This window comes from Dermacentor silvarum, chromosome 10 (genome assembly GCF_013339745.2).
Source record: "Dermacentor silvarum isolate Dsil-2018 chromosome 10, BIME_Dsil_1.4, whole genome shotgun sequence".
NCBI classification, from domain to species: Eukaryota; Metazoa; Arthropoda; class Arachnida; order Ixodida; family Ixodidae; genus Dermacentor; species Dermacentor silvarum.
In genome coordinates this window covers 58,859,711-58,931,799 of record NC_051163.1, presented here as the reverse complement: position 1 = coordinate 58,931,799, position 72,089 = coordinate 58,859,711, and the positions used below count along the sequence as shown (strand labels likewise).

Genomic DNA, 72,089 nt, shown 5'->3' with positions numbered 1-72,089 from the left:
GCTGGATTTCATGCCAACGCCCTTGCATCTGGAGTCACGTAACGCAAGGAGCCCCATCCGAGCACAAACTTTCAACGGCTTTTCGATAGCGAGCGGGCGCGTTGCAGCATCTCGCAGCGGCCGCGGAATATACGGAGCGCATGGATTTCAATTACGAAACTTTATGGGTATATTCTCATAAATTATTGACGCGAAAGGTGCGCTGACATTTCCAAAGGCATGCTTTAAAAGATTTTCAAATACGCTCTTGCCAGCCCCCTCCAAACTTACCTGGGAGACCTTAGTTAGAACTGCCGCCGATCTCAGGGAACAACTGAAAATCGTCACTTGGGCCGAGGGAGTCGCCCCCAACAGGGGCCACCCTGAGACCCCACCATGATTTTCAACAAAGATGTTGTAACCACCTCAATTCTAGAACATTATGGGGTTAATGTTCTTATAAACTTGGGCCAACATGCGTGCACTGGAACGCTCGTGTCCGAGCCGTTCCGTAAATGGAAGCGCGCGCTCGCAATCTCCCACACACACGAAAATACTAAATATCACCGTGACTGTCAGCTAGCAGCTGATAATTTTCTCTAAACATTTTCAGGAAGCGTGCCCAATGTGAATGATCAGCTGGACCAGGGCAGGCAAACTAAAATATGAGAAAACAGAAGAAAGTGAACGGCCTATTAATGAGGATTTTTTTCTTCTTGCGTGCGACAAGGTCTGGCTTTCCGTGGCTACAGGGACAGGGGCCCTATGGATTTAAGCAATGCCCTGCTGAAAATACAGGCATTTTCAGAGTGCTTCTTCGCATGCGAGCTGATTGTGGAGATACATATCTGAAGAACCATTTGGAAAGTTGCCCCAGTAATGCCTCGTATTTAAGCCCAGACGCACAAAACCAAATTATAGAAATTTGTGATGACATTATCAAAGAAAGCTTAGATTCAAAAGCAGGCTGCTTCTCCATACTTCCTGACGAAACGACGGACATCGCTGAAATCGAACAGCCTACTGTTTCTGCAAGGTACCTAAACAAGTATGCGAACGACATCGAGGGATTGTTTTAGGTTTTAGCACCGGAATAGATGCCCATCTCTCACTGCGAGAGCAGGTTCTATGTAAATTTGTAAATACTGCTGCAGCTTCTAGTCACCCTTCCAGTGACCACTGCCAGCGCAGAGAGAATATTTTTTTAACAAGAGTTTACTAAAAAACTACTTGCGCTCTACAATGTCTGTGGAACGCATGGTTAGGCTGGCGCTTCTATACACCCACAGAGACGTCGGCATCAACGTGTCCGAAGTCATTGACCACTGCGCTCAACTTTCCCGCCGAGAGAAGTTTGTCGTTTAGATAGCGAAGCAGCAAAATACAAATTTTACTTGCAGCAATGCAAGTAAAAAGCACTGTTCCTTCAGGTCCATAAGTTCTTAATTATGAAAACGTATGACCGCTCATTAGCTTTTAAAACCGCAGACATTTTCGCCGTTTATTTTAGCAGTTGCATCATGATCACAATTATCACGCGAATACAAAAATTACGAGAATACCAATAAACAATTTTGACCGACCTTGCTCATTGAAAGCCCGGCCCACGCGGCGTTCGCCAAAAAAACACTCGGATATTGGGTAATTCAACTTACCCCATCATCTGTGGCCTTCGTTTGTCCTTTTCTTTCCTTTTCAGCTACCTGCTTTTATTTCTTTTTTGAAACGAAGGAATACCCTCCTTTAATTTTGGGTGCAGAATAATTGTTGGCGTTGTGCAGGCAGTTAAATTACACCTTTTCGTACTGATTTATTCATTATTCCTCTATTATTCTACCCACATGGCACTGTCGCGACCGCTTCATGGCCCAAGTTCATATCACGATTTCTGCGATCATAGTTATGTTCGTGCCAGGATCATCTGTCTTTCTGTGCGCAAAGTTTACTATCTGTGACTGAGCAACATGTTTATTTGTCGTATTTGACGCACTATATACACTGACGTTTGCTTAAATACGTAGATTTATTGGAGACTCATACGTATTTTTAAATATCTTATTGCGAGGTTTTGTGTATACAAGCAGTGAACTTTGTTTCTAGCGACTCTTTTTTTGCCCTTTAGCGAGTTGTATCTTCGCTATTGTATATTCCATTCTATCTTCGCATTTCTAATATATACTTTGCAGAACTCCCACTTTTTATTTGTACTCACTGCTGCGAGTATTATCTCGGTGTAATTACAATACACGACGAATTACGGCTGCTCCTGCGCAATCGATTGCAACGAGGGATAGCGTCATTGAGGTTTCTTCCTGGCCGTTGCATATGTAGAAAAATGTAAACAAGGTTCTCGAATGACAAAGATTCATCAAAATATTTGTCCTCAACTTATTCATTTCATGGCCTTTACGTTTTTCATATAAGCTGCATGCACTGATTTGCGGGTTTCGAACTGATATTGACCCTTTTCGCGGAAATCCCGTGGGCGCTGCCATATTTGATCACGTGGTGACGCGTCCATTGCTTGCCTCAACTGCCTCCGTTGCCTCCTTGTTTACAATGGAAGTGTATGACGCCGGTGCGGCTTAGAAAACCTCTGTTTTCGGAGATATCGTAGACGGTGACTAGGTGGACGACACGAAGCTTGGATCACAGCTTCAGAGAACATGCAAAAGCGCTTTCGGAGCTGATTGAGCTATGTCCAAACGGCGCAGGCAGTTTATATGGTGCTTCTTCTAAAAGCGGGGCTAAATATGCATTCCAAGTTTTGCGATTATGAATTCAGTCAGGATTAGTGTGTTTTGCTCTTTGTTCTTTATTCGGCAAATATTTTGAATCAGTGGCTTGTCAGTTTCTGACTCAGTGAAGTTCCTCGGTGCGGCCACTATCAGATTATTTTCTGCCTAATCGCTCGCGGGTGTGCTCAGTTCCGAATCCGATAGATTTGTTCTTGCTGCGCACAAGGCTTGAAACGTAGCTGTTTTGTACATTGTAATACCTTGTAGCAAATATATAATACAGCTAGTAACTTGCTTACTCTTGTGGACCGTCACGAAACATTCACCTTCGACCATTGGTGCGCCATAGGTGTAGTCCGTCATTTATTGTGTGTATACAGTGCGCATATATTCAAGTGTGCGTCGATTCACTTATTCTTGATACGTCGGCGATAGAGTGGGCGTAAGTTTTCCTGCCATTTGGACAGATGTGTATAGATAACGTGCGCGAAACTTACTATGACAGGAAGCGGCGCTACTCCCTTTGTCATTGCTTAACGAGTGGTACTCACTGTTGCCGACGTTCTGGGGATGAAGCCTTTTCTTTGAAGGTTAGCAATACAAGGCTGGCGGATGAGCAAATTTCTGCATCCTCGAAGAAAGCCGCATATCACGAAGTGCCGGTAACACGTTCGGACAGTTTCAGCAGCGGTCCGCGAACTTGGCCATACAGATTCATTCTATTCCTTAACATGTCAGTCACTATTTTTGCAGCCACCTACTACACACGTCTTCAATCCACATGATTCAATCTAGCATGATTGGAGCACAGTGTGTTGGCGAAAACTCAGTTGTATTTCCGACAGCTGATCGCACAGAAGCAAGGTAGAATCGGTAATGGTTTCGTATTCGTGCGCGGTCGCTGAGGAGAGGTATGGCGCGCCGCCGGGAGCGCCATCTCGTTTCTCTAAAACAAACCGCTCCGCGAAAAGGGTCAATAGTTCTAACGTTCTTGTGATGCTTTCTTTACTTATTAATTAGACAAAAAAACACGGAAGCATTGATATCAGTTATTTCTGCCACAATTTTGGGGACATACGGATATATTCTGTTATGAAAACATACATATTTTAATGGACATTGCATAGCGTTCAATAATTCGTTTGCAGCATCTAATATACAATGAAATTGGCAATGCAGTTATTATTCATGCATTTGATCCCTCGACAAATTCTATAAGGAGGAGGCCGCGCTGCAACCTGAGCCCCCCCCCCCCCCCCGAACAAAATTTCTGGCTACGCCACTGATATATATATATATATATATATATATATATATACATATATATGTATATATATATATATATACATATATATCATGGTTGCCGAGCAGAACGATTACTCCGTTCCTAAAGACTCAGATAGAACCTCTTGAGCTACACCTTCATTTTAGGCAGTTTCAGCGTGATGGGGAAAGTTAGAGCAATAGCGAGCGCAACGTTGCGAGCAGTAAAACTAGCAGTGTTTCACGCTCTATTAACTGTAGTAAGACTTGACTTGGAAGCGAGAACTTTGCGCATATTATGCTGGGCATCTCCTTCCTGGTGGGATATTTGGGGTGTCTGTATAATCCGACGCGTTTATTATCTGCTACAGGGAGGGTATACTTTTATTCATTTGTCTACGTGATACAAACCCAGCTGGTGCTCTAACACATGTCACAAATTAAATCTAGAATTCATAGGACATGAAATTTAAGAACTATATGTATTGATCTCAAATACTAGAAGATATCGCCGGCGACGGGCGTTGGGGCCAAGCTCATGCATGCTGGATCCCGACGCAGCGGCTTTTCCTGCTCCGTCAACGCCCCTTTGCTAAAGCAGCTTGGACACGCCGCGCAAAAGGTCGCCCTGCTCGCTGCCGCGTTGCCGTTGTCGTCATTGTGTTCCGTCCCTCTCAGAGACGTTCTACGGGTTGACATCAAGTCCGCCAGAGGGCCTAGCATGCTTGAGAACTGATTTGGTAGCACGCATGGCAGATGTTCTTTTTTTTTCTGATATCGCTGTCAAACTCGATGTGCAGTGCCCAGGTCTCTTGAAATTTCAAAAGAGTGACGTTGACCCAAGCTGACTTGACGCAATAAAATTTCAACCATGATGGCATGTGTAAGGCGTGCTGCATGCCCGCTCTGCTCGGGCTCTCTTGAAAAGGACGGAGGCTGGAAATGTCAGCGTGACCCCTTCGAGGAATGTGTGCCCGGCCTGGGCGAGCACAAAGCGTTTTTCCTTTGGGAGCAGTCTCCGAACTTGGTTGTCGAGTGGAGGACTGCCTTGACGAAGGCCGATAAGTGATGCCAGCGTGCGCTAGTGACTCACGGAGGACAGCGAGACATAGTCTTGTGAAGGCGTGTGTCGCCAAACGAGCTAGCGGGGCCCCTTGCGAGCTCAGTTTAGCTCACCGAAGTGAGCTAAACGGCACCCCCGCATATCTAGTGCATATATGGAGAGCATTACTCATGCTTAACTGTCTATAGACTTGTAAATATATGTTGTTTACAAAGAGAAGCGTCCTTATCTTTGGCGGCAGCCCAAATCCGCCACCTACGTGCACCAACCGGCGGCCAGGGGGAGCTCACCATCTCCAGAAGAGTAGGAGGCGTGAATGGAAGAACCAACTTATGTGAATGTGAATTGTGCGTTCTCAATGTACAGTGAAACAGAAAAATATGTACTGGCACTGTTGGCTGGATTTAGAGATGCAATAAGCAGGCCAAACGTCCGCGTTTCAATTTTTTTTTTATGCAGAGTTTGTTGATATTTTACACCGCTTCTCGCTGTCATTGCAAATGGTGATGATGATGATAGGTATACCGGAGAAATATAGCTGCTTTGGGCGACAAAACGCACAACTTGCAGCCGGAAAATCTAATAAAAAAATGTCGCAGTTTCCCCCAGGAAAGGCGAAGCATCAGTGGCGATAGCAAATTAGTAGAGAGCTATACGGAGTAAGGATAGTAGTTTTATCGGCTACATAAATTTGAACACATTCGCTAGTAAGCGAATGTGTCCAAGTTTATAATGCCGATAAAACTACCTGGGGTTCATTAAAGTGTTTCCGATGCATGGTATGGTATGATGAACTTTATTCAGGTCCTGAAGATCAACCCTTAGGTCTACGCAGGCGGCTCCCACGTCTGGACAATAAGATTTTACCGCCGACATCCAGATATCATAGGAAAATTCCTCGAGAAAGAGCAGCCGATGCTCACCTGACATTACCATAGTAAACGAAAAGATCAATCTCTGAAGGATGAACTTTCTTTTTTTCAATGACGAGCATGAGTGTTTTCATGATGAGCTGGACAAAATGACGTCGGTTTTCTGCGTCACTGAAAGTGTTTTGTGGAATTTGAGAATTATGAAACAATTGTGACGTTCATTCAAAGCGTCACTGATGTTTTTGAGATTTCTGGCCGCGAAATTATTGTGAAGACCTTTCGACTGCGAAGGCCCCTAAAACTACTGAGAAGTATCCTATAGCCCAATGAATACACGGATGGCACAGCTGTTCTTAGAATTCACTGCCTAATGAAACTTCGAAACCATTCCCAGAATTACTGTGGTATTTCGTTCGTTCCTCGTGTTCTGTGTTTCGGTTGACTCGTGTAAAATGAACTTTGCCAAGCTAAAGCTATGCCAAGCATCTCTGCGGCTCACTTCGAGTGACGTTGCGCTCTCAAACATGTCGGTATTGTCCATAGAAAAGAGTGCGCCATAAATAAATCAGTTTTCACTAGAACATTTACCGCTATAAAAACATATTGGGCAAAAGTCAGGTCACAGGCCGGTGATCGTTCACTTCCAAGATTTCCTAAATAAAGGGGGTGTCATGCGCAATGCCAGAAAGCTCAAAGGCACAAAGAAACATTTGCAAAATGATTATAGCCAGTGTACCCTGATGAAAGGTGTCTTCTATAGAAATCTGCTCATGCCGATAAATCTCAAGCAAAACGTGCTTTTCTTGTTAACGAAAAACTCAACATTGATGGTAGCCTCTATGTTTGGGATGACACTAGTAATCAGCGCTTTCTTTTCCGAGAAGCTCGTAAACCACGCGATATTCACTGACTGGACAGGCGTAGTAGTTCAAATGAACTGAGATTGCTAAGTTTTAACGCCCGCAGCGTAGTAAATAAGACTGAACAGCTTGAACAACTTCTTTTTAAATACGATCCACACATAACCATAGTGTCTGAAGTTTGGCTATATGGTGATACCAGTGATGCGAATGTAATCCCGCTTTCATATCAAAACTATCGACGCGATCGCACCAGTCTAGGTGGAGGCGTGGCGATAATACTCAAAGATAGTTTTGTCGCCAGCGTAATCGCGCGGATAGACGTCCACGGAAGCCTTTTTTAAAACTAAACTATTGGGACCATATGTTTGTCTTATGCGCTGTCTAGGGGCCACCATATTTCCCTCCCGAGTTCCTATCGCTACTCTATGATTACATGTCATCGTTAAGGTGTCATCGCATCATAATGGCTGGTGATTTTAACCTACCTTTCATCAAGCGGTCGAAAAAGTCTGCTTCACATCTTATTGATAGCCCTCTGACATTATGCTTTCCTGCAACTTGGAGCAAGTTGTACTTGAGAACACGTGGGTAATTGCAAATCATGACTCGATATTGGATCTTGTATTTCTCTGCAGAGATATTTCTGCGTGCGATGTGGCTATTGAGGAGGGTGTATCAGACCACAAGTTGATACTGGTCACTTGTAAACTTGTTGATTGCACGCAACATCCACAAAGAATTCCGAAAATGGTGAATGACATGGCAGAAACTGATGATCAATTCATTCTTGATGTATTATGGCAGCTAGTCAACCAGCGACCCCAAACTAATGTCGTTTCTTTGTGGCTTTCTTTTAAGAGCACTGTACATCACTGTTTTGACACCTTCGTTCCTGATCGTCGTACTAAAACGAGGTGAAGAAACTCTTGGATTACCCGTGACATTCTACACTTCAAGCGAACGCTAAAGCGAGCCAAAAAGAAATTAAGCAGAAACCCCGACCTGACTCAACAACTTGAACTTCAACTTTCTGGCGCGCTATCTGCATGTCGAAATAAATATTTTTTCTTCAACCTTGTCAAGTTACTTAAAGTGTAATCGGGAAAACTTTTGGCGCTATCTGGGAAATAAAGCTTCTCATTAAAAAATTTAAATACAACAGCGTAACAGTTACAGACCTAACAGAAGTTTATAACATAACGAACGACTGCTTTCGTTCTGTGTTTTCTACAAAAGATGAGACAAATCGTGATCTTGATCCACCCTCGCTAGATTCAGATTTGATGGCCTTTGAAGGTGTGTTTTGACTGTTACTGGATGTAAAAATCTTCTGGGGGCCCTGACGTAATTCCGAACTCTTTCTTGCGTCGATATGCAGAACCAGTATCGCATATCTTAACTACCATATTCTGTGAATCGATCAAAACAGCAACCTTACCAGATGATTGGCGCCTTGCCGGAGTCGTATCTGTGCAGAAGAAAGGTGACCACCTGCTGAAAGAAAACTACCACCCAATTTCTCTTACGTAAGCGTACTGCAATGTACTCGAACACCGCATTGCTCATTTTATTACCGATTTCCTTGAAAGTAATAACCTGTTGTCTTCAGCTCAACATAGCTTTCCAAAACAATTATCAACGTCCACGCAGCTCGTAAGAATAGTCCACGACATCGCATTGATCCTTGATTATTCTGATCAGGTAGATTAATTTTTTTACTTTAGCAAGGCATTTATCGTATCCGTCATGTAAAACTTCTCCTGAAGCTCAAAAACCTTAATCTGCAATATTTCATCATTAATTGGATAGATGCTTATCTTTCAATTCGTGCTCAGTACGTTGATGTGAGGGACACGGTTGTATCTTCGGGGGTTCCACAAGGAAGTGTACTAAGGCCGATTCTTTCCCTTATATATATCAAGGACTTAGTTGATATGGCTGATTTTAATATTATTATCCGACTGCTCGCTGACGCCTGCGTTCTATATAAGAAAGTAACATGTCAACAAGATCAGGCATACTTGGATTCCGCCTTAAAAAAAGTTAGTGAATGGTGTACCTGGTCGACAGTGGCATTAAACCCCGATAAAACTGTCTTTCTATGTGTGACGAAGACAAAAAATAACCATTCACGTTTACATGCCCCATTCAATGAACACCAGTACATGAAGTAAATAGATATAACTATCTGGGAATAACCATTTCTAACACGCTCTCATGGTCCACGCATATAACAAATGTCCGCATGCGCATCAGCTTCACGAAAACTTGGTTTTCTAAGACACAAGTTGAGAAAAGCACCTCCCAATTAAAAAACTCTTGCATATAAAACATGCAATCTACCAAAGCTAGAATATGCATCAGTGGTTTGGGACTCTTTCTACAAAAAAGACATTAAAAATTAGATGGTTTAAAGACGCGCCGTACATTTTATTTTTGTAAAGTTTGAATCAACAGATTGTCCTACCAAGTTAATGAAGGAAAATAACATTCCTGTGCTTGAAAATCGCCGCAAAATCGCGCGTCTCAAATGTTTGTGTTCCGTTTATAATAGGAAGGTCAATGTACCTGCGCAGACCTACATGCAGCCGTTCTTACAACGCGCATCCAGGCATCGTCATATGCATATAACCTACTCCATACACTGCTCGGACAAACATATTCGATTATTCTTTTTTTCCCCGAACAATTCTTCAGTGGAACAATTTGCCTCCCGATGTCCTTTGTGCTGCTGACTTCGAGAAAGCTTTGCTTGGTATGAACTTTGATAGAGCCGGAGCTTTTGTGTACTGCTACTATTCACTGTGCTGCTTTCAAATTAGTTGCCTTTTTTGTCATAGTTTTTTAATCTGCGTGGACAATTTAGCAGATTGTAATTATTGAATGTGGCTGTATTATCCAAGTGCGTATATATATAGGCGTATATATATGTACATATACGTCCGTGTTTATATATATATATATATATATATATATGCTAGACATTGGCTTTCATTATATTACTGTCCATTCCATTTCATCATTTATGTTGTATCGATTGCCCGCTGTTTATTCTTGCATAATTTAATTATTGCTTTTGATGTGGGTATAATTGATTGTTTGTTCCCCTCCGCACATTCCTGGTCTTCAATAGCCGCTGTATTTCCTAAATAAATAAATAAATAAATAAATAAATAAATAAATAAATAAATAAATAAATAAATAAATAAGATATTGCAGAAACCAGGTGTCACAAAAGTAGCTTCGCAAGAAAATAAGTGCTCAGCATTTGTAAAATTATTTGTGAGATGCTAAATTTGAAGCGAAGCTTTAAGCGTCACCATGTATACATAGGAAAAAAAAACAGAACACCACCTGGTGGTAAATCCCACCGAAATGTTTCTTTTTTTATGCTGCGTGACTTGAAAACCGCTGTGAGGGCTACGGCGTTGCGGTGCTGAGCACGAAATCGCGGGTTAGATTCCCGTCTGCAGCAGCTGTATTTTCATGGGGGCGAAATGCAAAAACGCTTATTAACATTCATTTATGTGGCCGTAAAGAAGGTGGTCTCAATTATTTCGGAGTTCCCCACTACGAGCGTGCCTCACGATCAAATTGTGGGTGCGGAACATAAAACCAGTGACTCTTTAAAATCGCAATTAGCATTGCTTGCGAACTCTAGTGCTGGGAGGAATCCAAGCCGTGCCAAGACGTTCCACCACTGGAATGACTAGCACTGCAGTCGGCGGGATGTGGCATGAGACATCACGTGGGCGCAGATGGCGCGTCTTCTGGTTCGAAACTAGGGGAGCGGACTGAGAACGAACATTGTAGCAACGCCAAAGAAGCCTCAGCGGCGCTGCATGTGGTTCGCAGCTGACCTATGATAAATAACAAGACACCAAAAATAATTCCGTAAAAGAAGTACAGTACGTGACGACCAAGTGTCAACGCTACAGAAGACAAAGCCGACGTACACGGTTGCTCAATTGATTCGATATATAAATGTCGATTATCAGCCTCCATTCAGTCTCTTTTTCGTGTTTATTATTCATCTAATGCGTATTTTAATCACATAATATTTCACACGCAACTGTGATGATGCCCGTCGAGTGTCCTTGGCAGTCCTGCAAAGTCGAGCGCGCTCGCTGTATTCTTCAGAAGTATCGGCAGCCACACATCTGTGTAGGGGCGACTCTCTTCCGCTAGGGCCTCCAAACGCGGCTCGACGTCCCGCAGCATCTGGCGGGTGCGATACGAATCACGCATTTGGGCAGGACTGGCCTCGCAAGCTTCGGCCGCCTACATGGCACGGCTGACGTCATGCTTAACGCGCGTCGATACTCTCATTGGCCCGTCGAACACGCGGAGCCTCGGCGCGCTTGCATTTCCTTTCTTCAGCGCCGGCAGCTGTCTTTTGACGCGGCGCCATTTTGTCGTTACGAATCTCCAAGGGGCAATTTATAGTCTGGCATTTTCAGCGTGTCAGGCAGCGGCCGGCGAAGTCGGATACGTCACGCCTGCGACGCCAGAATAGCCGAAGATTTGTCTCTTGTACAGACCTTTTCATCGGGCGAGGAGGAAACAGCGCGTGGCGAGCCTTTCCTCCTCTCTTGCTTGTGCTTCTGGCGACGCGGCCTTTCTTGAATGTGTTGCCGTCGCGTTCTGCTGAACGAGTTAGAGATGCTTTAGCGCATTCCCCTTTAAATTTACGCGATGTCAATTCAAATGAGGTCGTCGAAGAACGACTGCGTAGCGTTTGGTTGCAGTGGTAACCCTAACGTTCTGAAAGTTCCCTTGGCTGTGCAGACATGAGACGTGCACCATCGGCCACGATGTGTGTGCGTGTTGTGAACTATTTTGGCTATATCGGAGTTTCACCCCACGCAAAGAAGCGGCGTCTGTCAATTGCCAGCGTGAATTCGCAAATATTGTCACTATCTGATCTCTTGGTGTGGGAACTAAAATATAGAGTGCTCGTCTATGGCCAACCTGACGCAAACCCATAATCCCAATGCAACCCAAAGGAACCCCAAGCCGCACAGCAAGCATAACGGGAGGCGTATTTGTGTCATACCGCGATTTATGTACCTGCTTATTCCTTTATTTCTTTATTTATTTCTAGCGAATATTACTTATAATATCACCGGTTTAGATGGGTGATCTGAAGAGGTGGGCAATAATTCCACGTAAAATCGCAATGTCCAGGTAGCTGTAATAAAGAGATTCATGAATTATCTTTCAATAATTCCCTTTGTTAGATGCTGAAATTGAGCAGTCTTGAAGCCACGCCTGCTTAGCTGAAGTTTTCAGACTAGCACTAATACAGACATCTGAGAGTCGCCAATATAGTAGAAATATATTAGCGTTCCTGTAAAAAAAATTCACAAGAGTTCTAGGAGTTGGGAAAGATATTAACTGCAACGCCAATGCAGAATTTAGCCCATTTTGGGGACTGATATCTCGAATCTGAGGTTACTCTCAGGATTTATGCTGGGCAAGTAGGGGGACTTCACACTGTCTCGGTTTCAATTTCCCAATTTCATAATGTGCATAATTGAGAAAGTTTATTAGTGCATTATTTTATTTATATAAATGGTCATTTCAGTTTGTCATGCAATTACTGTCCACCTCTCTGTAATCTAGTTGAACGGACCAAACTGCGCCATCCTTTACAGGCGATCTTGAAAAACTTCGTCCCCCAAAATAATTAAATGAGACACCTGAAGATCTTGTTCACAGTAAAGTGGAAATATTGCATGACGACATATAACGCGCGCGTGCAACGAGTCATCGAGAATCGGTGCGAGAATGGCTGTTGTTTCACAGTGCACAACTCGAATATATCTTATTGCTTAGTACTCGCGAAAAAATAAAATAAAGAAAAGCGGTTCGGCCAGCTCTATTGCGACAACCGCATCCAATGGCAAGGCATTATATTTGTATTTTGTGAAGATACAGTGTGTGTATAGCGTTCTGTGTTTGCAGTATGTACACGACCAGTCATATTGCAGTTACCAACTTCTCTTGTTTTTCAGGCACTTACAGGTGTCAGGTCGACGGATACTGTGCCGCTCAAATTCGGTATACATTCAACTTTCGACTTCCTGGCGTCGGTGGTTGAAGCGAGATATTTGGCTACAGATGCAGCAGTAGAGACGAACAGGTCGAGGCGCACGATACGGTATTCAAGATTGCGCTGCATGTTCCCTGGCTTCTATCAAATCCAAGTAGCCACAATGAGAATATATAGGTGCGTTAAGAGTGGTGCGTCTTAGCGATGCAACATCCGCGCACGTGCATGTATAGGTCACCCTACCGGAGAAGTAGGTGTCGTGCTTGTGGTCATCGTTGACACTCTTGCCTCACGACCTCGCGTGAAGGATAAGTTGGTAGCCAGACACGAGAAGTGGAAGAATGCCTTAACTCTTGTTTTACCAGGTCTCACTTAAGATCGCGTTATTCAGAAATGGTGGGCAGGGGCGAATCGTTAGAGTCTTGGTGAAGGCGAATACATCAGCTCGTTTAGAAGAGATAGAGAGGAAAGGTAAGGCACGGACGTTAGCCTGGTTGCACCTAGTTTGCTGCGTTACACTAGGGGTAGGGAAAGCGCGAGGTAAAGGGAAAAGGAAAAGGTAAATTAATAACACGTGATGCGCGCGCATTCGTAACTGCGTTCCCGGCACTTTCAAAGGCTTGTATAAAAGCTCATGAATGGCGAGGACATTGTGAACACTGGTATGGTTATGGACGAATTTAGGCGTTTAAGGCGGCGGAGCCGATGTGATTTACGATATGAAAAAACCTGTTCGGCCTCCGCATTGACGTCGTTCGCATGGCGGTACAGAATGAGAACGTCTTCGTTGTGGAAGTTTTTTCGATGGAAGTTTTGTGGCCAGTGTCTATCCTCTGTTTGGCGGCATGAGAACAGACAGAGGTATAAAAAAAGATGTGATACGCTTGGCCAGCAAACCCGGACTAAGAGACTGGTGATTGGTCTTAACCTCCGACCGGAACAGAGCTCCCGGTATCCGCGCCCGGGAGTTCTACCTGATCGGTCGTTCAGTAACTAAGGCGTTCTGCTGCTATGCATGAAGTCGTGGGTTTGATTCCCAACCGAGGCGGCCGCACTTCACTGCACATGAAATCTGTGAATGCACGTGTACATAGTCATAGGTTTAGGCGCACAGTAAAGTCCAAGGGGGGGGGGGGGGGGGAATATAGTCCTGAGCCCTCCTAACGGCGTCCCTCTTAACCCACTCAGCAGTTTCAGAATGCTAAGCCACACTTTTTGCCAACCCCTGGTCACAGATAAGGGCTCATCTTGCACACGCATCAGTCGTTATTGCCTTCTCCATCTCGCTGTGCTCATCCGCGGGCGTGGCTGAGTGAATTGGTGTTCTCTGACGGAGACCGACGGAGCGCGACAGAATATCTGTAGTTACAGCCACGTTTTGATAAGCGCGCGTTTATACTTACGTTTCAGGCCATTTTAATTAAAGAAGTAACTTGAAATTAAAACATAGCCCTCCACTAAAGCCTGCACGTGGAGTCTATAGGCAAAATTTGACATTAAAGCAGCAACAGGAATCAAGAACATCCGCTCACATTCTATTTTATGAAAGATGGCCATAACCTGAATGCTAAATCTTCGATACTCTTAGCTGCCTAATGGAAGTCAAGGCAGCGGTGGTATCAATTTAAACCTTTTGGCGAAACAGTTGGGGGACGGCGCCCGTTGTAGATTGCCCTTTAATTTACTTGCAATAGTTCGTACATCCCTGCTTTATTAGCAAAACTTTGGAGGTCGTTTAAGCTTCGCCTTCAAGAGTTGGAACACGATAGCGTTCAAAGATCCTTGACTGTTTCTTACACTTTCCGGCAACTGCAGCTTATGTAACCGTAATGTTTACCGGGAAACGCTGGCGGTGAACGCTATGCACGAAGGTGCGCTTTCTGGTAGAAATGCGGCCTCTTGCGTGGGCCGGACTTCTTTTGTTGTTTGCACCTTAAATATTTCAGCCTGAGAAGATTTAGCGTAAAAGGCATGCGCTGTCGGTGTTTTGTTTCATGACAATGGTTTGTGGGCTGTCACTCTCAAAATTCCGAGGAATAACTTTGTAAAGAATGCAAGACAAAGTGTGAGCAACTTTAGTGGTAAAATATATTTGGAGGGCCTGCGTGGTTGCGGATGACTTCCTCGGCTGCGGGCGGCAATGCCGACGCCGGATTTTCTGCGACACGGGGCCCTAAACGCTATCGCGTTAAAAAGAAAGCACCAATTGGTGTCGCAACACAGAAATACGCAGATGTCATCACCGAAAAAAAAAATACATGCAGCCCGCGGAAGTTTCTTTAGAAGGTGGGTGACGTCAATGCGAACAAACATGAAAAAAAAAATGCGCAAATGTGCCCTTCAACTTTGCACATGTTTTTACACAGCAAGCACGAAAGATTCCGCGAATGATGTGCAGGCTATTTCAGGGAATTGACAATTCAATTTGGCGCCAGTTCCAGCACACATACAAAAAAAAGCAAAAACAAAAAGTACGCGTTTGTTTTCGAGTGATGCATTGAACTATTTCTACTATGAGTTAGCTTGGCTTATACATTTCTTATATTACGCGCAGTTTCCAAATTCTGTTTTAGCTTCATTCTTCTCTGTGTGAAGATAATCATTTACTCGTGGAACTCTCTCTATTTCTTGAGTGTTGCAAGATTAGTGCGGCTACAGAGTTCAGTAAGAGCTTACTCACAGTGATGGAATCTCACAGTTTGTGGACGCGTCGCAGCAGAATCTCAGTGGCCTCTTTCGAAAGCCTTTGATGTCGGCTTTCCCAGACAAGATGCGTTTATTCAAAGAATGGACCCGCGAGTGATGTGTATGCTACAAGTTTGGCTTGCTTATTCAGTATTTAAGATGATCTTGATACAAACTTTTACGGAAGCGTCACAAGTTAGGTTACACGTTATATAAATATAGGATATTTAGTCTCATCTAGAGATCTATATATAAGCACTATTTTACTAATGTCTCAGTCACTGTTAATCATGTTGTTATCATCGATTTAGCACGCTTTGGGTAGTAACTCGTATGCATGTTTTGCAAAATGTTTACTTATTCATCACAGCGAACATTATATGGCTTAAGTTCATTAGTCACACATGACCCAAACTCTCAGTCGATACGCACCAATGCTATTACTACTCCAATGACCTTTGCAAAGGCATATGAGTTTCTCAATCAATGTTTTTTCATACTAATGGGGTATCGAACGCTCTGAGGATCATGGACGTATGGATATGTACTCAGCAACCAATAACACCACAGTTTCCCGAAGCATGTCACACCTTAAATGAGCCAAATAAACGGACTAGATAATTTTGAGCATCTGGCAAATGTCCTTCAAATACCGTACAATCTAGCCGGCGATGGCCATCGTATATAGCGATGCTGATCCCCGAAGCAGTTCACTGGGCGTCAGCCATTCACGTCGCAAAACATCTTGCACTCGCCGCCTAAAGGTCGCCTTTCTCGCGGCCGTGTTGTCGTCATCGTCATTTTTTCTCGCTGAACAGCGCAAAGTGCTCTTCACAGATAACTTGTGTGTTCACATAAAGGTCTCAGAGGGCGCAGCATGCTTGCAATAGTGTTTTCTCAATATGGTTTCTTCCTCTATACCGCTGTCCATTTCGTGTGCTCTGGAAACGACTTCACAAGTCTTCAACGTAGTGACGTCAGCCCGAGCACACTTTACAGAATTATTATTGAAATCATGTAGTTATATGCTCTTGATATATGTTCTGTCTCTCATTACTCTGAGAATTAGAATAAAGAAGACAGGCATGGCGTAGTACTCTATATACCCAGTTGCTAAAGCGAGACAGCAGGCAATATACTTTGATTATTTGCGCTCATAGCATTTATGTCGTAGGGATACTATTGCTGGCAAGTCAAAGAATTGCCATGATTATATCTAGGACTTGAAACGACCCCACGCACACGAACATCCGCATTGCAGCGGCCAAGTCCATTTAGGCCATTGCTGTCAAATAGTGCGTCCCACACACAAGTATTTCCAAAAGGCAGCGCCTTCTAAACAACACCGCCATGGAAGTTTACGCGGGGCTTTCCTTAGCACCAGGTACACACGTTTTTGAAGGATACAACAAGGGCTCTGCATAGAGACATCATCATGGGACAATAAAAAAAAACCAGCACAAAGCCAAACATTATTTGCTTGGAAACTGCAAACTCACCTGCGGCAAATTGCGCTGATGTAGCTGTGGTGGAAGCCGTAGAAAGATGCCGTATTTACTCGAAGAAGGGTCACACACAATTATAGGTCGGTCCCTTATATATCGAACTCACCGAAAAAGAAAAAAATATATATAATCGACCCCTATTTTTTTAAAGACTCAAATAACTTTGAGCATGACAATCATTTATTTACCGTAAGGTCGCGCACTAAATCTCGCAAGTCAATGCTACAAGATGCACCTTCGTCGGAACTGCCAGAGAGGTCGTCCTCATAGGACGCCTCGCAGGCGTTCTCGGCACCCCAAGCGACGCCGTCCTCGGTGCCGTCGGGTGCGTTTCGGTGTCAGGCATTCCTTAAAGCGAGTCTGGATAACTTTCCGACTGGTTTTATGGCGTGTGCGACGGAGGGACTCCGTTAGGTTAGTACATGTGTTAGCTTTGTTCACAAATCTAGGTAGTGATTCCTTCGTCACGAATATAGGGGCGCGATCTTGTACGCGTTCCAAAATGGAACGGAGGCGGTCCGTTCCATCGAGCCGCACACGATTGGTCAATTTGATCGTCACGGTTCAAATTGACCAATCGTGTGCGGCTCACGGTTCAAATTGACCAATCGTGTGCGGCTCGATGGAACGGACCGCCTCCGTTCCATTTTGTAACGCGTACAAAATCGCGCCCTAGGTGGATACCACATATCGCGTAACACTTTCAAAAAGTAATATCGACCTATATTCGAATAAATACAGCAAGTTACTGCACTTCTCAGAGCACTGACAAATCACGGCTTTCGTCGCAAAGTGCAGAAAAGGATCTAGACACTGCGTTTGTGGTTTCTCTTAGAGCACGTCAAAAGACACAGGTGGCAGATATTATTCCGGAGCATCGCATAATGGCGCTTCTCATAGTAAGTTATGGGATCTTAAACCACATGTAACATGTAACATAAACCTAAGTACACTCCATTTATTATGTAATTCAAATAATTGCTACCTATGTGCCACTTGCAATCTAGCTTAGTTTTATTACTCTCCACCCGCCGTGGTTGCTCAGTGTCTATGGTGTTGGGCTGCTGAGCACGAGGTCGCGGGATCGAATCCCGGCCACGGCGGCCGAATTTCGATGAGGGTGAAATGCGAAAACACCCGTGTACTTAGATTTAGGTGCACGTTAATGAACCTCAGGTGGTCTAAATTTCCGGAGTCCCCCACTACGGCGTGCCTCATAATCAGATCGTGGTTTTGGCACGTAAAACCCCCTAATTTAATTTTTTTATTACTCTCCGATTAATTCATATGGCTAGCTCATTTAACAAATGTCTACATTGCATCTTCGTTCTGTCAATTTACCGCTACGGCTTATTCTAAAAGCGACAAGTCAGTTGCTTTCGCTCTGGAGCAGTGCGGCTTTTAGCCCACTATTTTTTACCAACGTGCCTACAGGAAACAAAACGCTGAGTTCAATTCATAAAGTTTTCACGGAGGTCTTCGAGGTTGTGAGGGGCTGCGGCGCCCATTCTTCTGCTGTCGCGGTTGGAGCTGTTTGTTAACTGCTACGATATAGGAAATTTTACTCTCGTAGTAGTTGCCAAACAGTGGAATAATTGCGAGACGCCGCGGAGCGACATTTTCTGTATTTGTCGTAGGTTCCCACAATGATGTGCTGAATTCTTGTACAGATTCTAGGAACAGTACTTCAGTGTGCTTCCCTACTTAGCATAATTAAAGCAATTTCTTAGCACATATACTCACTGCGGCTCTTTATGTGCTCACAGCCTTATTCTTTAGTCTCCCCGCGTGCTTCGTATATATTCCGGAACACCCCAAGTAGAGGCTTTGCCTGCGAAATTCTTGACTTGAGTGAAAACGTTCAAGTGCTTCCACAACTATAGCGAAATAATGTACTCCAACGGAAATAGTCTATCCAACACTTGGGCAACCATGCATGCAATCATTCTTTACCATTTCGAAAGTATGAGATAATCGCTGAGAAAGCTTCGTGGACTTTTTTCCATTAAAGCCACCCTGCCTACTCATTCGTCCTTGCTTTTCTGAGACGACGCACTGCGGAAAGGTCCAACCGGCGCGACTCATCTGAGTTGTAGAGAGCACTCGACTTTCCAGCTCTTTTTAAGTGCGCGCTCAAGAAGCGCGCAGACGTAATTAGAATATGCATGGCGCGGCTCATGAAAATGCTAGTTCAGAGTTCACTGGCTTGAGGCAAGCACTGCAGTTGCTCTGACGCTCTATATCGACGAGCACCCCACAAGACACATAAATGACGCGCGTTCCACGCCGTTGAGCAGAAAACAGTGTGAAGTACTGGAAAATGGCTCGAAGGAGTTCGAAATGGCGGTGAAGTGAAGGCAGGTGCGAGCGGCAGCCGGCGGAGATCGACGCCGTCTACGTGTACCCAAGTGTGCGACGTTTAGTCATCAAGCACGTGATATCTTTATACGCCCGACGTCGTGCGAAGTGCAGCACGATCATTTATTACTCTTTCTGGTCGTACTCAAGGGCAACTTCCTGTGGCAATGAAGGAAAGAAACTACGGAGGCAAAACGCATACAAATAAGAATGCTCCTGAAAAAAGTCCCGCATTTTCATCCGCGTTTAAGTTTATATCGCGCAAGAGTGAAAGAAAATACCATAATTATAATATTCCAAACAACAAAAATGTCAGAAATATAAGCGTTAAATTTGACGTATCTTTCTCCTGTCGTCCACCGCGCTTGTGCAAATGGGAAACCGTCGCACGTGGAAGCTGCGTGCATTACGTACCTGTTCAAAAAAAAAAAAAAAAAAAAAAAAAAAAAACATTGCTAAGGTGGGCATGACTACATGACACAGTAATTCGTGTGCAGAAGCTCCCCTTCGTAACTTTACCTTCACTGCGACAAAAAAAGTTCTTCACGAGCATAACACTCACCAAAGCGTTCAACAGTATAGCAGCTGACGATCACTGCAAGCTGTAGACAGCATTCACGCGTTATGCATAGTCCAGGCTGTCATATTTTCGGAAAAGCTGTTTCTTACCCCTGTACGCAAAAAAAAGCGCTTCATATTGCCGTAGTCAGCCACGGTTGCTCCCTTCAGTCCCTCCGAACTGTCGCACAAGGGTACTGTTGCTGGTAGTTTCCCCAGTCGAAATCACTCTCGGCTTAACTTGCAGCTCCCTGGTGCTGCCATCAAGCAGCTCGGCAGCAGTCAAACGGGACCACAGTCGGCGTAGTCACTTGGCTTGCTGTGCGACCTACAGACCTCGACAAATGTTTCGGTACCATTCAGCGGGCACAGACGTTCATGACTTCGGTCTTCCACTTCCATTGCAGTGGTGCTGATGATGGCGATAGGTGCCTGGCGCGTTTTAACCCGTTTCGAAATATAAACGATGACTAGATGCACTAAATCTCGAGAAACTTTTGGGACCCGAATATAGTACGAGATTAAGGTTGTGTATGTCAAATTTGGAAGAAAAATAAACTTTTGCATTCTTAGGATGAGACACGTGCTTTCCGGAGCCTATCTGCCTGACTATTTGTCTAATAATTTTCCTGCCAAGTTGGGTCACTTGGTAATAAATTGTCTAACGCCTTGAGCGTTGGGCTGCTATGCTGATAAAACCGGCCTCAATACCAACCGTGACACCGACTTGATCCATGGGGTATTTGACACTTGACACTATGTTGCGCTCTTCAATGAAGCCATTCGATGCCAACTTGCGTCACTGTGTATGTGCCACTGGGCAAGCGCATGAATTCAATAAAAAATAACAAAAATGAAAAAGAAAGCAATCAAAAGCTGCTCCGTTGCATGGCTTAGTCTAGCCCCCGCCTCATGTATTCAGATCATCTTGTCTGAATAGATATTTGCACACGCGCCACGTGTGGTATTCGCGGTGGTGGCGCTAGACGGCCGAACATGTCCAGAGAGAAGCGCATGAGAGAAACCCTGCTGCATACACAACTCAACACAAAGCGTCCCTGTGGCTGCAGTAGAGTGTGTTGCTACATTGCTTGAATGCTAATGGCATTAACGCTGACATTAACCGAGAGTTGGGTTCTGCCTGAATGTTTTACGTAAGGATTTTTTTATGGCAGTGGAGTAGTATAGTCTGATCCAATTGTAACAGAAGCACTCCATTAGTATTCAAACCAACGTAACTTTTACATTGCATCAACTTCAAACAGTGCGTCGTGCAACGCGTTAGTACACCTACTCTATCGCTAAAAGTTACTACCGAAGTTCTCGTGGCATAATCAGACCAGAAAGATTGATGAACCTTTAGTTTACCAACTGCTAAACTGCTTGCGCGCCAGACGGACTGCAGCATCTTGCGACCTCAGCACCTACTATTCTTTGGCTGTACTAGATAAAGCCAGGTAAAATCAAGGGACAGCCTTCCTTGAACATGGGGAGTTTTCTCACCCATTACCAATGTGGGAGTATATTCGTCGGAACATGGTTCTCATCTTGCGATCTTATCGCACTTGCACGTCTATTGACTCAAAGAATGGACGCAGGAGTGATGTGTACATCACTACTTTGGCTTTGCATGTCTAGTGTTCAAGACAGTGCTGAAAAAATGCACTGTTCAGAGCCACTGACACCTGTTTACGTCAGCGTTCCAAGTCAGGTTACAGGCAATATGAATTATACAATATTTATTATTTTACACTGATATGACTACATTACCAATCTCTAGGTCACGGTTCTTCATACCGTTCCCTTGATTATTCGCACTTAATGAAATAATTCGTATACCTGTTGCACTGGACGTGGTCGTCGTTATTGATCACAGTGAATTTTAGCTGATTAGTGTTCGCTTACGAGATACTATACCAACTTACGAGATACTATACCACGTCATTGAAAATATCATTATTACCCTCAATGGAATTTGTGTTGGCATTGCTGTCTAGTTCGATGGTTCTCCATTCTAATTTGAAATCGAGCCCTGCAATGATCATGTGTTTGCACTAAATTCTCTGTAACATTACAGTTGACTGCAGCACGCAACAACTGATAAGAGTAGAACACGTCATTTCTAAGCGCCAGGCAAATGTTCTTTAAATACTGAAAAAATTGAGGGGGCGATGGCCGTTGTAACACAGCCGATTCTCGAAGCAATGCACTGTACGTCAGCCGTTGAGGTCGCACTGCCAAAACAGCTAGGACTCGAAGCATGAAGGTCATCCTTCTCATTGTGTTGTCGTCACCATCGTTTTTCTTCACTGAAGTGCACATTACTATCCTCCCAGATTGCGCCAGAGTAGCGCGCGTCCTCTGGTAGGCCTGTCGCCGGGGGCTGTGGTGAAAAGCGCCCACGCGTCACCCACGCGCTGGCTCTCGCGATCTCCAGATTAGCGAGGCAGTCGCGCCACACTTAGCTCCGTTTGCAACGTGCCGCATGAGACAGATTGTCCGCGCCAGCCAATATATCGCGAAATGAAAACACGTATAGAGCTGCGCTCAAATATCGCGTTAGGGAGTATCGTAATCGTCGGTGAGTTCTTTAAAGGTGGTTTCGTCGTCTACTGCTGTGCCGTTCTTGTGCGCTGCAAAAGAGTTCAAAATTATTTTTATTAAACTGCGGTCAGCCTAAGCACATTGACGTCAATATTAAGCCATGTCGGATATGCTCCTGCGACATGGTTGGTTTTTCTCATTATAATGCGAAATAGAAAAAAAAAATAAGCAAGACAGTTATGACGTCGTATTCTGTACGACTAGTTTCAAAAGCCAAGCCGCAGAGGATATGCTCTTTAATTACTTGCTTTTATTTAGTTTATATCTTAGCGAACCTCTTATCACCATGCCGAATGATGGTCACGGCTATATCCTGGGAATGTAAAATAGCAACGTAGACGGTAGCACACGAACTTCCGCTGCAAATTCTCATTGATGATGATGATGATGTGTGGTGTTTTGTGGCGCAAGGGCCAGTTATGGCCAAAGAGCGCCATGCCAGTGTTTGTGAGTGTGCAGTGGAGCGATGAATTCTGAGAAGTAGATGAAGCGTGGCTGTAAAAGGGCCTAAAATAATCGCTGTAAAGTGCGTAAAATATATATGTACTAAAATCATGGCAATGACTAATGATGTGTACTATGAAATGAGGAATGCATTGAGAAAGAAGAATAACATATTTAAAATATTTAAGATACAGTAATTGGCAAGAAGCACTACTACCTAAACAGAGCCCTTGAACCACAAGGGCCTGGAGGCATGTGCTATAAAAATTATCACAGCAACATCCTCTGGAGAGAGGATGTGCTACGAACCTATTGGGCTAATAACATGTAGCACAACATCATTCAAAAAATCGAGGACTGCTTTGGCATTAAAAAGCGGTTCTTCACCAATAAATAGCATGGGATGTAGAGGGATATTGTAGCGGTATGCTACCGGAAAATGTTTCCTTCTCTCGGCTTCGGCTTCCCGGCACTCCACGAGGACATGGAGGACGGTCAGCCTCTCACCACATCTACCACAGGTTGGTGGTTCATCACCAGTAAGCAGAAAATTGTGGGTGCCATATGTATGTCCTATTCTTAGACGACAGAACAGGACATCAGTTCGTCGTGTTTTCATTACGGGTGGCCAGAAACCTAACTGTGGTTTTATCAAGTGAAGCTTATTATTTCTTTCAGCGTCCCACAAGCGCTGCCAGTGGTCTCGCAGTTTTCTTCGCAGAAAAGGCTTCAAATCTGCGGGAGGAATAGTAGCCGCAGGATTAATAGCTTGCGATGTAGTTGATGTGGCCAACTTGTCTGCAAGCACATTACCCTCAATGCCTCTATGGCCAGGCACCCAGCATACAGTCACATGCTGGTTAGATATATATGCTCTGCATAAACTGGAATAGAGCTCAGTAAGTACAGGATTTTTGTTTTTGCAGAGTGACATCAGAGCGTTCACCACGCTTAGGGAGTCTGTAAATATAACTGCTTTTTGAAGTTTTGATGCCCTTATATGATTCACAGCCGACAATAGTGCATAGGCCTCAGCGGTAAAGATACTCGTTTCCGGGTGGAGTACACCGGATTCCGAAAAGGATGGGCCGACGGCTGCATAAGATACCCTGGCATGTGACTTGGAAGCATCTGTGTAAAACTGTGTACACGAGTATTTAGATTGCAGTTCTAAGAAATGCATTTTAATGTGTGCCTCTGGCGCGTGTTTAGTGACCTCTATGAACGATGTGTCACACTCTATGAGTTGCCAGTGCCACGGTGGCAATAGTTTCGCTGGAGCCATAAGACATTGTTCAAGCAGCGGAACACCCATTTCCTCACTGAGGTTCCTCACACGCAAAGAGAACGGCTTTCTCGCTGCAGGTCGGTTACGGAAGAGTGTGGCAGCGGATACATCGTTTATTGTTGAATAAGAAGGACGTTCAACATTTGCTTTTACTTTCAGAAAATATTTAAAACTGCTGTATGACCGCTGCAGATGAAGTGACCACAGATTCGACTCTACGTAGAGGCTCTGGATTGGACTTGTCCTGAAAGCACCAGTCGCGAGGCGGATACCCAGATGGTGGACGGGGTCTAGGATTTTTAGTGCACTTGGCGTTGCTGAATTATAAATTATAGACCCGTAATCAAGGCGCGAGAGGACAAGACTGTTGTACAAGTTTAAGAGACACTTTCGATCACTGCCCCATGTTGTGCGCGATAGAAGCTTTAGGAGGTTTATTGTCCTCAGGCACTTTGTCCTCAGACGCTTAATATGAGGAATAAACGTGAGCTTAGAATCTAGAATGATTCCCAAAAACTTGTGCTCGCTGCTCACAGAGAGCGCATCTCCTTTGATTTCAATAGTTGGGACTGGCGTAACGCCTCTCTTGTTTGTGAAGAGTACGCAAGTGCTCTTCTGTGAATTAACTTTGAAACCATTTTCATCTGCCCATTTGGACAATTTGTTTATTCCAAGCTGCACTTGTCGTTCGCAGATGGCAACATTGCATGACTTGAAGGCTATTTGCACATCGTCGACATAAGCAGAATAAAACATTGTGCGTGGAATGACTGTGTGCAGGGAATTCATTTTTACTATAAATAGTGTGCAACTAAGCACGCCTCCCTGTGGCACACCGGTCTCTTGGGTGAATGACTTGGACAAAGCGTTGCCCACTCTTACGCGGAATGTGCGATTAGATAGGTAACTTTCGATGGTATTTAACATGTTGCCACGGACACCCATCGCCGAGAGATCTCGGAGAATGCCGTAGCGCCATGTCGTGTCGTAAGCCTTTTCTAGGTCCAGAAATACTGAGAGGCAAAACTGCTTATGTATAAAAGCATCTCTAATATAAGATTCAAGGCGAACAAGGTGGTCTGTTGTGGACATACCTTCTCTGAAACCGCACTGTAAGGGATCGAGTATTTTGTTGCTTTCAAGAAAATGGATGAGGCGCCGGTTAATCATTTTCTCGAAGAGTTTGCATATACAACTTGTCAGAGCTATAGGCCTATAGCTACTGGCCGAAGAAGGTTCCTTGCCATCTTTGAGAATAGGAATTACGATTGCTTCTTTCCATGCAATCGGAATGTAGCCGGCAGAGAACATGGTGTTAAAGAGTGACAGTAGTGTTTTGTGGGTTTCAGGGTGTAAGTGTTTTATCATTTCATATAGTATTCTGTCACTTCCTGGAGCAGACGCGTTACAACAATTCAGTGAAGCCTGAAACTCCGCCATGCTAAATGGACAATTGTATGCTGCATTGGCTGTGTCTTTCTGACCCAGAGGTTGTCGCTCTGCTTGTTGCTGATATCTTAGAAATGTATGTGTGTAATGAGAGGTACTGGAAATATGCTCAAAATGTGCTCCTAGACAATCAGCCTGGTCCTCAAGAGTGTCTCCTTGTGTGTTTACTAAAGGTAGAGGATGGGTTTCGCGGCCTTTTATTTTGTTTACCCTGTTCCAGGCTTTGCGTTCGTCTGTATAAGAGTTGATGCTGGATATGTATTTTTCCCAACTTTCCCGTTTAGCGCGGCGGCGTGTTCTTCTACCTTGTGACTTAATCGCCTTGAAGTTAATTAGGTTTTCTGCGGTCGGGGAGTTACGAAGGAGATTCCAGGCCTTGTTTTGCTTTTTCCGGGCTTCCCTACACTCCTCATTCCACCATGGAATGCGTCGTTTCGAAGGCGACCCATTTGTTTGGGGTATACATACTGATGCAGCATCAATAATAAACGCTGTAAAGTATGCTACTGCAGCGTCAATATCAAGTGAACGGACATCGTCCCAGGGCAAATGTGTTTTTTCACGAAACCGCGTCCAGTCAGCTGAGTCGACTTTCCATCGAGGAACGTGTGTAGAGCACTCAGATTGTTTTGTAAGGTTTAGTACGATGAGGAAGTGATCACTTCCGTAAGGGTTGTTAATCACATCCCACTTCAGATATGGCACAATTGTACTGGACGCAATGCTTAAGTCTATGGAAGAAAATGTTTTATGTGTAGGGCTGTAGAATGTTGGCTCTTTTTTGTTAAGCAGGCAGGCACTTGAAGAGAGTAGAAAGTTTTCTATTAGTCGTCCTCTCGCATCACAGCGAGAGTCGCCCCACAGTGTACTATGTGCGTTTAGATCACCAACGACTATGTAAGGGTGATGGAGTTCATCAATAAAGCTTTGAAATGTTGTTCTAGAGAGTTGATAACTTGGGGGGATGTATATAGACGCGATGTTGACCAGTTTATTGAATAGCACTGCTTCGATAGCAACTGCTTCAAGAGGAGTTTGGAGTTGCAGTTTCCGACATGCAACGCCTCTGTCGGCAATTATAGCTACACCGCCTGACGATGTAGCAGCATCTTCCCGGTCTTTCCGGAAAATGGCGTATTGCTGAAGAAAGTTTGTCTGTGTAGGTTTAAGATGTGTCTCCTGAACACACAGCACCTTTGGATTGTATTTGTGTAAAAGTTCTTTAATGTCATCGAGGTTGTGCATTAGGCCTCTCACGTTCCAGTGTAATATTTGAGTATCCATTTTGTTTGTGTTTTTCGGCTGTGTGTCAAGAGACTAGTCTAGTTGGCTTACGGAGCCTTTCCAGGCCCCGTAATCTGGGGTTTGTCTTTCTTGGAGCGGTCGCGAGAATCGCGTCGCTCCGGAGGCGCTGGATGCGCCGCCTGGCTTGGGGTTGTGTCCATCGACTCCAAGGAGCCGCTGGACTTCCGCTCAAGCGAGCGGGGTGTTTTCGGGGTGGGCCTTGCCTCGAAAAGCAGGGCCTTGGAGGCCACCAACCCAGAGGTCGATGGACCCTCCTTGAGAGACGGCACAGCAGCGCTGGCTGCTGTCGCCTGGGGAGCTGGTGGCACGGCCGCAGCCACACTCTTCGTGGACCGGGCTGATGCCGGAGTCTGCTGCGGCGTTGCCCCCCTACGCGCCGCACCAGCATACCCTGCAGAATGAAGAAAAGAAACACGCTTTCGTGCTTCTTGGAAAGAGATGTTTTCTTTTACTTTGAGTGTGATGATGTCTTTTTCTTTTTTCCACGTAGGGCAGGATCGAGAATATGCTGCATGGTCACCATCGCAATTTGGACAGTGCAGGGCGCGAGTACAGTTGTCAGATGTATGTTCATGATCGGCACATTTTGCGCATGTCGATCGGCCTCGGCAGTTTTGAGAGCCATGGCCAAATCTTTGGCATTTGAAACATCTGCGCGGGTTCGGAATATATGTTCTTACTCGGATTTTCGTGTATCCTGTTTCAAGGGTATCTGGGAGAGTACTGGAGCCAAATGTAAGGATTAGATGCTTCGTGGGAATTTCAATGTTGTCTCGTTTAATCTTTATTCGCTGTACTTGTGTCACGTTTTGTTCTTTCCAGCCCTCGAGGAGCTCTTCTTCGGTCAAGTTCAGGAGGTCTCCGTCAGACACTACTCCTTTGCATGTGTTCATAGATCGGTGCGGAGTCACCGTGATTTTCACATTACCGAGTGTTACTAGATTGCAGAGATTTCCGTGCTGGTGCGGGTCGCGAACCTCAAGGAGGAGGTCGCCGCTGGCCATTTTCGTTACCTTGTAGCCGGGCCCTAGTGCATCAGTTATGCATTTGGCAACAATGAAGGGAGAAATCATTCTTGTGGTCTTTTCGGGGTTTTCACTGTGAATCACGTGAAATCGTGGGAAGGTGTCTTTGCGTTGGCCAAAAAAGTTCAGAGTTTCTTCGGTGCGCCCTCTTTTGCTAAGAAGGCGATCAGACAGACGAGGGAAGGACAAAACATCCATAGATAATTAGTTATTTTCGGAGGCTATGCCAGCCACCCACCACCGAGCCCAACAAGGGGACGCTACGAGACCCGAAGGAGACGCAGACGCCAGCTGTACATAGCCACTATAACCTAATATAATAGACCCAAGGTTGGATAGATTACACCAGGTTAACCCTTGCTGCCTGGAAAATTGGAAGTAAAACGAAGCGAAGAGAAGACAGGAGAGATGGAAAGTGGGGGAGAAAGACGAAGGCTGGAGGGAGAGAGAGACAGGAAGAGGCAACTACCGATTTCCCCCGGGCGGGTCAGTCCGGGGGTGCCGTCTACGTGAAGCCGAGGCCAAAGAGGTGTGTTGCCTCCGCCGGGGGGCCATAAAGGTCCAAACTCCCGGCTTCGGCTCAACCTCCAGGATCCCCTTTTCCCCGGACACGGCTAAGCCGCGCACGGTTAGACGCGGGAGGGTCCAACCCCCATGTGCTCGGGTCCGTGGTGTCGCAACACACCAAACGCCTGCTGACGCAGACGCCCCTGCGGGGCAAATTCTCATTAACACCATCACTCACAAAGATCATATCCTGCGCACATCTAGTTCGTAAAAGCAGGGTCTTGTAAAGAGCATCGAACCGGCATTTACGCATGGCTTTCGTTCAAGCACTTTCTACAAATACAGATTAGCAAGGGACGATCAGAGAAATGAAACACTAAACCAAAAGTTGTCCTCAAGTAACCTGCTCCTAACAAAAAAAATAACTGCGGAACAATCGGCTGATTTAGTTTGGGAAACGGTAAAAACATAAATACTGCACTTCAGAAAGCATCGAAAAGTCGCGGCTTCCGTTGCGGTGTGCATAAAATATTATTTAGACTTGTTCGTGGCTTCTTTTTAAGATCGGTAAACGTCACCATGTGGTGCACAATAATTCGGAGTCCCCCACATTGGCCCCTCTCGTAGCCTCTGAGTTTTCTTGTGAATTTAAAACAAACAATAACTTACTGTGAGCGCACGCCCACTCCATATAATAGCTTTTGAACCTAACGCTACGATAGTCACAATGAAATGTAAATTGTCGCATATAACATCTGCGGTGGCAGAGCTGGGCTAGTCCGTGGGCTGGTATGCAACACGTCCTGCATGAGTGAATACGCACACTCTAGGATGCACGCGACTGCTTGCTTTCTGCATAACAAGCGTGGTGAGTTTCCTATTACTTTCCACTCGGGTCTCACTGTATCGCCATCAACGTGAACAAGATCTGCAGCTGTTGTAATTAGGGCATTCCGCCGAGGAACATATTCAAGCGGCATCACTATTGGCCGCTGCCCCGCGTGCTCCAGAGAGGCAAGGACGACGAATAGGACCTGGAGCTAAGCACATTAGCTAGTCGGCGGCCAAGGAATAGTGGTACGCCTGGCCACGCCTCGGCCCATGCTTTCCTAATATGAACGCGGTTGGCCGCCGTTTAAGGGAGGGGGCGAGAGAGGCTGTCTCCCGTCCCTCTGGCCACTTCGACTCCATCAAGGACTCAACAAAAGTTGTTTCTCTCTATGCCTTTATTGGCGACCTCCACAATAAAAAGTAGTGCTAATGACAGCGATATCCAGTGCTTACACGGGGTCTTTTAATGCCTGGATTTGTTTCTCACAGTCTTTAGTCATTCGAGGCATGATCAGTGGCACAACTAAGTTGCCTGGGAGACAGGGATTGGTGAGCTGAAGTAACATTAATTTTTTAAAAGAACACTCCCAAAATCATCCACTTGCGTATCCAAACAATATGGCATTGTGTGACTACTCTATTGAGCTAGTTTGAAGGGAAATCAGGTTTTTCTTTTTTTCATTCACTCCAGGGGTCGTTCATATGTTTTAAATTGGCCAGTAAAATCCTGCGTTAACTATTCTACATAAATTTAGTGAAGCATTTGGCTTGTTTAATAGCTGTCCAATTTATTGCAGCAGCAGGCGTACTCGTAAACATTATCGAGCTAGCACCATAGATGCTGTAAAGCGCTACGTTATTGCTTTTTCGAAGACATTCCCGCCGTAGCGCCCGCGTTACAATATTGCGGTGTTAAGTCTGTTTTTTAACCTACTTCGATTGCATCTGAAGCATATAGGCCATGATCGATGTAAAATCCTGCCCTTACGGTGGCTCACGCTTCTCGGCACCGTGAAATGAATAGCTGGGGGGGAGCGACATAAGTTCGAGGCAGTCCGCGCCTTGAAATTAGCGCGTTACGTACGACAACTTCACATTTGCAATTTTTCTCGCAGCTTTACTGCCTTTCGCATGCCAAAGGTCCGACTTCTCAATGGACATCGGGGTGTTACGCGTTGTTTTCTCTGACGCACACTTCATCTGCAAAAGGTCGTGCTTACACACCTCATACAGCGGAGCTAACAGCCATGCATGTTATTTATAACATAGCGCAGTTATGCTCTCACTTCGTAAGAATATTTCATACTTGTTTTTCTCGTACAGAAGTTTTGCAATTTTCCAGACGCTCGTTCCTGCTGATCCTCGGCCATCATTCTCCATGCTGTTTACTAGTATATATTCGTAATTCGCTAGCTTGTCCTGCAATGCGGCGCCTTCGACAGCATTTCTGTATCATGCAAACATTTAAGTAGTCCCGCGGTAGGCATAGTCCTTGTCGCATTCAGGTGGCGCGCGATGTACACTCCTTCGGAATCTTTTATGTTTTTTGCTTCTATCACGCGTATTTTTTCTAGATTGGCAAGCTGCTGATGGGAAAGTCGAACAAATTCGTTTGAAGAGATGCGCAAAAGAAAAAGAACGAAACGCAGACACAAGTGTTTGGTGCAGTGTTTGGTGAAGTGTTAAAGGAAACACAACATCAGTATTTCGAGTCTAAGCCCAGTTTCGACATGACAGCCTTGACAATATTATCTCAGGAGAATAAGTAAGTGTACTACCGCTTACAAGAAGCACTGTTTGATCCCACTGTCATCATGCCGCTGCCATGCCAACGTCGTTATCGCACCATTGTCATCATTTCAGTGTCATCAACCCATTGTCCCCATACCATTGCCGTCATTCCAACGTCGTGTCATCCCGTTGTCATCATACCGTCATTGTCATACCACCGTCGTCACCCCAGTGTCGTTATCTCGCTGTCATCATATACCATCGTCATCATTGTAGTGTCATCATTCTGCAGTCGTCGTCGTACCAGCGTTATCGTTCAGCGTCCCCACTCGAGCGTCGTCATCACATTGTGCATCGTCGTCTGTAGGCATCGCCGTCTTTCTGTCATTGTGATTCCAATGTCTTCATGCCATTCTCGCCAGGCGATGGTCGTCATTGCGCCGTCATTCATGCGGTCGTCGTCATACCACCATTGTCATTTCGTCGTCTTCACCCTTCGTTGTGATGCACGAGAAGCGCATAATCGAGGGCAGCAAGTTTATGTTATGAAAATGTGTTCAACTTGGTCGTGTGCTCCTAAATTGCGAATGGTCGCTAAACAAAAACAGCTTTCTTCGCAAACACCCATAAAAGCTTCGCCGAAACTCGCTCCAGCAGCTCGTGTGATCCACGTATAATTTTGTTCTTGGGTAGCAGACTCCCGCCCAAAATATCGATTCCTGTTTGTTCAGAAAGCAGGACAGGCGGTGTGAACGCACGAATAACGCTTCGCGAAGCGTTTGTTTGTTGCTTGGGACGCTAATGACCACGTACGGCTTGATTGTGTGGCGATTATGGAACCAATAAAAGCACTGCAATATGTGATGTAATGGTAGCACGACGGCCGAATCAGCCTAACATCGGATCGTTGTGTAAGTAACGTCGAACTTCTAGACCTATAGTGCAGAGCGTCTAAGGTAGAACTTCTATCAGTTACTGCTCAGCTATGGGACGGCTTTCCGTCCCATTGAAATGCTGGCGCCGAAACAAATGTGTGTTAAACCTACAACAGTGCATCACTCTTGTCTTTCCTTACTTGTGTCTGCGTTTCGTTCTTTTTCTTTTGCGCATCTCTTCAAACGAATTTGTTTCGACTTTCCCATCTCGCAGCTTGCCAATCTGGAAAAAATAGGCGTGATAGAAGCAAAATACATAAAGGATTCCGAAGGAGTGCACATCGCGCGCCACCTGAATGCGACAAGGACTATGCCTACCGCGAGACTACTTAAATGTTTGCATGATACAGACATGCTGTCGAAGGCGCCGCACTGCAGGACAAACTAGCGAATTACGAATATATACTAGTAAGCAGCATGGAGAATGATGGCCGAGGATCAGCAGGAACGAGCGTCTGGAAAATTGCAAAACTTCTGTACCAGAAAAACAAGTGTGAAACACTGCACCAAACTGCATATACTCCACGAATTAGAAGGACCGCGGCGTCTTGCGAGCTCAGTGTTCACTACTCCTTCGCTGTACCGCACAAAGCCAGGTCAAATCAAAGGATAATAGGCCGAGAACAAGGAAAGTCGGCTCAACCATTACTTATGTTGGAGTGAACACAATGGCTGGAACGCGGGTTCTCCTACTGCGAAGTTCAATTTCGCCACGATGTTCCGTATGAAGTGCCCGTACGATAAGATCGTGCCCCACGCACTGTATGCAGTAAGCGTGCGATGATGAGCTGAGAAGGATGGTTGCTTGAACCAGGCTATCTTCCATAGCCCTGATATTCGAGGTTATTTTACTTAGGTCATCGCAAGCAATGCTTCCGCTTTAGGAGGAAGGGGCTATTTTTGTTCAGAGCACTACAACAGTGCGAACCCAAAATTGAGAAGAATAATTGACAAATGCGGGGCCGTTTTGTCACTGATGAAAAAGGGTACTTTGGTGATTGTGCAGCGAAACCCAGCGCACAGACAGAAAACACTGCACCTTAATGAACACGAGGCTACGCGACACTTACACTAGACAGATGAGGCAATATAATTTCTTAAAGATGGTAATCTCTAGAGTGCCCGTTAATGACACACTTGTGCATCATTTGTTATGGGACATTTGGCGTCTAGAGCAACACATAATCTGTCTTAGCGGTAGGCCGCTTCCGCTGAAGAGGCACGTAGGAAGGAAGTAACTAGAAAGGTACCTTGCGCAACGCATTTGAAGCCAATAAGGTCGGCCCAACACGTGATCGTGTATTGGTACGTTTTAGTGACTAGTGTCCAGCTTTACAGCCGCGGACACCGCACTCTCTCCCGAAAAAGCAACAGATACGACAGCAACGAGCGGATGCAGCAGTCGCACGTTGCCAATAGACGATAAATGTATACGTTGCAATATAAGCAATTAGACCTGCGCTAACAGATCAGGGGCGAAATTTACCAAGCTGCGCTGTTCTTACGCACTTTCTTAGCGAAAAAAAATGTGGTTGATCCCTCTTATATAGGAATCGGTATAGAACACGAAAGTGAAACGTGTCTTCAATGACATGCGGAGGCACCACATGCTACTTGCTCGAAAGCTACAACGCGCCGCAACCGACTGCGCTTACGAACGCGCATCCAAAGTGCATCCGAAGCGCAAGCGACGCGCGATGCGCCGCTCGGTTAGCACGGTCCCAAACAGTGTCGCCGTCTGGTGGCCTCCGGCGGAAGGCATCACCGGCGGTGCCAGCGTCTCCCATTAGAAACGCCCGGCGGTCGGCACACTAGTAAGTATATTCTAGGCACTATAGTCGTAGTGCTGAGACAACCGAAGCGTTCACTGTCGGTGCGCGTTAGTGTCATAATGCAGTACTTCTCTTTTCTGCTCGTAGGCGGCGGCACCGCCCGAGCAAGAGCGCGGGTACACGGAGGAGTGTTAGATATATAAGGCGCGTCTGTGTAGCTCTCTGCAATTGCGTTTGTGGCGCAATGGGTTAAACGCTCGGCGATCTATCGTCGCGGACCTAGAGGTCGTGGGTTCGATTTCCAAATTTTGCATGTTTGTGGAACTTTTTCTTCTGGTTTCTTTCTTTGTATTATGTTCGTGTACATTGTAAGGTGACGTATTTCCGTGACGGAAATACGTCACTGAAGTCTTGGTGGACCCCGGAATAAAACACTTTCGTGTTAAAAAAGGGGGGGGGGGGGGCTTGTCCCTCGTCAACGCATTCCCGCGACTAAAGGGCGCCCAGCATCGGTCAACCCAGCCGACCAGCGACGCCGAAGCCCCCCCCCCCCCACCCCCCCACCCCCCCACCCCACCTCACCACCTATTTTGTCTGTCTAGAACAGGTGCCCTGCCAAGTGTCTTCGCACCTTACGCTCTCTCCCCCTTCCTCTCCTTTGTTACGACGGACCTTTTAAAAGCGGCACACCGCCACATCCGAAGAATACCCCCTGAAGAAGGAGCCGAATTGGTTCCGAAACGTCGGGCTAGTAAATTTCCGTATTTGGTTGGAGTCAATCTCTAAGTCTTGGGAGCGAGGAGGAAGCATAACTCGGATTAAACGACAAGGAATGAAAGAAGCGCGGTTGCCTGATATCGCGATTGCACAGTAAGCGTTTGTAGTTGAGGCTATGCTCTTCCGACAAATCAGTGCACACCCCTATTCGACAGCTTCCTTTTCCGGGCGTCTGCTAGAGCGCCGACAAGCTCAACCGCGCTCGCCCGTTCACCACACCGCCGTCAAAAGAATTGCGGTGAAAGTGTTACGCATTCTGCTCACATTTCTGCCAGAGACAGGACTGCTGGACACATGGCGACATATTTGGCGCAGAAAGAGACGCTCAATCGGAGCAATTGGCGGCCAGGTCTGCCAGGCTCACTCCGCGTGTATACATTGCAACCACCACTCTATTAGAAAACTACTAATTGTCTTTATTTCGATAATAATTAAGGAATTAAAAAGAAAAGTTTCATAATAGATAGCAAATTTGTAGAGAGCTATACGGAGTAATGATATTAGCTTTATCAGCTGTATAAACTTGGACATGCAGCAGCACCGGCAACGCGCAGAACTGTTGTCGACGCCGTCGGCGTTTTGCCCGCGTTCGCTCAAAATGCGTGCGGCGTTGGTGACTGTTGCCGGAGCCTGTGATATAAATAGGCACTTGGTGCCGCAGCTAAACGTCGCCTCCCTTCCCTCCCCCTTCCCCCCCTCCCCCACGGCGTCTCGCGCATCGGAAGAAGGCGCGTTTGCTCTACATATATGGTGATTGTAAAGGAGGAAAGCCCTTAAGGAAGCACGGCGCAGAACGCGCGTTTGTTCTCCGCCGTGCGTTCACTCCCCGTGAAAGAGCGCGTCCTTCGCGCCCTTTCACTCGCACATACAGCGTTCGGCAGCGCGCGGTCACGATTTCATCTCCATTGACGTCATACGGAACCTCACGGCGACGGCGACGGCGACGGCGACGGCGACGGCGACGGCGACGCCGACGGCAGAAATCTGCTTTTGAGTGTCCATATAATTGCTATCGCAATAATATACGGGTCGTATGGCCTCAAGGCAAAGGGCCCATCAGCCGTACGTTCATCGGTATGGTATGTCATCGCGCTGCACACTGTTGCAGGTGCGGTTTTAATGCCGCGCTTAGGCTCACTATAAGCTACCTCACCAGCCCGTACCGTCTACGGGACCGGTCGACGACGTTGTCAAGCGCCAACCGACGACGAAACGCGCGCTCCCTTCGCATAGGATCACTGTCAGGGTCTCGGAAAGCTATTAAAGTAGCCCTAAAAAAGAAATGCAGAAATAAGCAGTGACCATCAATACTGCCAAATTATGTGAGATAACTTCACTACGTAATATCCACACCTGCAAGCTTCCCTGCCTATCAACACTTTGACATCGTATCAGCGTTCATCGCAGAAGAAGAAGTAGTTTAATGATTTGAAAATGTAGAGAGGTCGGCCGGAAAATGGAAGATCTGGCCTGCTACTCTACGTAAGGGAAGGGGAAGAGGGGAAGAAAGAGGGTCACAATGGGGGATGACAAGGGGAGGAACGAGGTGAAAGGAGACATTGCATAAATGTTACCACAGTCGTGAGTTCAGGCCCGTGTCGCCTAAGAAACGTGAAAGAGCACGCATTGTCTCTATCGTCCGCCAACTCTGTGGCCATGCGCCTAGCAAGAGGTCCTCCGACAGTGGTCTATTGTATAAATGCCTCAAGGTAGCTGCCAGTGTCAGTCTTTCGCGCGCATACTCAGGGCACACCACGAGCACATGGTCTATCGGGATCCGCCTTAAAAGGCTGGATCCCAATATGCAATTTCCTGTTCTGCGTGGAATTCCACGCCCTCATACATGCCTGATACACAGACTGCGATTAGGCGTCGCTTTCACGCGCAAATACTTGCACATCATTGGACAGACAGACTCCCCGGACTGTTCAGTGTGTGGTGTTATAGAGCGTTCATCGCTTCTTCTTAGCTTCTCCTCAGCTGACAAAACACGATGATGCCTCGCTCCAGGTCAAGAGTTTGTCCTTGCCGGTTCGGGCTACCGCATTCTGACAGAGGCGAAATGCACAAACGGGCGTACAAATCAATTTTGGAGACTGGTAATAAATCATAGGCTCGCGATGTCAGGGCCTGGAGCCCTTAATTACACTGTCTGCCATAGCCCAAGTGGCCCCTCATAGAAATCAAGGCTAATCAGTCAACATCACTACGATGCTCAGTACCAACGTTGCCATAAATTTTCAAGTGCACGTCAGAATACTGCACAGCACCGTACTCGAATTACATAGTGGTTCCACATTCTAGCTGGTTTCGGATCAACTAGGTTCAACTCATCGATGTCGTGACATTGAAACACTTTGTTCAGAGCAGTCACTGCACATATAGTACGATGCCAAGGTTGTATTGTATGTGCCGCTTGAGTGGTATCTAAGCGGCGCCCGATGCCATTCTGTAAACATGCGAACGCGGCCTCAAGTACGAAGCGAAATGCGGCTCAAGAGCAACAGTTCGTTAAAATACCGCACAAATTTTGTATGTTCTAAAACGTCAGCAGCGTACTTTTATGTCCACTGCAGGGCGAAGGCCTCTACCAGCGATCTCTAATTACCCCTAAACGGCGCTAGCTTATTTCAAGTTATGCCTGCAAAATTTCCTGATTTTATTACCCCACCTAATGTACCGCCGTACATGTACTTCCTTTCCCCTAGCACCCTCTCTGTACTTCTAATAGACCACTGATTATCTGCCCTTCAAATTAGGTGGCCTGCTCAGCTCCGATTTTTCCTCTTAATTACAGCTAATACTACCCCCGTTGGCTCTCTGATCCACAGTGTTCTCTTCCTCTCTCTTGCCGTTACATAGGCATAACATTTTTCGTTTCATCGCTTCTTTGAGCGGTCCTTAACTTATTCTCACACTTCGTTGTTAACCTCAAAGTTTCTGCCCCATATGACAGTACTGGAAGAATAGAATGATTGTACGCTTTTCTTTTCAACGACAGGCGCTGAGCTCCCGGTCACGATTTGGTAATGCTGGCCGTATACACTCCGACCCATTTTTATTGTAATGTAAATTTCTGTCTCATGATCAAGGTTCACTATGAGTAATTGACCAATATAATCTTAGCCCTTTACATACTCTCTAGCCTGACGGCCGATTATTGTTCGCTCGGCAGGGTATTCAACATTACCTTTGTTAATCTACTCTCACACTTTCTCGATTAAGGTCCTCAATCAATTGTTGCATTGTGTCCCCAGCGTTGCTGAACAGGACAATGTGATAGGCAAGCAGTAGGTTGTTGACATATTCGCCATTGATCGTCACCCTCGATGCTCCCCAGTCTAATAGCTTGAATACTTCTTCTAAGCATTCCATTAATTTAACTGGAGAGATTGTGCCTCCTAGCCTGACAATTTTCTCCATAAGTATTTTTCCACTTTTCTTGCGGCTAATTGAAACACGTGAAGCCACAACTATCACTCAGGCAGAGTCGAAGCCTGAGAAGTTGCGGATACATGTGCTGTGTGAAGGCAAATATGGAAGTTATACATAAATGAAATAATTGATTTGTCAGCCGTATGCCGCAAGCACCTTGGCCTTTATGTGAAGTTAGCTCAGTCCTTCAGCACGATCCCTACGATATGCAATTACACCTCTAATTACATAGAAATGTCGTAGCTTTGTCCAAACGCATTGAATTAATGTGGTGGTCCCACTGCGGTGGCACGAGCCCCCGTTTTCAGTACTTTTGGAGCAACCGTGGCGGTTCTTCTACTTAGGATATAAAGTTGTCGTATATACCATAAAAAAGCCTAATTCTTGTAGATTCCAACTATATATATTATAAAAAAGTGGTTATTGTGATTTAGAAATAAATGTTCAAGAACAAGCATGAGATACATGGTTTTTGCGAACTGTACCTCAGTTGTGACCATATTTAGAAGAAATTACCGCATTTGCTGCATTGCGGCTTGCTCTGTGGCTTTAGGGCATATTTATCTATTTCCTGGATGAAGCAAAATAATGTAGAGTTTTAAATTTTGGATAATCTGCTTTTGAAGATTGACAAATATCGCCAACGTCTGCTGTAAACAGCCCGGCAACTACACGCTCAAGGAAGCTAAATTTTAAATAAACTAGAGTTCAAGGAATTTCCATTTAGGACGAAAAATTCGATTCATTCATGTACCTTTATCGGTTTTCCTAATAATGCAACCGAAATTAAGCAATAATTAGAATTCTGATCCTACTTTTTCCCATTTTTGAGGGAAGGTACTAAAGCTACGAAGCTGCGGTTTAAAACTAATAAAGGTACATGAATGAAATTTGGGTCCCAAATAGAAATTTCTTGAACTCTACTTTATTTAAAATTTAGTTTCCTTGAGCGTGTAGTTTCCGGGCTGTTTACAGCAGACGTTGGCGATATTTGTCAATCTTCAAAAGCAGATTATCCAAAATTTTAAAACTCTACATTATTTTGCTTCATCCAGGAAATAGATAAATATGCCCTAAAGCCACAGAGCAAGCCGCAATGCTGTAAATGCAATAATTTCTTCTAAATATGGTCACAACTGATGTACAGTTCGCAAAAACAATGTATCTCATGCTTGTTCTTGAACATTTATTTCTAAATCACAATAATCACTTTTTTATAATATATATAGTTGGAATCTACAAGAATTAGGCTTTTTATGGTATATACGACAACTTTATATCCTAAGTAGAAGAACCGCCACGGTTGCTCCAAAAGTACTGAAAATGGGGGCTCGTGCCACCGCAGTGGCACCACCACATTAATTCAATGCGTTTTGACAAAGCTACGACATTTCTATGTAATTAGAGGTGTAATGGCATGTCGTAGGGATCGTGCTGAAGGACTGAGCCAAATTCACATAAAGGCCAAGGTGCTTGCGGCATACGGCTGACAAATCAATTATTTCATTTATGTATAACTTCCATATTTGCCTTCACACAGCACATGTATCCGCAACTTCTCAGGCTTCGACTCTGCCTGAGTGATAGTTGTGGCTTCACGTGTTTCAATTAGCCGCAAGAAAGTGTAACAATACTTATGGAGAAAATTGTCAGGCAAGGAGACACAATCTCTCCAGTTAAATTAATAGAATGCTTAGAAGAAGTATTCAAGCTATTAGACTGGGGAGGATCGAGGGTGATGATCAACGGCGAATATGTCAACAACCTACTGCTTGCAGATCACATTGTCCTGTTCAGCAACGCTGGGGACACAATGCAACAATTGATTGAGGACCTTAATGGAGAAAGTGTGAGAGTAGGTTAACAAAGGTAATGTTGAATACCCTAACGAGCGAACAATAATCCATGATCGGCCGTTCAGGCTAGAGAGTATGTAAAGGAGTAAGATTACATTGGTCAATTACTCATAATGAACCTTGATCATGAGACGGAAACTTACAATAGAATGAAAATGGGTCGGAGTGTATACGGCCAGCATTACCAAATCGTGACCGGGAGCACAGCGCCTGTCGTTGAAAAATAAAAGCGTACAATCATTCCATTCTTCCAGTACTGTCATATGAGGCAGAAACATTGAGGTTAACAATGAAGCTTGAGAATAAGTTGACGACCGCTCAAACAAGCGATGAAACGAAAAATGTTATGCCTATGTACCATTTTAAATGTACCACTTGGGAGCAGTCTTCAAATTGTGAGACCGCTGCATAATAGTTATCCACCGCAGTCATTTGCTTACCCATGTATGTGATAACACGAATATTCATAAAACTGTAAACGTGTATAGTGAGACGTCTTGCAGATATGGTTTATGCACTAGCACGAAATCATGTTGCGGCTCAACAACCTATTCATTATAAGGCATGCGTTGAAAAAAAAGTTGTTCATTCAACGCAACGCTCACCACGAACAAATATATCAAGTCATGCGTTTGTTGTGTTTTGTGTGTGTTTTGGGTTTGGCTTAACGCCAAACACAAAAGCTGAGCAACCTTGCGAATCTATTCCTTACGTGTACCGCTAAACCACAAAAGGCACCTTTGCTGAACAATCATAAAAGACACAGCTTACTTTTTTAAGGAAGGAGATCGAACAATTCATCGGAATGTTTCTGCTTCGGCACTTTATCCTAAATTTCCGGATACGCGTCTCAGGACAGGCGATATTTCATCCCTGCTGGATATGTTCCATGTAAATTTACAACGTAGCCGTTGCAGTAAATATTTAAACAATCTTTGTCTGGCTTTTATTATTGGACCGACTTTCTGTATGCGCTGGAGTGAAAGCGATGGCAAATTCCGCATGTACTCCTTAAGATCATGGCCTAAATATTTGTACCAATTATATACATAAAAATTACCAATAGAATATTTTACACCGTATGACACCGAAATTACCTGTAATTCAGCAATGTCTCGTCACTGCAAGTACGTACACGGATCAAAACCTTGTCGGATGCTCACAGAATATTCTTATCAAGAAGAAGCATCTAAAATATAACACTAATACGGTGGTTTCTTTAAATACTATATTAGTATAAGCGAGTTTAATGTCAGGTTGCCGTGTACGTCAGCTAACTATCAGCTTAGCATAAAACAGTTGAAGCGTTCACGTTACCGCATGCTGCTGAAGTTAATAAACGTTCGTTCCTTTTCTACCCATGTTTTTATAAGTGAAACGTACAGCTATTGTCAGGAACTTGGGTGTATTTGATTTTACATGTTAACACGCCTAGCTATTATTAAAAAATAAGGAAGCAGCTTCCTTATTTTTTATTATTTATTATTTAATCACAGAATTTAAATTTTGCCTTCGTAGCTCTACGAAGGCAACAAATTAAAGTCTGCGGTTTCACGTACGTGCCAAAACCACGACATGATTATAAGGCACGCCCTAGTGGGGAACTCTGGATTAATTTTGACCACCTGGGGTTCATTAACGTGCACCCACTGCAGGGTACACTGGTGTTTTCGCATTTCGCCCCTCTCGAAATGCGGTCGCCGCAGCCGGGATTCGATCCCGCAACCTTGGGCTTAGCAGTGGAACACCAAAGCCACTACGCCACCCCGGCGGGTGGCTACGGAGGCATATTCCATGTCAGTGAGGTTTTACGTTGAACACTACCATTAAAAAACAATAGAAAAAAAAGTCATTTCAACCAATGGCCCCATACATCGGTTCTCTTCTTTGAGGTGGAAATTTTCAATCTTACAGAAGTGGTTCCCGCGCTACCCATCGTCAATAATACAACATAACCGCAATAGTTTCAACGCCTGTTCTTTTTAACGCCGCAGTTTTTAAATAAATAAAACCAGTGCCATGTTTGGCGAGTCTTCTGAAAGGCGTCAGGTCTCGAGAGCAACGGATAAAAACTTGCACAATATAGAGATAGTGGATAATTTGTACTGTTTAACTCATGAACTTTAAGTGCAAAAGCACAACCACATTGCCCTTTGATTCCTCAGTTGACATTTTCCTGCCTAGGGACGGAACAAGTATAAAAATATAAAGTAAACAGTGCTATTCGCGCACTCTGCAAACTAATCTGGAGCGCTGCAGATCCCTTCAAGAACGCCTCGGAGATCACGGGTAGGCAAATATAAAACTTCATTATGTGACTCTAAATTTGTGTATTTCCAGTGTGTATTACCATTCCCATTCCGAAACGCGGTGTTTACAGTTCATTATCATTATATTCAGTTTTTAAATTTAAACTGTCAACGAGTTTTATTGAGTGGTGGTAACCTTCTTTAAAATATACGTAGCATTTCTTCGCTTTTAAAAAGCGCATTCTGTCTATCAAAAACGTTACCGCACAAGCGCCGCTAGAATTTCTGCCTATATAAGAGAATATCTCTAGATTAAGATGAGCTCGACATTTTGCTTTAAAAGATGGCGCTGTTTCTTATATTCCTTTGCTTTTGAATATGTTAACTTCATAGATATTTTTCCGATTATCGTGCAAGTTATTAAGCGACCAGCGTATTCCACTATGCTGTAGAAAGTCCTTTGTCACTGGTCATCGCACCAAACGTATACATTTTCTAGCAGCAAAAATGTTCTCTTAAGATTTATTTAATTTATTTATAACATACTACAGACCACAAACAGGTCCTTGCAGGAAGGGAACTCAAGCGTACAGGACAAATAATTAAATTTAATAAGTAAAGAAAAGACAAAGAAACAAGGCAAGCAGTACAAAAATACGCACATCCACGGCGTTTATACGCTTATCCACGCACATCCACGCCGCACATCCACGTCGTGGGATGCGCACATCCACGCCGTGGGACGCACATCCACGGCTTTCGTTTGCTGACTTTCTTTGTTCTGTTGGGCACAAATGTACTTATACAGTGACGACAAATTTTGAGAAACGTTGCCCACAGCGTGAATATGTCGTTCTCACTATCGCCGAAATCACTGAGGCACGTTTCCATGTATTATGTTTGAATCATCACCTCTGGAACAGTCTTTAAAGGAATATTCTTTAGTGCTTTCAGTGATGACAGGCTTAATTATAGGCAAGGAGACCATTACAAGCTTGTGATCGGACACACCTTCATCAACTGAAACGACGTATTCAGAAAAGCCGCGTTTCTCACAAATCAGATGAAGTACAGTACTCTAAGAACCTTGTACACGAGTAGGTTCCATAACTACTTGCATTAAATCATTCTCTAGCATAACGTCTCAGACAACGTTAGTGTTTTGGTAAGCCTTAGAGCCTGCCTGAAGTCGTTCCCAGTTAATGCTAGGCAGATTAAAGACACCAACAAGAAAGCCTTTCGTATGCTGAAAAGGAGACATGTATTCTTTTAGCTTGATCATGTAATTGGGTGTGAATCTGGGAGTCGGTGACCCACAAACAATACAAACAAATGCCCCTAGCATGACAACTTAATGCATAGGCACTCGATGTCAGGATTTGCGTCAATAAGCGTTGCTTCTATCGAGTGCTGTATAAGAACAGCTACACGTCCCCCTCAATGCGCTCTGTCCCTACGAAATGTTCTTTAACAGGTGGAAAAACTATGTCATTTATTACCTGATTATGTAACCAGGTCTCCCTAATAAAAGTAGCAAGAGGGTCGTGTAGGAACAACTGAATTTCCAATGAGTCTTCCTTATTGATCACACTGCGGACATTTATGTTGGCGATACATAACTGTTTTCTTTGTGGTGGACCCAAATTACCATGAGCAACACGATTGGCATTATCTGTGAACGAGAGATTTAAATCGTTATTTTGGACATTGTGGGCTTGCCGACCTAAGTCTGCAGGTGCGCATGACTTCTTGTCATAGGGCGATTGAGTCTACCGCCCTCGTTGTTGTTTATTTTTTGAATGGGTACTTTATCATTTTTTTCTTCGTCCCAAACATAAGCCACCTTGTCAATGTGCATCTTATCGAAGGATAAGATAACTTCTGCGTGTTTATCCCGGTTTGTCTTAGCACTTGCCCGCAATTTTCGTCTGACGTCCCAACCCTTCCAAGAAAAATCTTCACCAATTCGTGTTTATCAACTAATTAAAGCCCCTTCTTAGAATACCGGATTTATCTCGCGAGTTGAGAACCCTTACGATAACCGGGCGGTTTTTGTTGGTTACCGGTTTGTCTAACTTATGAATCCGCTCTATAGATACATTGTCGAGATCAAGGATGCTTTCAAAAATATATTTGTTAACGGTCATTTGTAAACTTTCTGCATTTTCGCCTTTTGTTTCAGTTATTCCGTAAATTATTAGGTTTGGTCGTCAGCTGTAGTTGTCTAGGTCGTCGACTTTTCTTTCAAGTGACTGAACTACACTGCCAATGCAGTCAAGCTGTTCCTCGCAAGAGTTAATCTTCGCGTACAGGTTTGAAAGAGTGTCTACTTTCTTTTCAATTTCTGCTAGCCTCTTCTCTTTAATATCCCTAATATCACTTGCTATTTCCTTCAGATGCTTTGAAATCTGAGTGAGATCAGGACCCGGGTTTGATTCAATGTCCCTTCCCAAAAGCAACAATTTTCTGAGAGAGAAACTAACGGCATGCAGCAAACAACTCGGCCGCGGGCATGGCAGCACCAGCAAAAAGGGGTCGCTTGAGCGAAACCATTTATCATAGCGTTTTCTCACCTACACGGCAAGAAGAAGAGGATTTTGAGCGATCCACATCGTTGCGCTGCCACCGTGCCCTCTGACCGAGCAGCCAAAGGGTGGCCCCTTTATAGGCTCCCCGAAAGGTGTCGCTCATCACAGGCCATCCATGCGCGTAGCCTTCTGCGCCTGCTGATGTAGAGTGACCTGGCAGCCTGGCGAACGGCGCCAAGACGAGCTCGCCGGTTCCATGATGGTAGATGTCGCGGGGTGCATGCGTGATAGCGCTGACCGCAAGCTGTTCTGGACAGCTCGCAGTACGCAGGAGACCGAGTAACTGCACGGGAAGAAGAGGGTTTTGAGCCATCCACATCGTTATGGTGCCACCATAATGATGTGGATGGCTTTGATATACCATGAAAGAAAAAAAGAAAACAAATTGATAAATTTATAAATGTTTATTCGGGGTTTTTATTAAGAATATTTTACAAGCAATATACAACGCATTTTGCAAATGAAGACACTTCGGATAGCGTTGTGGAGGGCAACATAGGGCGGTCATAATCCTTTTGCATAGCACACCGTAGACGGCTTCGACGATCGTCCTACTAGCTAAATCTCACAGGTTCATTTTACGAGCAAGTTAGAATCGAAAATGTGGCGCGATGAACTATTGCATGCGAACGCTAGTAGGGCGGTGGGTGCTTAGCTCACATTTCTGAATGGCGCTTATCCTTTTCACTGCCAGCCCTTTGAACGCCTGCGGCAGACAGTGTGTCATGGTATGAATCTCATTGTGCCTAATATTTCTTCAAGTTCATCGCGCGTACTTCAATTCACCATCAATGCAAATGCAACACACTTCTTGGTTGAGCGAATGTAAACAATGCCTACGTGATGAAGATTTGAGAGACAGATATAGTTGAATAATCTAATTTTCAAAGATGGTGTGATCGCAGGCCTTGCGAAATAGATTACCTGCAGAAATTCAATTTCCTTAGTAGCCACAGCAACAGGTAAACCTGGGGCCCTATAACACACAGCTGCGCCTATAACGTGAAACAATTCCTATCTGCTTTTATCCCAAAACTCTTGGCGTCAAATTTGCGCAACCGCCGACTAAAGCATCAAACTGTGACCCACAACGTTGTTTGAACCAATCTATGAAACGCTCTCCTCGTTTACAGGAAGCAAATTTTGTTTGCTTTCAAAACGAGTAGTATTGCCTATCTTGAAAGGTTTATCTTATCTATTTGGCTGACAAGAGGCAAGGAGTACGCCGCGCTGACGAGTGTTGCGGTAGCTAGAGCAGTGAAAGTAGGTAACTGTTAGAGGAGGGTGCCGCCAGCTGTTTCGTTATGCCTGGTATAGTGGTCGATAGAACCTGAACGTCTGTTAACGGGGGTTTATTAAGCATGGAGTGCACAGGTATGAGTGTGGTGACTTGGAGGTGCAGAGAATAGACTACTTAGACGGGGCGGCCGACGAGCAGGAGAGGAGCAGGAGGGCCATACGCAACTTGATAATTGGTCTGCTCCAGGTTCCTAGAGGAGGAGGGTTGCCGTGACGGAGGTAGCGGAGGTTTCAGAAGGGGCGTACAGCGCAGCACGGCCTGTGTGTAAACACTGCATGTACGGGATGGTGGCACCATCTCTTGATCCTTCTTGTAACACGGCGTCTGCGATTGGACTGATTACCCTTGCTTAGCTTGCGGGGGCTGGTGGAAAATCACGGCGGCGTGGAACTGAAGGTTAAAAATGGCGCTAAAACAGATCCTCAGCGAAGAAGCGCTGGCAGAGCGCTTTGGTAGATGTACCGAAATTGTTTGAAAACGGTATACAGCCATGCGAAAGCGTTCGTTATACGCAAATAAATTAATGGTCTCCGCCAGCTCCGATAGCCAGCGTCCGAATGATGCGTTGGCAGACATCTCTTAGTTTCGGAATGGATGTCTCAATTTAAGCTGTCCTTGAAAAACAAGAAAAAAAGGTGGGCAAAGATTGCCTCAAGTCAACTTGAGTAACCTCGACTCATCTTGCATATTTTGTTCTCATTTTTTGTGAGAGTAGAGTTTTCATAGATACTAAATCAAGTAATTTTTTTTTTGGGGGGGGGGGTAAGTACCTCTCCTAATATTCACTGTTTAAATATTTGTCCGCAGAAGTTTAACTTGGTAGCGTCTAGAGATTGCACAGCAACAAATGACCAGTCCCGTCAAAAGCTTCCGTTAATTTTCTTGCTCTTCCCGTGTCAAGCGCAAACGTAGAAGTGCGTTTACCAGACTGCGTTTCCTGAGGCGTAAGGAGCGTGCTCCGATGGCTGACGAATCTCATAATTTCTCGCAATTTCTCACGAATCCCGCATTATTTTAGGTGATAATTCCATGCTACGGAGAGCATCGCGTTGTTATCTTCATTCGTTGTTGGACTAATGAATTGTGTGGAGTGTTTGGTATGTGTTGAATAATGTTGTTTATTGTCAGGTGCGTTATAAGTTGTACAGCTATAGTAGAGCCGCTTTACAGCACAAGCCCCCCCCCCCCCCCCCTTTAACACATTTCTCTCCTTCATTGAAATCTCCCCTTCAGGAAAAAATAAACGCCTATAAATAACCCCCGAATCCGAAGAAAAATAAATACTGGTAACATGGAACCCTAGTTATAACCTAGGGCAGTCGGCTGGTGTCATCGGCTGAGTGTAATTACAGAACGCGAATCACTCGCTCTTCTGTGAAGAGACCTGAAGTTCTGCCCATACTTATACAGACGTAGCTTCTGTGTCATCACAGATCTTCGCGCACTCTGCTGGCTCTCCTCACTGACCCCTATGCAAACTAACTCGCTGTGCTTTACGCCTGCAAAAGCATATATACAAAATCGTATAGAAGACGGGCGGCTTTCATCAGGATGCACATTGCTTGCCCCACTACCTTGTGTAAAGAGCTCTCCATACTGACGCCTCTACGTAAATTATCTCCGTGTTTCAGTTGCTTAAGATTGGCGACGAGCAATGCCATGATTCTTGCGATTTCGCATTGAACTGCTCACTTCTTCACCTGGCGACACCTCCTTCGTGGTGTTCCTTCTGTATGATGGAGCCTAATACAGCCATAACATTCACCCGGACAGCCATCACCTCCACCTTCTGCATCCCAGCATACCTGCGTTCCACGGTACTTGAGCGTTTCACGCGCATATGACAACATGTGTCATTGTTTCTTTTGGCGTGATCTCTTCCTCTCTATGCGGCGTTACGCCATCACTTACAAGGTCTGGCAACACCCGCAAAAGCCTCCTGCGCTCGCTGCCGTGTACTTATAGGCATTTTCCGTAATACAGACAACCCTATGCGCACAATTGGTTTCCGCCACCATCGTGAAGGGTAGATATGCGGCCGAGCGCAGGACAGGCGTAGGACGTTTGTGGGCCATGCAGGCTCTGCTACAGGCCATGCCAACCGTTCGTACGCATTTCATGCTAATTGTAACAGTGAAGTGTAGCTAAAAGGAATGTCTATACTGCGCACATGGCTAGTTATCCGTCTTTAAGGCTCGGGAGCTAAAGTGCAATTTTGAGCTGCGCGTCGCTCACCCAATATCGTGCAGTCGACATTATTCGCGTTTCCTGAGGCAAGTATAAGACATGCAGGTGGCATTAGTCACGTTTGTTGAGCCAAGCATAAGACGTGCAGCGGTGGCTACGACAAGCCGACTTGATCGTGTTGTAGGCAGGAGGAGAGAGCGAGACAGCCAGAGGAGGAGTCACATTACTACACGTTTAATTCTCTCAGACGTGTTAAATCTGAAAAAGAAGAAAGTCACGAACTGCCAGATAACCGACCCCACGCCGTCACGGGCAACTATGTCGTCCCGCTTTTACTAGATGGCAGCATCTATAACATCTCCCCGATATATCAAGCGAAGTTCGCTGTAGCAGGCGGTATCACGCACTTCCCACTTCTGGTATGCATGTGGGAAGCATCTTGACAAAACGAACGAGCGTCTACAGCCCCTTCATTTATATTGGCACTTTCTGCGTTGGCGTTAGCAGGTGAACACCGAACTGGTTAGGTCCTGTTCCTGTGTACAGCACCAGTGTCGGTGTTAACCAAGTAAAACAGAGGTTCATCGGCTGGGGCTTGTACTTGAGGCCGCTTTGCGCTTGAGGCCTCTCAACCAATATCCTTCTCCGTAGAAAAGCTCCGACAGGTCGCGGATTCACTGACATCTGTCGAAATCTTTCCTTTGACATTTATGGTATGGTTCTTCGAAGTTCCGAAGGCTCCCTTGATCCCACAGTTGGGGTGCCACTTTCATGGAACTAAGAGGAAGCGTGGTTCTTAGCCGACGACCCATGAGTAGTTCCGCAGGGCTCTACCCATTCTTCAAAGGGGTCGACCTGTAAGGTAGAAGCACCAAGTAAGGGTCTTTCGTCTTTGTCATGGAAATCTAGATGAGTTTTGCCGCAACCTCATCAAGTCCACTACTATGAGGATAGTGAGGGCTAGATGGAATGTGGTTGAAGCCGTAGTCTTGATCGAAGAGTGAATACTCAGTCGACGAAAACTGCGGGCTATTCTTGGGAACCACTTCGTCAGGAATTCCGTGGCGTGCAAAAATGACTTGCAGTGGTTGACTACAACTGCGAACGCGAGCTTCTCCAGGCGAAGCACTTCAAGGTATCTGGAATAATAATTTGTAGCTATCAACCACCACTGGCTCTTAAACTAAAATAAGTACATTGCAATGCGCTGCCAGGGTCTTTCTGGAAATTCGGAGCCTATCAGTTGCATTTTCTGTTAACTATTGTTTCGACGCATCACTGACATTGCTTCACCAGGGACGTGACGTCAGCTTCTACAGCGGGCTACCAGACACAATCTTTGGCTCGAGCAAGTGTCTTTGTTATGCCGAAGTGTCCTTCATGTAAGAGTCGTAGGGTTTCCTTTTGGCAAGAGGCAGGGACGAAACGTTGTGTACATGGGCGCCACCAAAATCTGTGAACTTTAACAAGCTTCGTTATAAAACCTACGATGTCGCTCATCATTTGTTAAATTGTAAGCATCAGTGTTTGCCTTTGCCTGCCTATTGAATCGCCCTCCATTGTAGCGAAGCTTCTGTCATTGCATATACGAAGGTGAACATCACTATACACCCGCCGGGGTGGCTCAGTCAGCTAAGGCGTTGCGCTGCTGAGCCCGAGGTCACGGGATCGAATCCCGGCCCCGGCGGCCGCATTTCGATGGAGGCGAAATGCAAAAACGCCCGTGTGCTTGCGTTGTAGTGCACGTTAAAGAACCCCAGGTGGTCGAAATTATTCCGGAGCCCTCCACTACGGCGTGCCTCATAATCAGAACTGGTTTTGGCACGTAAAATCTCAGAAAGAAGAAGAAGAACATCACTATACTGTTCTATAAAGATACCAGCTCGTAGCTATAGCAGAACCATGGCAGGCCTGACTTCCGACAGCATAACGAATGTGTGTCGGAGCTTCCCAAGGAAAGTAGTGTGCAACTGTGGCAAAGGTGATTCTGACCTCGGTCTGAATAAAACACATTTATGAGGAAAGGAGCAGCGCTGACATTTTACATTTTATAACAATTTTAGTACGCTAATGCGCTAGGAAGTGATTTGATACTTCAGGAGGTGGCGTGGGTGTCCGGTGATAAGTATTGTATCATTATAAACTTCATATCTGAGCGGTAGTAATTCTGATAGGGAATCCTTGGAAACAACCAAGCACGACTGCTAAAACATCGGGGGAAACTCATGGGAAGAATCAGCTATATCGCAGAATGTAATAAGCACTAACAATTTCTATGTGAGGTTGTGCAGACGTAGTGGAGGCGTATTTGCAGCCATCCTTTACTAACGTTTCCTTATACAAAGCACACAGTCATGATTCTGAAATTATCTCGCTGGGATGCTAGCACCGTCACTTCAACCGCCGACCAATCAGGGTCCCCCTGGACCACTTCTTTGGGATACAGTGATGTCCGTTCAGTGTTACGCAATGAACCTCACTGATTGACCTAACTGGCTTGCAGAGACAATCTTTTCATCCATAGAAAGGGAACTCATGTTGTACATCAGGTCATTACTGCATTATTTAGAATAATCCTATGTCATAAAGATTATTGAAGCACGAAAAATGTGGTTAAAAATCGCGGTGCATAGCGTTGTTTGATTTCATTGCTACGTAATACTTCGTCGGCCAAACTTTATGGCAGTAAATAGAAGGACAAAATATGCCCACATATTCACACTCTACCATGCTTCGGCATAATACAAGAAAGATGTAATAATCCACTCTGTATGGACTGCGTGCTTTCATAACGGATCGTGTTGCTTCACTGAACTTTGACCTAAGCTAAGAGTACAACAGCATATAACTAAGCAATAAAACACTTGGCGTTCTTGTGTCAACCATGGTAAGAGGACTGTACACTTACCATATATAAATGCTAGCAGTCAGCTCACGATATTCTCCCATACTCCAGGTATGTCTTTTTGGAGGTAGTATTGCATGACTCAGGGTGCCTTGTCACTCGTAAATACAGGCAGCACCAAAACACGTAAGAGAGTATATTTAGTGATTGATGTGACAACATCCTATCACGCTATGTAATTGTTGTGATTTCGCAGCGCATCACATGTAACAGTGTTGTACAACCTTCAAGAAGGATAATGCTTCTTATTGCCAGTAGAGTATCATGCCTTAGTCATTTTCTTCAAACACCCACAGAAATGACAACATTAGTTAAGCTGTCTATTTTCTATGATTTGCCCTAATTATTCCAATAAAAATGATTTCTCAAGCGTACCTTGAAGCTGTATATCATCCTCAGCTGTAGTAGTATATCATCCTAACTCAAGTTGTAGACATCCTCAGCCTATCCCAGCGCGTTAAATTGGGGGAATGGTCTATATGCCAGCAAGGTAACCGATATGGGCCCGTAAATATTCACCTCTTTTTTTTTTTCTTTTACAGCGAAGTTGTTAACCTCTACATGATCAGAATTTTTAGTGGACGTGCTCACCCAAGAAACGGCAGCTGCAGAAGGGGTTTCTATTGGAGTTTCCGCGTACAAGAATTATGTTTTCTCGTATATTCAAGTTACAACCCGATGTTATGTTTGTATACCTGCGTGTAAGTCGCACCCTACGAATTTTCTCGCGCATTTCACTTTGCGGAATTCAATTACTTTAATGATGCACTTGCGCTAGGCGGAGGGGCTACAAAATAAAGATGAATGACAACGCTAGGTGGCGGACCCTCAGGCACACCACAAACGGCGGGTGGCAAAAAGCTTTATATTTAAGGTTCTGTGTAACAGATTTATGCTCACTCGTATATTCGAATTACAATTCGAAGCTATCATGTCTGCAGGTTGTGTGTAAGTGCTACTTTACGCATGTTTTGACGCAGCTTACTTTTAAACATTCATTTAGTTCAATAAGGCATTTGCGCTCGGCGGACGGCCTACAAGAATGAATACAAGAATGTATGCTGTAGTTCCGCACACGTGCATGCGCGCATCACGTACGTCGATTGTGGTGGTCCACTTTCACCAGGTGGATTGGAGGCGAACTTTCTTTTTCACCTTTAAATTTGAGTCTGGCTATAGAACATTTAGTATTAGGCGAGATATTGCCATGCCCAATTACTACACTGACATTTTATATTTCCTTTAGTTCTGCATGATGAACACGGTAGTATTGGGACAAACGTCGCAAAAGTGCAGCTTTAGGAGGATCCAGGTCCCTTTAAACAATTTGTCAGCAAGTGAGATTCGAAAGCAGCACAGATACACGTAGAATAAGAAAAGAAAGAACATGCCAGGTGAAATTATAACAACACACTCTTCTGTAAAACGGAAAGGAATGAGCTGAAATGCATCTCCGCAAGGTCACTCGTTAAAATAGACAAAGTACAGAGAGAAAGCATAAAAAATGGCTAATTTTTGAATGTAACATAATAAAGTCGATGCAGTGAAAGGAAAAATTAGAGGACGCTTAAGCTTCGCCTTTAAGAGTAGTAACGCGATAGCGTTATCGGGAACCGTTCGCATCCCATCGTTCGCATACGGCAAGTAGGCTTCGTTCACCGCAATACTGAACGGGGGAAAGCCAGCTTACAAAGACCAAGCTTACACTGATCCTCTTAAAGTCGGCTTCACGTTTAAACTGAAATGCATTGCTGGAAAGACAGTTCGTCCGGGGGAAATATAAGATGGTTTTATATTGAATGTGGAGGCCTAGGCCGTTTATTATTATTTTATTAATTGTTTGCTATTGCCCCGGCGCGCGCAGATCTGGTAGAAATGCTGGAAAAGGGGTTTGTGTTGAAGTTTCCTCGTAGCAAAATTAGGTTTTCTCAGTACATTAAAAGTACAATCCGATGGCGAATCCGACAGCGAATGGTAAAGTCGTACTTTACCATTATTCTGACCGATTTCACTGTGAGAAACTGAATTTTTGTTCACTAAATCCTTGCACCACGTGGAGTGCTTGCGTCCGTCAATGTGGATGGATGATTTTCTCCGCCACCCGCGATCACACGCCGGTTGCCGACGCCGGATTTTCTTCGACACGGCGCCCTAAACGCTATCGCGTTAAAGAACGAGGAAAAATGGTAAGAGATATGTACGCGGAACAAATAATGAATTATTGGGCATAATCACACAATTTTCAGCATATATATTAGATGAAAAAAATCACGACAGCTTGTGAAACTTATAATTAAACAGCAGTTAAAGAAAGCTTGCATAGGCTTTCACCATTCACAGTAATATAAAAAACGTCGCATGCTTCGCCTTCGTCCGATGGCGAAGCATCGATTGCGATAGCAAATTAGTAGCCAGCTATACGAAGTAAGGATAGTAGTTTTATCGGCCGTATAAATTCCTAAACATTCGCTTATGAACTGATTAACAAGCACGGTGTGACGCGCGCACAGGTAAACATGCAAGCATCTCACTCCATGACGGCGGAAACTCGCTGTCAGAACGCTGGAGTGAGGAAGCGCGTCAGCAGCGATCGAATTGACATTCGTGCGGCCTCTCGCTTCAACGCGAACTAAGCGTCGAAAACACATCTCGTATGAAGCTACTAGCACTCGGTGCACTTTGTTCACATCATGGATAGCTTTCAAGATAGGGCGCCCGTGTGGCCGCACTGTACGCAGGAACGGCCAGCGCGGCTGCGTATGCGTAACTCGTCCTCCGCAACTGACTCATGGTTCCGCTACACCCTCCTCCTCCGTTTTTCTCTTCGCGCTCTCTTCGCTTGAGCCGTTATTCATCCGCGCTCCACGTTCGCTCTTTAATCATTCGCTGTGCTCGTTTGCTCGGCTACGACGAACGCCGACACTCGCCGTAGGAATGGGAGTCTAAGAGCTGCGATCTAAAACAGAGAGGTCGTTGCTATCTACTGAGTGTCCCAATAGAAAGAAGCAATAAAGAAACACAGCAGACTGGACTGTCCTTATAGAATCGCTGTTAAATTTCCAGGGAAGCTGTTTATTATCAGTATACTCGTTGAAGTATTAAGAAGTTCCGCTGCGCGTTATTAAGCCAGACAAGTTAAAACATTGCTCGCATGTGACTTGCCCATTTAAAACATTTCCCCATCTATCCTATTGAACGCTTCGAGCCGTTCACCAAAAAGTTTTGCAAAAAGTGTACTTCACCAAACATGTTTTAATTTTCATGCCTACAGCCACAGTATTCACCCCACTTCACAGACTTTTCTCTCGTGGCTCTTATAATTCCTTAAACGCAGTAACCTAAATTCTATGGCATTCGTGAGAAACACCTATTACGCTCTGATGGGGTGGGCGAATATTCTAAACTTTCGAATAACGAAGCTAAAAGTGTCCTATTTGACTCAGTCTTCGAATCTAATAGTCACTGCTGATAAATGTGTATCTCTTTCGAATAGTTTTTGAATATCTCACTACGTCAACTGCGCCCAAATAAACATAAAATTGAAGCAAAACTACGGTAAATTTTCACCCCCGCAAGAAATCAAGCACTGGAATTTACTTAGTGGAGCCGGCTACGTGACCTAGGTAGCCATACTTTGAAGGCTGTACAGAAATCATTCCCACTCTCTGAAGAGTCCTGTTCATGCGAAGAAACTACTTGTTTGCTCCCAATGCTCAATTTGTGATTTTAATAAACAATGCTTCATAAAGTACTACGTAATGACAGAAACTTGCTAACTTTAAAAATACTGGCTTGTGAACATCGTTCTATATTAATTGTGGGAACGGCTATTCATTATTCGAAGGCTATCGAAAAGTATTCGATATTCGATTCGATTGACTTCTGGCACTACTCAGTTCGTATTCAATTCGGTCTCAAAAATCACTATTCGCACACCCCTGATTAAGTTTCTTGCTCAAGGCAATAATTAACCCACACACTTTGAACTTCGCCTATAAATGAGCCGTATGGTCTCCATTATATTCAGTATATCTAAACAAGGTGCCTCATTTAGGTTACTGAATATTCCAGGGGAAAATAGACGTACCTTGTAGAACGCTTAAAAACAAGAAGAAATAGAGTATCTAATAATATTTAATGCCCGTCGTTAAGCCAGAAAGTTATCAAACTTTCTGCAGACGTCAACCTCGACATAGCCCTAATTTCCACTGACTCTGGGTTTGATGTAGGACATAGTTCTTTTAGAGCATTACAGCCGCATATGCTTTCGAGCATATGATTAAGGTCTATTTTCGAAAGAATGCAATTTTCGACAGACATACTTCTGCATACGTGTGAGTTAGAACATTTTTAGCAAAATAATGCTTTTTGGATTAGTTGAATCACAACTCAGACGAAAAAAAAATAGTTGAGTTAAAAAAACAAAAAACGCCAGTCTTACATACGCGTCTCTTCCTCGTTTTATCGCAGTATTTTTTTCTCATTGTATGATGTTTTTCCGATTTTCGCCAGAATTATTCTCAGAGGCTGTCTGTCATTTAGATTATTTTGGCGAAAATTTCTCAAGGACAGCACAATAGCTACGTCCCAACAGCAGGGCGCCGCTCACAAGTGCCAAGAAGGAATTGAATAAGACAAAGAAAATCTCAGTTGCATGACGCAAAAGCAAGTTGAACCTCATCTACAAAAGCAAATGTGATAAAGATAAGAGGCGCTCGTACAGACCAAATATAGAATAGCAATGAGAGCATTGAAATTAGACTTGTGAAAGCAGGCAAAACAAATATCTTGGGGGAGCTCCATCTAGAACAAAATAAAGTTTGTACTACTGGGGGAGCTACAAAATTGTTTAGACGAGACAGACGCTTAGAGCATAATTTCAACGCGAAAGCGTTAAGGGTCCCGTGTCGTTGAAAATCCGGCGCCAGCACCAGTGTGGGCACGGGCGCGCCGGCGTCGTTGACGGAAATAATCATCTCGATTGATTGATTGACTTATTGAAAACTTTATTATTCCACTGAGCTGGGGTGCCCGCCTCTTAACCTACACGTAGGTAGGGGGGGGGGGGGGACGAAGCAGTCCCCGCGCGTTGAGGACGGTGAGTCTTCACGGCCTCAACGGCCAGGCGGATTGCTCGACTCTGGTAGTCTTAAGCCTCGCTCTGGAGCAAGGCCTCCCAGGCTTCTCTACTGTCAATGTTTTCTTGGCCCCCTGGGGAGCCAGCACACTCCCATATTACATGGTCTAACCTACCTTTCTCCTTACAAATTTTGCAGAGGGCGTCGTTATAGACCCTCGTCCGAGTTATGTAGATCCAATATGGTGATGTATAATTGTTTCCCTGGAGGCGCCGCCAAATGCGGGCGTCCTCCAGAGAGAGAGAGAGACTGATGCGGAGGCGGAAAGATTTCTCTTTCGGCTTTGTAATGATCTACAATTTTCCTGTACGTGATGATGCCATCTTTGATTAATCATCTCGACCCACCGTGACCACGTTGGCCCACCGGGTAGCGCAAGGCGTTAGTGAACAAATTTGAATTTTTGAACTAAAATCAGCGTAAAAAAAACGTAAAACCCGACATAACCCTAACCTGCTAATGTGATTGCGTCGGATTGTAATTTGAATATACGAGAAAACGTAATTATGTTACGCCGAAGCTCAAACACGAACCTCTTTTCCAGCATTTCTGCAATTCATACATCGGCGCGCCGCGGTTTCTTCCTTGCCAAAGCACCATTCAGATGGCGCGATCATCTGCAGGCCGCGCGCGGAGGCGAAGTTGGACAAAAAAGCTGCAGTTAACAGGAAGCCTGATAAGCAACCAGAGATCTTTGAATGCTATCGCGTTCCACTCTAAAAGGCGAAGCTTAAGCGTCCTCCAAATTTTTGTACTAACTCTGTACATCGAGATTTTATTAGCTTAGAATAGACCATTATGGATGGCATTTCTAGATATTAAGGAAGCTCACGACAACGGACACAGGGAATCGCTATTGACATTCTCAAGCACCGAAGCATTCATAAAGATATCGTGGAGCTGCTGAGGGGGATATTAGGGCCAGCCAAGTATAAATTGTATGGGAGGTCAGGAAATGCAAGAAAGTTGTGCAAGTTCGATGATGTCTGAAGCAATGATGCCCTCAGCTGTCTACTGTTGTTCGTGCTTTATGCCAAGGGCATAGAAAGCCGGTTGTAAAAGAGTGAATTAGATTGATTTATCTTACATATGTAATTGACAAAGGGTGTAGGAGCAGGTCCTGGGCTGATGCATACGCATGACATAGTTCTGGAAGCGGACAATGAAAGATATTACCAGACATATGCGATGATGTGTGACACTGCAGCGACCAACCTATATCTTATGTTTAGCTTAACGAAATCGAGAATTAGGATCTTTAATGAAGGCACGAGTAATGACGTGATTTTCCTTCAACAACAAATCATAAACATAGCCAAGCAATATAAGTGCCTAGTGTACACATAAACGGAGCAAAGACCTGCTCAAGCACTCACCAAGGTAATCTAGGAATGACGGGGAAGCGGAACGCCATAATAATGAAACATAGATCATTTTGTACGTACAATAAAAATGAGGTGGTGCGATGAACGTGATGAAAGGCGGAATAGTGCCAGTGCTAATCTTTACAAATGCAATTCTGTGCTTAAACCGGACGTCTCGTCGTGGTTGGAAGTTTATCAAAGATCGGTAGACCGGCTGGTTTTCAGGGCCCAATGGTAAAACCAGATATGAGACAGAGCAGGGTGACATGAGTTGGGCTTCTTTTGAAGTCAATGAAGCGCAGAAAAAAAGTAGTGTTGAAGAAAGACTCAGGCACGTGGTTGAAAATAAATGGGTGACTAAAGTGCACAAACATCTGTACTGCAAAGCCTTTGCACGATCAGCATGAAGTCAAGCAATTACATTTTGGCCCAGGACATAGCAGATCTATACCGTTTGGCATCTAACGCTGGATATTTGATAGAATTTCAGTGGCTTCCAGGACGTTTCGGTAAAGTAGGTAATGAAAAGGTGGATGAGGCAGCCCGCAAAGGCCATGATCACAAACTTTATAAAAGTGTTTCTCACTGAAAGCGGGGCTTCAGCTTTGGCGAAGCAATACGTACTCAATGAACAGCGTAAATGAGGTATTCCCCTTCAGGCAATTGTAAGATATTGTAAAGATTGACCCAGAGCTCCAATCAAGGCTACCGCAATGTCTACCACGGCAACTTGAGACTGTGTATCACCAGCTTCCACTATACGTTTCATACCCGAATAATATTTTTCGCAATGGCCTCACAAGTTCATGTTGCGAGAACTACAGCACCATATAATCTCTAGAGCACATCTTGCTTGAGTGCCCAGCTTACAGAGACGAGCGCCAGCGATATAAACTCAACATGGAAAAGCTTGACCAAGGCCCCTTGACATTGCCACGGTTGCTGGATCCCTGGCCGTGCTTATCAAAACAACGCAACTTCTTGTTTTTAAATATTAAGTCAATGGCGCACGTCATCTTATCAAGATTGAGATTTTATTTTAATTTGCATTTAACCGTCAAGTTTTACTTAGATGATCTACTTTCATGGCATCGCACACTTATTCTACGGCCGATAACATCACAAGACCTGCATATGTTTCAGAGCTCCGCTCTTAGGTTGTCCGTTCCTGGGCGTAACCATGCGAACGTGCTCGTGCCACTGCTCACGCGTTCGTCGTCGTCGTCTTCCACAGCTGACTCGTCAGAGTCCTTCGGTGTAACCACACGCACGCACTCGTGCCACTGCTCGGGCGTTCGTCGTCGTCTTCTTCCACCTCTGGCTCCGATGCCGCTCATCATGCAAGGGTTACCATACTGCGTCTCCTTCTGCAAAGGCGCTGACGGCACTGGCCCGTCGGTGCAGTGATTTCGGTCTCAAAATCTTTGACTCGATATATCGCGGAAGAAAAACACGTATACGGCTGCGCTCAAATTTCGGAATAGGGAGTATTGTAATCGTCGGACATTTCCTTCCCCCTGTTTCTTCTGCCCACACTCTTCTATGGCCTTTCTTCTCCTTCAACCCATTCCCTGCAGAGTGATTTGTAGGCGAAAATACGCTGGTTAAACCCTTTTCAATAAAGAGATATTTCTCTCCGTGTCCCTCAAAAGCGTCGACATGAATTGTAGGAAGAGGTCAAGATAGTTAACCAAATACAGGGCACTTGAAATGGTAAATACAGAAGCAGAATCATCGAAAAGAAAGTGCAAGAAACAGAGAGTGCAAATTGTATGAAAGGGATGGGAACAAAGAAATATCCTGCAGACTTACATAAGTGGCAAGATATAAATTAGAATGGGTAATCTGAACAACAACACAACAGCAGTGCCTTGCTACTTGAGGTCCGATCTGGTTGCCTAAGCAGAGAAACATGCCGGGGCGAATGTTCGTAATAGGATGAGTCATAGGTCTGCTGCAGAGAACATCCGGAGACAACTCAGCGCGTCCTAATGGAATGCGATGGTATTCACCAAGTGAGACCAGTAAGTAAAGTCCACCTTGTAGAAGAATATAAGGCGGATAAAAGGATTAACCGGTCAGAAGTAGAGACAAGCAAGTGACGTTCTGAGTAGTCATGTAAAAGAGGGAGGGAAGAGACTTATGGGGCCGGACAGCTACAAGCATAGGGGACTGTACCAGGTAGATAAGAAGGTATTTAGGAAGCGAGAAAATATTAAGGTGCAGGCTAAACGGTAGAACGTTAAGCATGTGTAACAAGCCTGATTAGTTCAAGCCGGCTGGGTGACTCATTGTCGCCACCCCATTTCAACCGTAATGCCAATAAACATCATCAGCTCTTTGTGGGAGCTTTGAAAGCATTTCCGCTTGTCCGGACGAAGTCAGTACCGCAGGTAAAGGAAAGTTCTACGCTACGCCGGAATGATCGCTTCGCAGGAAATAAAAATCCACTGGTCACGTGTCGCCTCGGTGACCAATCAGGGGGAAGAGAGTGCATCATTCTGAAGAAGCCTTCACCCGCCCGAGGTTCAATGACTGCTTCTACTGTCACATCGGTGCTATTTGAGCCACCCTGTCTTGTCTCAACCATATATCATGTTGTAAATAAATCGCTCAAGCTTTTACAACGAAACGTCGTTACAGCGCGACCGCCCGGTTTCCTGATGCCCATAGCCCGTCCCGCTTAGCCACATACCATTTAGTGAACGCCCTACAGTGAGCTACAAGGAACGTGAATCCGGCATCCTAAGAGTCTCATTAAGGGCTTCCCTCTCGTGACGATGAACGGAGCAGTTGGGATGGAGAGTACGATACTGCTGGAAGTCAAGCGGCGTAGGGTGAAGTTAAATTTTGGTTTGTTACGTCTTACGTTGAACCAGGTAGCTGAGCAGAGTTACATGTCATTTTTGAAGCTACATTGGGCTACCTAAACACGAAAAACTGTCTGTCTATGTATCTGTCTGTCTTTCTTTCTGTCTGTCTTTCTTTCTGTCTGTCTTTCTGTCTGTCACTCGATTCAACCGCCCGGCCAAAACCAACCAAGCTACTAGCACTGGTGGCATGGGGTCATACACGTCAACATTAAACAGCGCAAAGGAAACCTCAGGCCTATTTGAGGCAAAATATGTGTACATAACCGTGATCCGCAGCGTTAATTTATTAGGAATACACATTGGACTGTTTTTTGCGTTAGTTAATGAAAAATCAACGCGTAGAAATGGTGTCGAAAAGATGCTACGCATTAAAGACAAGCCGACTAAAGCCGTGGCTCTGTAGCCGGTTTTAAGCCAACAGTAATAAAAGGTCCCAACAGATGGCGCGAGAGCAGGGCGAACGCGTGAAATTTGAACTGAATTAAGCGAAACCTCCACTTGCATCCATCATGGGAGGAGTGAGAGGGGAAGGGAAGAGCGTGAGGGGCGGGAGGGGGAGAAGAGAGGGTGTTACATATCAGGGGCGGCAGAAGACTATCGTCTTTCGATGTCATTTGCTAAAGTAAGCATTTGCTAAAATTTTCTAAAGTAAGCATATATATCTTCATTAGAATGACATGCGGTTATTTCATTTATTTTTTTCCTACCACCAAAACATCATTTCCTCCCGACTCCTCCTCCTTTAGTTAATATTCGCTATTCTTGCTTGGTATAATCATAATTGCGCTAGTTGAAAGCCATCCAGTATAAAAAGAAAATCTTTTGCGCAGGCCGTGACACTTGGAAAACAAGATGATATATACGTTCGTGTGGATATTTATGCTCCTAACACCTTGCCTGCAGTATGTTCGTGGGTAAGCAGTACACCTTGTTACTTCGCTCCAGACGTTTGTTGGTTTCATTTTACTCTGGTGCTAATTATAGTGCTTTAGCGTCACAATAATATGGCGACTGTTGTTTGTATCTCTTCTTGCTCTTTATTTGTCCTACCTATTCTTTCAGTACACACTGTTCTCGCAACATAAAGTTTAGAAATAGAGTGGGCTCCGGACCATCATCCGCATATCGCACAGAGACGTTCAATGCGCTAAAATATAAACAAATGAAACTGCTAAAAAGGTTTCTATGCGATAACCGGAGCAAGATTTACTCGAGGAAACAAGAAAACAATCAGAAATACTTAAAAAATATATTTCTGAATTTTTTGTCACCCACCCTAGAACATCAGCCTTACGTGACGTTTTCTGTCACTGCCAGTGCTCATTGGTCCTATAAGTACACTCAATCTAGAGACTCTATACAAGCACCAGGACTATTCGTTATGAAGAGGTCGATAATAGTGCCTCTTTGTCTCAGCCCGAGGCTGAATTCGGTGGGAGAGTTTGTAATTACTGCAGTCTTAATGAAATTATCAGATATTTCTTACATCCACTATTCTTGTTGACGCCCTGTAAAGCCGGATACTGTCGCAGCATCTCGTGAACTCTATAGAAACTGCGTGTAATCGACGCATCGTGGACAAGGTAGACAACTGCCAAGAGGGATTTGCATGCTTTACGTCATAAAGCGTGGTGCCAGACCTGTAGTCCCCGCTCGCAGATGGCCACTACCGCCGCCTCTACGAAGTTCGACTTTTCTCAAGGAGTCCGTGCAGCAGTCTCAGAGGCAACGTGATCGGGTTGAGCATAAGGAAAGGGCGAGCTCACGTTTCACGGCACACGGAGCAACACGATTGCATTACAGCGCCGCTGTGCAAGCGGAATCGTTCTGGTCTTCCACTTCAGTTTCTCATTCCCGTGGTATACGACAAAATTGTCGCTGTTGGCGGGGGAGTAATGTTTGAGGGTAGTGGCTCGAACGAAAACAACGTACCGAAGCTTGTTAGGGTCTGCCATTTCTGCCACGTCAGGGCTGAAGTAGGCAGTTCAACGTACACGTCGCACGGAGGTACGAATTTGCTTTTTCGAAGTTTTATTGATTGAATGAACAAAGCATTATTGCATTATATTGATGAAGAAGGGATGACGTAGATGGATGGACGAAGGCAGTATGGTGACGGCGATATGACGACAATAGAACGACGTTACTGAAAAGATCACGATGTTAAAACGACAGCGCGATGGCGGCACCATGAGGTTGGTACAACGACGACTGTGTGACAACGATGATGCGAGGACGACGGCATGACGAGTGACCTCGATGGAACGACCATGGTAGCATCACGATGGCGGTGTGGCAATGAATGCCTGATGACGACGACATGAAGAGAGCCACACGACAAAGCTGAAATGACATGGTGCAATGACAACAATGGCATCATGATCACGAGCACGTACGCACCTAGTGGTCCAAGCTATTGCACAACTGCACCACTGAGTCGGCGTAGAAGCCGTTACGACGACGGTGCGTCGAGAGTCAGATCACGAAGCTGGAATAACGACGTTAGAACGACCACAGTGTTGTCATTGCCACAAGCATATACTTGGGTCACTGGGCCAGCGTAAGAGGCTGAGAGATATAAATAAATAAATAAATAAATAAATAAATAAATAAATAAATAAATAAATAAATAAATAAATAAATAAATAAATAAATAAATAAATACGGCTGAAGTAGGCAAAGAATACTAATCGCTTTAAATCAAGGCCACAATCACACCTATATGTCTAGTGTGACAGTACCAACTATTAATTTCGGATGATTGCCGCGTGTTGATATGATAATTTTATACTATGGCACATGCGCACGACGTGAGGAAGATTAGCCAAGGCGCTTGCAGTACATGCTGCGCAAACGCAAACTAGCTCTTTCAGAGGATTTCCACGTGGTAATGATGATTGTAACTTGCACACTATGGCACATCATCACAAAGCGGGATCGGCGAAGAGGAATATCCGCGTGTTCATTATGATGAGTGAGTGACCGAAATAACTTTATTGGTGGTCCGGTGAGGACGCGCACTCGTCGCGCACCCAGCTAGTCCCACCTAGAGCACTGCACGGGTTCGGGCTTACCCGAAAGCCCGGGCCCGGCCCGGCCCGTGGGCCTGGCCGGGCCGGGTAGAGGAGTTTTTTCACGGGCTCGGGCTGGGCTCGGGCATGGCGTGTGCTTTTTGACCCGGGCCCGGGCCGGGCTCGGGTTTTTTGACGCGGGCCCGGGCCGGGCTCGGGCTTTCTGCGAGTTATTCTCAGGCTTCTCAACTCTGAAAAACATGTATTTTTCGGTCTCGGGCCAGGTTCGGGCCGGTTTCGAGTCGGGCTCGGGCCGGGCTCGGGCTTAAGGTAAAGGGGTGGCGGGCCGGGCCGGGCGGGTAACGTAGAATATTTCCGGGCCCGGGCCGGGCCCGGGTCTCGCCATAAATGTTTTGATCGGGCTCGGGCGGGCCGCCCAATGTAAAAACGGGCCCGGGCCGGGCCCGGGCCGCAAAAATCGGCCCGTGCAGTGCTCTAGTCCCACCTCGGGACCGACAGGTTTAGCCAACCAGTCCGCTCGCGGGTACGCCGGACAACCAGTAATAGTTATAGTATAAAACATTATTTATTGTTTTGTAATGAAGTCTCAGAGGGTGGAGACCTCAGTCCAGGGCCCAATTTTCTGCTGCTATCCGGCTGGCCCGGTCGATCAGGTATCGCTGGTGGTCCAAGGCTGTGCTGGAAAGAACGGGTTCCCACTGGGATGGGGAGGCGTTAGGATTTGCTTGTCTAGAGAGGGGCTACGCAGAAGCAAGTCCCACTCCTCCTTGCTCAACTTGGGGTATTTCGACCCGCGCTCCCAGAGAATGTACGCTAGAGTGGAGGTCTGCCCGCAGGACGGGCAGGCGTCGTCGCGATATACGTCGGGGTAAACTTCATGTAGAACGACCATAAACGGATATATGCCGGTCTGTAAAAGTCTAAGAGAAACGGATTGCGCCCTATTGAACTTGGGGTGAGGGGGTGGAAAGACCCTACTAGACATGTAAAATAATTTTGTCCCCTCATTGTGAGTAGCGGGAGCGTCCCTGTGGCCGTAGGGGAGAGGGGAGTTGGTGCTCCTTACAGAGGAAGTGAAGTGAGCTGACTCATTGAGGTTCAGGGGAGCACCCTTGACCGACCCTACGTGAGCGGGAAACTAGTAAATCGAATGATACGTGAGAGCATCCGGACTCGAGACGCCAAGAAGACGAGCAGCTTGCTCAGCGATGTGACCCTTCTGAAAAGCCCTATTTGCCGTTTTGGAAGCCCTATAGATCACGGACCCACGACCATCTAGCAGGGCGAGGTGATGGCGGCTTGTTCGGCGACTTCGGGGTGTTACGGGAAGGAAGAAGCGTACTGGTATTTACAGATGAGTTTTAATGGCTGCTTATAGAAACGAAACCCAGAATCTTCTTTGTCGTCTCGCCGGGCACCAACCGTGTCCTTTTCTTCCCACAGTACATACTATTGGAAATCTTGCGCTGGAGTCGACCACGACGACGGCAAAGGTCTTCCCATCACTGTACTCCGTGGCGTCGACGAAGCTCGCTCTAATGCCTTGTCGCTTGATCTGTTTGAGGATCGCTATACTGCTCTCGTCTTGTGTCTACCCTCGTTGTGGACGGAATAGACGTTTCCGGACAGGGGGGCCACTTCGAACTTGTCTCGAATGCACTTAGGGATCGGGTTACTTAGCCTCGAGGATCCCGCAGGGGGGTAACCCAGCTCATCCAGGATGCGTTTATCTGCCACTGTGGTGGTCAGGCGAGCGAGTTGCGCGCGTTCTTGGGCTTCGGCAATCTCCTCGGCGGTGTTGTATACCCCCAGCTTGAGGAGACCCTCGGTATGGGTCTTGATGGGTAGCCTGAGAGCCATTTTGACTACTTTGGGGATGAGAGCATTGAGCCTGTCTCGCTCCGCTCTGAGCCAGTTGTGCATAGAAATCGTGTACGTGAAGGGGCATAATACGAAAGTGTTGATCAGGCTGAGGATACTGGCTTCCTTCCTGCCGCGGTGTTTGTTTGAAATTCTGCGAACGAGACGGAAAGTGTTGTCCAATGATGAAAATTTCCATACTATATATGGCATGTACCCACAACGGGAGATTGGCCATGAAACGCGCAAAACATATCTTAAAAACGCCAGCTAACTTTTTGAAATGGTCACCGCGTGTTTATTATGAATGGGATTTCCATACCATGGCACACACCTACCATGGTGCATGCACTGGCCTAGAAGCTGGCGGTACATTTAATACAAGTAAGAAGAAATTAAGAAATGCTAGCCAATATAAGAGTTCGCACATTGCGTATTGGAGACGTGCGCGCCAGTTTTCTTTACCCAATACCCACAGCAATGAAATGGGCTAATTTATAACATTTTATTAACCGCTTCACAAAAGCTTTGCTTCATACAGAAATACCAAAATGTACGTTGGATACTCCATAATTTTCTTTTCAGGAATAATATCGGGACGTGGCGCATTGCACGGATAAGGTTGTTGTTTGTGAGCGTTTCAAGACACCTGTAGTAAGTGTGAAATGAAGCTGCTGATTTTGTATTGAATCGCCATTTCCTAGAAAAGACGTAGCTGCAATTTATTAAATGGCGCTGAAATACCATCATATCCCAATTCACCGTAAAAAAGAAGCTTTATTAGCTGTTTACCAGTCACTTGGCGAAAAATAACGAGTGTCAAGAAAGAGGCCACCGACTGTACGAAATAATCTGAACCTCTTCATTTTCCCATTCTAGAATTTAAGCAGTTTCGCCGACTGCTGGCAATAAAGCAAATCAAGTATAATATTATTGCGATAGCAATTATATGGACACTTCCACCGGATTTCTGCCGTCGCCGTCGCCGTGAGGTTCCGTATAGATAAAATCTTTCTACGCCGCGCGCCGTATGCCCGAGCGGAAGCGTGCGGGGACGCACGCTGTCACGGAGAGCCAACGCACTCAATCTTCCACGCGCAAGCAAGGAAGCGGGAAGCGAGCGCCGGAGGGAGCGGGGGGGGGGGGGGGGGCGCATTTCTACTCTGCCAACAACCGCACTCGTCGCTCGCTCGCACCGTCTCTTATCTCCACACGGCTCTGACCTTTATGCGCTGTGCATTCGCCGCTCAGTTTCCGTTGAAGCGATAGACCGCACGTACCTTCGCCCTCTGCGGCGTATATGCGCTTGCTGCCAGCGTTTTGACAGTCGTTGTCTGCAGTCATTCAGTGTGATCTATTCATGTTTGTTTGTGCGCGCTCACACCACAGTTAGTAATAGTCGGGCCACATTTTACAACGCACGCTACGCATGCAATGCTGCCCGGATCGGCAGTGCAGCGCTACAGGCGTGTCCCTTCACACGCGCTGCCCACGGGAAGCGCTTCTCATCAACACCACCGTTTCACAAGCGCCTTCTCGTGGTCATCGAGTCTCTCTTCATGTCGGTCTACTTACGCCGCAGCACACCTGCTTACTTAATCAGCTCATGTTTACTACAATTCATATTGCTACCAAAGCCGCTCACCTTACTTCGTATGACATTGCTGTGTTGCTATCGCATTCATTGCTTCGCCCTTAGGGCGAAACTGTGACATTTCTTACTACATTCGGCGGCGTTATGTAAGTCTGTGAATCCCGGCTTACTTATCTAAATACCAAGAAGTACTATATTTCTCATCAACTTTTCGCAGGTCAGATTCAGAGCAGCAGTCTGCATCGTCTGAGCCTGCGAACGAGGACACTCAGTCCGAAGCAAAGAGGTTGCCTTATAGTCCAGAAGATTTGGACCCTCTGTTTCTGACGCCCTACATTATGAACTGTACCTACGAATTAGCAAGAAACAAGAGCAAAGTACAACTGTTTCAACATGTTGCGCGAGTCAATGCATACTCAGGCTACATCACAGTGAACAGCACTGCCGACATACATCTGTTCTTCCTCTTCGTTGAAGCAGAGGTGAATACTTTCTAACGTTTGTTCTTTCTGTTACCTGCAGATTGTCTCAAATAAAATAAGACCTGCCAATCTTATTATTTGTTGTAAATATCGCGTAGCATGCGGTATGTACTACTGCAGCAGACGCTGAAGATAAAAGTGACACTTTTGCAGTAAAAGTACGTACACTAATCAACATGTTACATTTTGTTAGATATGCGAAAGGAAAGTGACAGAATTGTTGACATAACGAAACTATTTTTATTGATATTTTGGGGTGCTCCCAACGCCACGCACTACTTCGACGGCACAGATAAAAATTTCTTTGCTTATTGAGATAGCAGAAATAACAAAATAATAAAAAGTCCACATATTATACCGTGATTGGCGTAACAGCCTTTGTACCATTTCATCGGTAATGTAGTTGTCATCTATTTGTGGTGCTTTGTGGCCACTGGACCTGTCATGTGGAACTCGGCAGCTCTCGTCAGATTAACGAAGCCAAGACGCAACAACCTTGTCCATCATAGGGTGACCATCTTAAGTGAATCTGTGAGCTCGCATTCTTCAGTGAAATTATCAGGTGCCCTTCTTGAACAAGATAGCTAATATGTACACACAATTGCAAATATTTGTACGTTGTTGTGTACTTAGGTAAATTAAGCTGCCTTGAATTAACTCTACAGTAAATATTTAAGGATAGTAAGTGATGATCAGGCTAATCGCACCCCATTATCTAATATAAAATATACAATGCTTTTCTTTATAGCTGTGCTCCCACTTCCCTGTTTTACTTACAATGCGGTGAAAAAATACATCTGAGGAATAACTCGTTTCATGTCACTATATACTAAAGTGAAGTCATTTTCAAAAAAAGCTTACTCATGTTGAATCATGCATCTGAATGGGCGCGACGGGATTTAACCATCGAAAGCAACATCTCATCCAATAATGAAAAACCATGAGTTGCATTTATTTTTGTTTGTTTGGAGTGATGAATTGCAGGTTGTCAGGATCAAGAAAGCTTATGCAATTAAAGATATAAAAACAATTATTTGCTGGAAAACCGGCGCGCGCAACCACCCATATCCTATCCGCACCCTCTTTAATGTTTATTAACGCTACTTGTTCAAACTCTTATGCTAAAGAAGACGTCGATTTCTTCTCTATGATTTCATTCTACCCTTTGACAGGAGGTTGTGTACCCTTGAACGTATGCTACATTTGTTGGGATAATTTCTGCATAATATTGATTAAGCATAAATTACAGTATCTTTTGTTCAATCTGCGTTTATACATTCACGCGGTGTTGGGCTACTCACAGACATAATATAATTTTTGAAGATAAATTGGAGACTCGACCTTTCTTCCAGCAGATTTCAGATAACCGCTTACCGGTTATATTTCCCCCCCCCCCCCCCCCCCCCCTTTCATTTTCTAAAAACATGATCACACAGAGACGTGCCACTTATTGGTAAAAAAAAACGATTAACTTTCGAAATCGTTCACTAAAAGATTACACCACTATCCAGAATATGTGGCACCATTTAGCAGTAATGTGGCTCTTTTATCAACTGCACTGTTACTGGGAACATGCTGAGGACTTGGCAGACGAGGCTCTGGGGTCGAGAGACACCCGGAGCAGGTACACCTTCGCATTAACCATGTTGCTGCTCATAGTATAGCTTCATAGTCTGCATGCGAGTGCTACGATACTGTGATTTAGAGTATATACAGACGCTATTCTGACGGCCACTTCATTTTTTTAGGGAAATTCATCAAATGCCCCGCTGCTGCTATGGACACAGGGTGGCCCAGGACTGTCCGCTCTGTTTGGCGAATTCCTACAAAATGGCCCCGTTGGTTTCAATGGAACGCTCTATCCAAGGCTAAACACACTTCAAAAGAATATGAGTATCATCTACCTTGACCTCCCGGTCGGGGCTGGCTTCAGCTTCACACGCCTACAATACTTCATACCCTCGAAACCTTGAAGATATAACTATTACTGTCCGAAGAATTTCTCACGCAGTTCTTGGAAATGTTCTCGTACAACAAAGGGCGAGATTTTTACCTTGCTGGAGAGTCCTACGGAGGTATGTATATTATGCTACGGTGGACAGATTGGTGTCAAGCAGTGTCGTACATCCAACATCTCACAAGTCACGTTTATTGTATGAAGTAGTTAACATGCATCATCTATCATACGTAATGTGTCAAATATGTGATGTACTTTAACTGTTACAAACAGTGATTTTAACAGTGCAAATCAGGTCGAGGTCTACACGACGAGTGTGTGTGCGGTTACGTTTCATCCTCGCCCAGTCTGGTACGGACTTACATCAGATTGTCTTCAAAGATAAAGCCGACATTCTAAAACTACCAACACTTAAAAATGATCGGGCCATCTTTGCCCACAAGATAACTTGTTCTTTGCTGCCATGTGGGCAAGCCACTGCTCTTTTTTCATGCCCGCGATGTCCTTAATTAAAGATATGCATATAGTAAGCTTCAATTTACTGATTCTAGTAGATGTCTGCTTGCAAACATTTATGCCAAATTGTTCAAAATACTACGCGGATTTAACTTCACTTTGCTTTTAGGCTTGAAACGGAATTCTGGAAAGTGTTAAAAGTTAGCTGTTCGTACTTTTAAGAATACGCAAGTCGTAGCCCGGCGAGTCTGCATCATCGCTTTCTGAAATCACAGCGAAGAGATTAGTCTATTTTGCATTCTCTCAAGCTCTAATTCGTTTAAGTTGGCGATGTTCTAAGCACAGGACTCACTTTGATTTCCTAATTTTTCTTTGTATATAATTAGTGCCCAGTACACTCGCGACAGTCTTTACATTATTGGCCAAATCGGGTATTTCATTTCATATTAAAAAATCAGTTAGGGGCAGCTTGACACTAAGTGATGCGAATACTGGGCAAACAGCGAAGCTGGTGGCCATTCCCTAGCTTTAACTTTGCTTTCATTTGCTTAACTTGGTTTGGCTTGGCTGGCTCTTAGCTTTGTCTTTGCTTTCGTTCGCTTAACTTGGTTTGGCTTGGCTGGTTCTTAGCCAAATTTAGCCGACGCCAAGTATCAGGACGGTGCTCGGGGTCGGCGCGCAGTCTTCTAAAGGGCACTTTATAATCCGACTGTAGCGTTGACGCGCGAGCGCGCTCGGCACGGGGATGCTACGCCAGCGAAAGCGCAGCAGTCGCGAGGCGTGGCCGGCGTATCCGGCGTTCGTTGGCATGGATACAATACCAGCGAGACGCAGGACAGCCGAATAATCACCAACTAAGCCTATTACCTACCATAGCTACACATTTAACAAAGCGTAGGTGAACTAGATGAGGAGAGAGAAGGAGGATTTAGCCGTTTTAAAAGCAAGTTGGTACTCCCGTTCCTACCTGGAAGGGGCTAGATTCAAGTTGCACGCGAGATCATGAAGCACTCACCCACCGTTTGAAAATGGCGGAGTCGAAAGGAAAAAGTCGCAGGGTTGGTCAGAGAGCTTCAAGAACTTGAATTTGAAGTGTATCACCGTCCAGGAGCTTCTATGAAAGATGCGGACGCAATTTCCAGATTAGGGGTCATATTTTTTTATATGCAACACGAAACAATAGGTGCCGCTAAAATTTGGGAAGGAACTGAACCTATACAACCGACACAGACAGGTAGAATTGCAGTGCCTCCCACACTGGTTCTGAAAATTTTGGACCTTTACCAGAATCATGACAACTTATTCAGGTGCCCATGATGGTTTCTGGCGGACCTACATGAAACTGACAAAAAAGTTTCCATGGCCGAAGAAATACGTGCAGTCATGTCACGAATTGCAAGGTGAATAAAGTAAAGTTTCAACAATCAACTCAACAGATAAAATTACTGAAGCACTCAAGGGCACCACTTGAAGTTATTCACAGCGGACTTCGCTAAAGTCCGAAAGAACTCTGAAGGTGTAAAACAAAAACGCAAACATACCTGTTGTGCGTGGAGGAGAGCATCAGGATGGTTGCAACAAAACCGGGGAAGGAGGACGACAACAGTGTGATCTCCTTGTTAAGCCGAAATATGTTTGACAGCGTGAAAGCATTAGTGTCAGACAATGGACCTGCCTTTCGGAGCCATGAACATAAAGAATGGGCCGAGTGGCGTGGAGTTACCCTCAGGTTCACAGCACCATATCAGACAGCATCCAATGCACTAGCTGAGCGAGCTATTCGTGACATCAAACAGTGAATAAATATGTATCCATACTTCCCAGGTGGATGGACGTGCTGTCTGGAAGGGGCCGTAGCTCATAATAACCACTCCTATACAACAGCTCCGCGATGGACACCGCCCTTTGATGCTACTGGGAACCCAACCTATTTACCAGCCGACACGTCTCTAGGAGTTCAAGCAGTGCTGCAACTGACAGAAGAGAGAAGGAATGAACAGAGCGAAGTACCGTGAAAAATTCAAGAGGAACTTTAATAAAAAAACAAAACACAGTGACACCAAGAATACAGGTTTGAGGCTTGGTGCTATAGAGAAAAGGGGTGTCAAACTTGGGGCTGAAATCACAAAAGGTAATTCCGCGTTGTCAAAACAGCAAGCTAATAGGGAATCTTAAAGACTGTCTAGTATGTAGGCCCCAAAAGCAC

At 45.1% G+C, this 72,089-nt stretch overlaps 1 long non-coding RNA gene across 1 annotated transcript; it reads left to right on the top strand.

The window, feature by feature from the left end:
* Positions 1-42,136: 42,136 nt before the first annotated feature.
* On the top strand, positions 42,137-67,340 carry LOC125940691 (uncharacterized). Its single transcript, XR_007463884.1, has 3 exons — positions 42,137-42,187; positions 61,333-61,416; positions 67,206-67,340. It is a non-coding gene; the product is annotated as an uncharacterized LOC125940691 (long non-coding RNA).
* Positions 67,341-72,089: the final 4,749 nt, after the last annotated feature.